The sequence below is a fragment of the Suncus etruscus genome, chromosome X, assembly GCF_024139225.1.
Source record: "Suncus etruscus isolate mSunEtr1 chromosome X, mSunEtr1.pri.cur, whole genome shotgun sequence".
Taxonomy (NCBI): Eukaryota; Metazoa; Chordata; class Mammalia; order Eulipotyphla; family Soricidae; genus Suncus; species Suncus etruscus.
This window is the reverse complement of record NC_064868.1, coordinates 17,907,163-17,979,251: the sequence shown is the minus strand read 5'-3', so window position 1 is coordinate 17,979,251 and position 72,089 is coordinate 17,907,163. Positions and strand designations below refer to the sequence as shown.

General features: G+C 40.4%; 1 non-coding gene across 1 annotated transcript; it reads right to left on the bottom strand.

Moving 5' to 3' along the window:
• Nucleotides 1-32,535: 32,535 nt before the first annotated feature.
• On the bottom strand, nucleotides 32,536-32,701 carry LOC125999956 (U1 spliceosomal RNA). Its single transcript, XR_007492379.1, has one exon. It is a non-coding gene; the product is annotated as a U1 spliceosomal RNA (small nuclear RNA).
• Nucleotides 32,702-72,089: the final 39,388 nt, after the last annotated feature.

Sequence of the window (72,089 nt, the reverse complement as noted above, 5' to 3'; positions counted from 1 at the left end):
CTTTATCATGGATGTGTAATACTATAAAATTTTGAGCATATAATTTTACATTTCTGCATGTGTTTCTCTCACCATACCCATCACCAAACTTGTAGGGCCAGAGCATCTTCTTTCTAACATTTTATTAATAACACATAATATCACAAACTGAAAATGGGGTGAATTTATTAGTAACTGGATGGTATAGGATAATTATATAACTTTGTGTCCATCCTCTTTGATTACATTTCAGCTGGCTAAACTGTAATTCAGCAATAACACTTTACAATGTTTTTCTTTTTTCATATAATGATGGAAATGCTTCATTCTTCTTATGCTTGTAGTTTTCTTTTTGGTGTTTTGAGTCTATACCCATAGTTAGGTAATCACATGGTGCTGGGGTCAAAACCATAGTTCTCCTCAAGAAGGCAAACCTCTTAATCCCTATGGCACCAGGTATTATCTTTTAAGAATTCTTTTTAAAAATACATTTAGACCAAAGAGAATATAGGAAGTAAGAAGTATCTGGCCTTGCACAGGCTGATTCCAGTTCAATTCCTTGCATTTCAGATGATTTCCCCTGCCTCCCACAAACATTTTCATTTAGGCCCCAGTACTACAGGAGTGATTCTGAGCACAGAAATAAACCCTGAGTCAGATTAATATGTACCCCACATACAACTATAGCAATCATACTTTTCACATTATAGATAATAGTACTGGAAATAATCTTCAAATTTAGTTAATAAATTGAACATATCATATAAAATGATTAAAACTATAACATTAAATGGACAGGACTCCCAAGTAATCTACTAATTTAAAAGTATTTGAATTGATATAAACTGTAAACCTATGTATCTTTCTTATTTCTATTTCAAAATTCTATTCTGGATTTTGCTTATATGCATTTTTCATTTGGCCAATATTTCTCCATAGATTCCAAGAAGACTTCTAGAGATTCAGTTCCTCACCCGTTTAGAGTCTTCTCAACACTGACTGGCACCTTTTTAAATACTACTCAGGTATTTTTATGGAATTTCAACTTTGGTTTATCTAATGTTATTCTTTGGTTACTGTTCAGCTTCATTTTAACATGTGTTTATTCAGTTTCCCTAAAATCAATTGTTGTAAAGGCAATCATTCCTTCATTCCATGTGCCTAGCTCCTGTGCCAAATATAAATTATCCATACATCTGGGCATTTGTCTTTATGTACTCATTATACCCGTACCATGCTGTTGTGAGTGCTACAGTTTTTCATTAATACAGATATAAAATAAGTTTTAATAGGTAAAAATATTTCCTAATTTCTTGGTATGTATAAGTTAACTCTAGGACTTTTATAATTCCATACAAACTTTATTATGACAGTTCATGGAGAATGCAATGGAAAATTGCTGGGGAATTCATTCAATTTATATAATAATTTCTATAGAATAATCATTTTGACAATAGAGATTCTCCCAGTATAGAAATATAGAATATGTCCTAAAGTCTTCTTTTTCTTCATAAGTGATATAGTTTTCTTGATACAGGTCTCTCACATCATTTGTTCAGTTGATTCCTAGACACTTGATATTTTTGGACAGTATTTTCAATGGAGTGCACTCTGATTTGTTTCTCTTCAAGTTTATTATTTGCATAAAGGAATGCAGCAGATATTTGTATGTTGACTTCATAGCTGCATACCTTGCTGTATTGGTTTGATGGTTCTAGGAAACTTTTGGGTAAATGCCACCCATAGATTATACTATTTTTGGAGTAAAGATGACCTTTTATATTAAATGGAAATCTTATAATTGTGAAATGTAGTTTTGTTTTATTAAAGTACCATGATTACAAAGTTGGTTTGCATTCAGAGTTGGGTATTAGAAATACAAAGTCCCAGCAGTATCAACCACCAGTATCATTTTCCCTTCCATAGTGTTCCCAGGTTTCCTCCCTCCACAGTCATTTTATTTTGGGCCATACCATGTGGCACTTTGGATTTACTCTTGATCTGTACTCAGTGATCACTCTTGGCCAACTCAGTGGACCATATGGAATTCTGGAGATTGAAACTGGGTTTGCCAAGCACAAGGCAAGAACACTACTCGCAGTACTATCTCTCCAGCTCCAGAAAGGAACATTTTTAAGTATAATTGTTTATGTATCAGCCCTAGCACTACTATGATCTTTTCACATTGTTCATAGTTTACCTCCCACTGTTCAAGACTTCCCTTCTAGGGGCAAAAATAATTCACTTTGCATTGCTTTTTACCACAAAATGGTAAGTAGAATTTCAAAAAATAGTTATATCTCATATATGTCATTAAAGTAATTGAGTATTTTCTTGCTATTTATTTTTAATTGAGTCTTCTGTGTTGTATTTGCTTATTGAGCTTAGTGGGTTTCTATTCTATTTTCCCATCTAATTCACTACATTCTGACTAGGCAGACAGTATTGTGGAATTTGGAGGTGTGTTGTGTGCTCCAGGAGCTCCTGTATCTGTAGAATTGGGATAGTTCCTGGCCTGTTTCTGTCTTGAAGAGGTTCCAGAGTTCACAGCCCAAATACATGTTTACCTGTGAATCCTGAGTTTGCAGTTTGACATCTCTTCTGAGATTAGTTATGAAGCTGTAAGGCTGGACCATGTATATGGTGGAAATTGAGAATTTCGTCAGCCTGTGTAGTATTAGTACTTCTTCTTAATATTGTTTACTTAGCCAATAAGTAGTGTACATTCCTGTCTCTAATTACTTTCTTTTGTATGAATGCAGTTTTGTTCACACAAATATGTGTATCCAGAATTTCCCACCGACATGGGTTTTAGGGTTGTTTTCCAGCTTTTAACTTTAGCCTATATTTATCTTGTGATTTTAGATATGTTTTCTGTAAGCAGAATATAGATGGATATTTTTTTAATCCTGAACTTTGTGTTTTGATGTGAGAGTTTAACCCATCGAAATATAGGGACATTGCACATATAGAGGACTGTGTTGCCATTTTACTTTGGGGGGTTTTCTCTTCTACAGTTGAATGATTGGCATTGCAAATGACCTGCCAGTATTTCATTCAGAATCAGTTTAGGTATAGTGAATGTTGCCAACTCTTGCTTATCTTAGAATGTTTTTATCCCTCCCTCTCTTCTAAATAAGAATTTTGCAGGATAGTGAACTTTCAGTTGAAATGTGTTTTACAAGCCAGTCATTTGAATGTGTCATTACACTCTTCTCTTCCCTGTACCATTTATTGGGGTGATCTGTTGTGATTCTTAGAATGTTTTCTTTATATATAAGTTTGTATTTCACTCTTGATGTTTTAAGATGTTTGTGACTCTTTGGTTTTTTACCATTTTTATTACTATTGTCCAGTGTTGTGATTGAATCTATTTTGTTTGATACTCTTTGGATTTCTTGAATATGTGCAAGAGCTACCCTCTGTAGGGTAAGGAAGTACCCAGTTATCTTTCCATCACTTGATTATCAACTTTCCCCTTTCTTGTCATCTGATCGTCCTATAATTTGATGATTATTCCTGTTGCTATTATCCAATAAATATCTTCTACTATTTTCCATTTTACTTCTCTTTTCATTTCCACTTTCTTATCAATTCTGCCTTGTATTTGTTTTCATCTATATGGTTCTATAGATGTGAAATTCTGAGTCTTAGTATTAAAATTTTATCTATTTTATTCTTTTGGGGCCACACCTGGTGATGCTCACGGGTTTCTCTGGATATGTGCTCAGAAATCATTATTGGCTTGGGGGACCATATAGAACACTGGAAGATTGAAGTGCGGTACATTGTAGGTTAGCTCGTGCAACGCAAACGCCCTACCGCTTGTGCCACTGCTCCAGCCCCTGTCCCTTTTTTTTGTGGGGAGGCCATACCCAGAGATGCTCAGGGTTTACTCCTGGCTCTGCACTCAGCTATCACTCAATGATGACAGTCTAGCAGGGGTCTCAAACTCAATTTACCTGCAGGCTATAGGAGGCAAAGTCAGGGTGATCCTTGAGTGCAAAGCCAGTTGTAAGCCTTGAACATTGGGGGGTGTGACCCAAAAAACTAAAACAAAACAAAACAAAAAAGTTTCCTCTAGAGCAGGGCCACAAAATATTGTACGGAGGGCCATGGCCGCGAGTTTGAGACCCTTGGTAGGGGGACCATATGAAATACAAGGGAAGTGCCTATCGTCTGTACTATCACTTTGTTTTCTACTTGTAAGTGTTTTCTTTAGTTCCTCCAATTATTTTTGTATGGAATATCTCATTCTTTGAAACAGAATTTTATGCATTTGCTTGAATTTCCCATTCAATTATTGCTTAATTTCACTTGTCAGGGTTTTCTTAATTTCTATTGCTAAATACAATGAGTGTTGGACTGAGGTCCTCATGGACCATTCTGGGGAGTTTTGAGGGGCGTAAGGACTCTTTATGGGAGACACACTCAGGAATTCTCAGAGGATACTCCTGGATCTACAGTCATAAATTACTCCTGGTGGTACTTGGAGGATCACATGGGATGTTGAGTATTGAACCCGTGTAAGCCATGTGTAAGGCAAGCACCCAACTTGCTCTAATATTGTTCTGGCTCCAAAGGGCTTAAGGATTTCTCTGAATTTTTGTCATTGTCTTCCATAGCACATGTGTTCCTTTGTTTCCTCCTTGTTATTTGAGTATATGGGTATTAATAGTGGAGATTATATTTACAGTAATTTAAGAACTGATCTGCTCAGTTGTCTATTCTAGATGGTTGCTGATTATCTTCCTTACAATGATGTACAATTTGAGTATGTCAAGAGGATATTCAACCAGTTACTCTGTTGCAATAACTGTAATTTATGGGCATTGCTGTCTGAGATGTAGGACTGTTGCATCCCACCTGCTCCCAATGTGAGAGGTATTATGCATTCACACATGTAGTTGTCTATTCTGCAGCCTGGTCAGGATGTGAAGGTGGTGCAGGTGAGTTTCCAAACCTCTGGAGCAATCACTTGGGCTTTGGGGATTGGAGATTCTTTATGAGCTTTGTAATGAACTCTTTAGAGCCATATATATATATATAGATATAGATATAGATATAGATATAGATATATATATATATATATATATATATATATATATATATATATATATATGTAGTCATCTTCAACTACTAATAACGTGATATTTTTTTTCCCATTTGTATCTCTTTAATTTATCTATTTTTCCTCATTGCCATTATTGTTTAGACTTATAAGACTACATTGTGTAAAAGTGGAGACGGGACATGCTTTCCTTGTGCTTGATCTCCTAGGAATGCTTTAGATTTTTCACCAGTAACAATGATTTTATTTGTGGAATTGTTATAGATGAGCTGTTACTTTTTTTGGGAAATTTTGTCATATCCCTATTTTATTGAGAGTTTTCTATCACAAATGGATATTGTGCATTGTCAAATCTTTATCTATATTGATTGGTATTATCATATGACTTTCTTTGGATTTTTGGGCCACACTGGTGGAGCTCAGCGGTTACTCCTGCTGTGCGCTCAGAAATCGCTCCTGGTAGGCTTGGGGGACCTTATGGGATGCTGGGAATTGAACCACCATCAGTTCTAGAACACTATAGGTCACAGAGTATAGGAGAAGGAAAGACATTGGATGGAAAATGAGAAAGAGACATAGGAAATGACTGGAGGCAGAGAATAAGAAGTTTCAGGTGCATTGGCAGTATTAAGAAGGACAAAGATAAATATGAAAACCAGTTTTACAAACAATAAAATCATGAGACACAAAGTTTAACAAAATAACTTAAAATGGTGCCTATTCTGATGCCAGAGATGGAGGTGGATGATGGCATAGCATAAACTCTGGTGGAGAGAGGTTAACGGTGGTGGTGAGATTGTCCATGAAACACATTATGTATAAAATCCAAAAACAAATAAATTTGTAAATCACAATGGCTCAAATAAAAAATAAGAAAAGGAATGCAGCATGAAATATATGTTTAAAAAGTGAAACCAAAAGAAAACATTCATACCATTCTTTTGATGAAAACAAAAGTCCATTTTCTCAGACCATGATACACTAAATATAAGTGATTTATATATTCTCTCCTAGGGGTATATTTATTTATTCTGTCCTTAAATCTTCTTAAATCTCACAAATGAGTGAGACTATTCTGTGTCTATCTCTCTCCCTCTGACTTATTTTACTCAGCTTAATAATCTCCATGTCCATCCATCTATAGGAAAAATTTATGACATCTCTCCTGATGGCTGCATAGTATTCCATTGTGTATATGCACCAGTTTCTTTAGCCATTCCTCTGTTGAACAGCATCTTGGTTGGTTCCAGATTCTGCATATTGTAAATAGCGTTACAATAAATATAGGTGTGATGAAGGCATTTTTGTATTGTGTTTTTGTGTTCCTAGGGTAGATCCCTAGGTATGGTATAGCTGGATCATATGGGAGCTCAAGTTTTAGTTTTTTAAGGAATCTCCACATTGTTTTCAGAAAGTCAAGACTAGACACCATTCCCACCAGCAGGCAATGAGTGTTCTTTCTCTTATATCCCTGCCAGCACTCATTGTTTTTGTTTTAATGATGTGTGAAAATTTCTGTGGCATGAGATGGTACCTCATTGTTGTTTCGATTTGCATCTCCTAAATGTTGCTTTAGATATTTGTAGGTGTTTATTTTTCCAAATTAATTTTAGTAGTGTTTGATCCACTTCTTGGAAGAATGTCATAGGTATTTTTAGAGGAATTCCACTAAATTTTTACAGTGCTCTTGGGAATATAATCATTTTAATGAGGTTATTCCTCCCAATTAATTAACAGGATATATGTCTCCATTAGCTTGTGTCCTCTATTATTTCTTGAAATAGTGCTTTGTAGTATTTTCGTATAGGACCTTCACCTCTTTAGTTGATTCCAAGTATTGAGTTTCTATGGCACTATGGTGAATAAGACTGTTTTTTTAGTTCATTTATTCTCTAACATTATTTGTGTATAAAAAGGCCGTGATTTTTGCATGTTAATTTTGTAGCCTGCCAAAGCACATGGCAGATATCAGGCTCTGCCATTTATGGGCAGGACATCTCACCTCTGTGGTCCTGCCCTCAGAAGTTGTTCTGGGCAGAGTGTTCACAGCCTAGCACATAGCAGAACAGAGGCAGTTCAAAATGTCTCCCCTATTAAAGTGATTCATAAACAGAAACACACTGAATAACCAGTGGGTCAGAAAGGCAATCAAAAATTTCCTGTAACAGAGAACTCCGGTTATACTGCCATAAAAATGATTTTCCCCTGTAAGGGCATAGAAATCTGTTCAAAAAGAATCCTTGGCAACTCATTTAGAGGCAGTTGCTTCTAAACAAGGCATTTCTCTCTTGGTGTTTTCTCCTGGCTGTTTCTTCCAAGTTGTATGCATTTCTCAGATGGCTTTGACAGAAACACTGTTGACTGGATTAGTGATTTCTGCTACCCTATAACTACTACTGTCTTCTGATTCTCCAGATTCTCTCTCCTACTGAAGCCTTGCTTTGATCAAGACCATGGTTCTCTCACTTCTTCTCTCTGCCCAAGTGTTAGCTGAACCGGTGTCCCTACCCTGTCTGTTCCCTATTAAATCTGGTTTACAGAAAACATTTTCCTTGTGCCTGCTTAACCTCAGCAGAAAGCAACCATTTGCAGAGAATGAAGGCACTAATTATCAGAATTTCTGGGACACATCAAAATTGGTATTAAGTGGAATATTTATGTTTTTAGAAATGCTCAGGGAGGAAAAAGGTTCTCCCCAACCCCACCTTGCTCCAGAGGCCAGTTCTGGGTGGGGGCTGGTGAACTTCCGGGCTTCCTGCTCATTAAGGAAATCTTATGAGAGCCAGAGAATTTGCCAGCATGAGGAATGTCAGACCTTCATGCCAAAGGCCTTTATTTTTAACCAAGGTTAGGGGGGGCTGCAGGACTTGGGCCACCGCAACAGCCTTCCCCATCTCCTTCCTTCAAAACTCCAGGGCTATCCCTGGCACACTCCCAGGGGGTCTTAGAGGTGTATGCCAGGGAGGAGTGTAAGGGAACTCCAGGCATTCTCCAAACCCCACCGTGCTCAATAGAAAGGTCTGAGTGGGATCTGTTGAACTTCGGGGCTTCCAGCTCATTAAGGAACTCTTTCCTCTTCTGGGAGACAGAGCTTTTGCAATCATGGGGAATGGCAGGCCTCAAGCCTAAAGCCATATTCCAAGCTAATGGGGACTACTGAGTTGAGGCCACCCCAACAGCCTTTAATCTCCTTCCTCCCAGATTCCGGGGTTATCCCTGGACACATGCTCAGGTGGGCATCGAGGTGGGTGCGGGGGGGGGGGAAGTTTAAAGGGGACCCCAGGCACTCCCCAACCAACACCTTGCTCAGGAGAGGGGGTCTGGGTGGGGGGGTGGGCTTTTGGGCTTCCAGCTCATTAAGGAACTCTTTACTCTTCTGGGAGCCAGACCTTTTTCCAGAATAAGGAATGGCAGGCCTCCATGCTAAAGGCCTTTAATATCAGGAATAGAGTGTTTGTGGGCTTGTGCCACCCCAACAGCCTTCCATTTTCTGCCTCAAAGACTCCATAGCTATCCCTGGGGGTATGCCCAGGGGCCATCGAGGTGGGTGCTGGGGAGGTGTCTAAAGGGGACCCAGGCTTACCCAAACCCCCACCCTGCTTAAGAGGGCAGGTCTAGTTGGTGGCTGGTGAACTTCCAGGCTTGCACCTCATTAACCAACACTTTCTACTTCTGGGGACCAGAGATTTTGCCAGCATGGAGAATGAAGGACTCCATGTCAAAGGCCTTTTTACCAAGCTTAGGGGGACTGCTGGACTTGGGCCACCCCAACAGCCTTCCATCTGCTTCCTCCCTGACTCCAAGGCTATCCCTGGGTGCACATCCAGGGGGCCATTGAGGTGGGTGTTTAGGAGGAGTGTTAAGGGGACCCCAGGCTTTCCCCAACCCCACCCTGCTCAAGAGAGTGGGTCTTGTTAGGGACTGTTGAACTTTTGGGGCTTCCAGCTCATTAAAAACTCTTTCCTCCTCTGGGAGCAGGGGCTTTTGCCAGCCTAGGAATAGCAGACCTCCATGCCAAAGGACTTTTTTTTTAGCAAGGCTATAGGTGATGCAGTGCTTGGAACCACCCCAGCAGCCTTCCACCTTCTTCCTCCCGGAATTCAGGGGTTATGCAAGTGAGCAGGTCTGGGTGAAGGCTGTCCAACTTCTGGGATTCCAGCTCATTAAGAAACTCTCTCCTCTTCTGGGAGCTGTAGCATTGCAGCTTGGGGAATGGCAGGCCTCCATGTCATAGAAATTTTTTTTTCACCAAGCTTATGTGGAACACCCCAATAGCCTTCCATCTCCTTCCTCTCGGACTCCAGGTCTATCCCTGCGCACAATGCCCAGGGGGCCATCAAGGTGGCTGCATAATAAATTCCGTGTACGTACATGTATAGGAAAATGTCATGACTTCATCTCTCCTGACAGCTGCATAATATTCCATTGTGTATATGTACCACGGTTTCTTTAGCCATTCGTCTGCTGAAGGGCATCTTGGTTGTTTCCATAGTCTTGCTAGGGTAAATAGTGTTGCAATGAATATAGGTGTAAGGACTGGGTTTTTGTATTGTATATTTGTGTTCCTAGGGTATATTCCTAGGAGTGGTATAGCTGTTTACTCTCATTCTTTGTGATGTGTGCCATTCTCTGTCCTGTGACGTGGTACCTCATCTTTGTTTTGATTTCATCTTCCTAATGATTAGTGATGTGGAACATTTTTTCATGTGTCTTTTGGCCATTTGTATTTTTTCATTGTCAAAGTGTCTGTTCATTTCTTCTCCCCAATTTTGATGAGACTAGATGCTTTTTTCTTGTAAAGTTCTGTCAGGTGCCTTGTATACTTTGGAGATTAGCCCTTAGCTGATGGGTATTGGGTGAATAGTTTCTCCCACTTAAGTGAGTAGCTTTTTGAATCCTGGGCACTATTTCCTTTGAGGTGCAGAAACTTCTCAGCTTAATATATTCCCATCTGTTAATTTCTGCTTTCACTTGCTTGGAGAGTGCAGTTTCCTCCTTGAAGATGCCTGTAGCCTCAATGTCTCTGGAGTGTTCTGTCTATGTGTGGGTTCTATATATCTATGGTTTGGGGTCTGATATCGTGGTCTTTAATCCATTTGTATTTTACCTTCATACATGATGTTAACTGGGGGGTCCTAAGTTCAATTTTTTGCAAGTGGCTAGCCAGTTGTGGCAACACCACTTGTTTGAAGAGGCTTTTCCCTGCTCCATTTAGGATTTCCTGCTCCTTATCAAAAATTAGGTGATTGTATGTCTGGGGAACAATGTTCTGAGTATTCGAGCCGATTCCACTGATCTGCGGGCCTGTCCTTATTCCAATACCATGCTGTTTTTGATAACTATTGCTTTGTAGTACAGTTTAAAGTTGCGGGAAGTAGTTCCTCCCATATTCTTTTCCCGAGGATTGCTTTAGCTTTTCTAGGGGTGTTTATTGTGGCCATGAGGGTCACCCAGCCAGGCTTTCGTTGGATTTGAGGCACTCAAGAGCCGGAGGTGTACAGAGGCTGCAGGCACTCATTCCCTTCACCCCAGTGCCCCGGCCAGGCTATGGGGGCAGAGGCTGGCACAGGACCCAGATGTGTACCCAAGTCTCTGCCGCCTGGAAAGCCAAGTGTCAGCTCTCAGGAAGCCAGGCCTCTTCAGCTGGGGTGTTCCTGCCTGGCATAGTGCCCCGCCTGCCCCTCACCCTTGAACCTTAGGGTTTAATGCTAGAGAATGTGTATGTGAAGTTTTTGCAGGTGTGAGTCTATGTGTCCGTGTCTGTGTATGTTTCTGTATATGTGAGCTCTGTTTTTCTGTGTCTTTGTTTCTCTCTGTGTTTGTGTGTGTCTGTGTTTCAGTACCTGTGTTTCTTTTTCTAATTTTCAATTTGCTTTACTATCTGTGTTTCTGTGTAGACAAACATGTATCTCTGTGTTTGTGTTTGTATGGTGTCTGCACCCATGTTTCTGTGTATGTGAATTTCTGTATGTTTTTGTGTCTGTGTAATAATTCTGTTCTGTGTTTGTATGTGTTTCTATGTGTCTCTGTGTTGTGTGCTTCTGTGTGTCTCTGTGTTTGTGTCTGTGTTTTTCTGTTCTGTGTGTCTGTATGTGTTTTTGTGTGTGTCTCTGTGTTTGTGTGCTTCTGTGTCTTTGATTGTGTCTGTATGTGGTCTGCACCTGTGTTTCTGTGTGTGTCTGTGTGTGGACTGTGTGCTTGTGTGTTGGGCCAATGTGTCTGTGCTATACTGTTTGTATCTGTGTGTTTTTCTTGGTGTCTGTATATGTCTGCATGTGTGTTTTGTGTGTTTCTCTGTGTGTATCTGTTTTTTTGTGTGGTCTGTGTGGTGACTGTATGTCTGTGTATTTATGTGTCTGTTGTGTGTTTTGTGTGTTTCTCTGTGTGCCTGTGTTTGTAAGTCTATGTGTGTTTATCTCTGTCTGTGTGTGTTTTCTGTTTCCATGTGTGCCATTCGAGGCCCACCAGTGGGACCCCCTTAGAAGATGGATGTCCTGGGAGACAGAAGTGGGCGCCCTAATCGAGTTCAACTCTCCCCCTTATAAAACAGGAAAGGACTGATAAGCATTCTGATGCATAACTGTGGAATGCCCAAGGATGCTCCCCAAATCTCCTGCTGGCACCACTGCCAGGGGTCCCCATTGGTGTCCCCTCCCTTTCAAGCACTCCCACAGTCTTGTTACACCCCAACATTTTATCTATCTCCCCACGAGAGATCACATTCTTGCTCCCTGCATGGCCGAGAGGCATGTCTGCCCTGTCCTTGGCTGTGCAGGGTCTTGGGGTGCAGAGACCTAATTAAAGGTAGCAGAGAGGAACTCTGCTGGAACTCTGATACCAGCACCTATCTCTGACTGTCTCCTGTGCTGTACTGCATTTGTGGCCTGATTTAATCCTGTGTGTGGCTTCATTTGTGGATGGCTAGCCTTCCTGGGAGGTGAGTTGATACACCCAGAAAGGGGGAAGCCGCTGAACTCTGCTGGAACTCTGATGCCAACACCTATCTCTGACTGTCTCCTGTGCTTTGCTGCATACTCGGCCTGATTTTATCCTGTGTGTGGCTTCATGTGCAGATGGCTAGCTTCCCTCGAGTTGAGTTAATATGCCCAAAAAGGGAGAAGCCAATCATATAGCAAATTACATAGAAATTTGTGACCTAAGGATCCCTGGACTTTGTATGACCACAGGGATCCTGTACATGTGACCTCCTGGATGGACTCAGGACTATTTAACTTAAGGACCCCAGACATGTATAAAATCAGGAACCCTGGAACTCTACCTCAGTGAGCCTGGACTTTTGCAAGCTCAAAATCTTTATACCTGTATGACCGAAGAGGCCAAGATCTGTATGACTTCAGAGACCTATGTGAACTCAGGTATTCTGTATTGTGTGACTTCAGGACCTAGACATGAGTGACCTTAGGGTCCCTATACTGTTTAAATCTCAGAGTCTCAGGGCCTGTGTGTAAACTGAGCTCAGGGGCTGTACCTGTGTGACTTCAGGGACTTTGATACTGTGTTTACTTAGAAAACCTGAACTTGTGTGACATCAGGGACCATGGTCCTGTGTGATCTCAGGGACCATGGTCTTGTTTGGCCTCAGGGACCTGGACCTGTGAGACCTGTGAACTGAGTGATGTTGGACCTGAGTGACCTCATGGATTCTGAGTGTGTGTGATTTAAGGGACGTTGGACCTGCAGAAACTCAGGGACCATATTTCTGTCAGGTTTCGAGCAAGTGGACATGTATGACTCAGGGAACCAGGACCCATGTGATTTCCAGGAACCAAACATGTGTGACTTCAGGGGGCCTGGACCTACATGAAAGCAAGGACAATGTTCTGAGTGCTTTCAGGGTCTGGAAATGTTTGACTTTAAAGTCCCTGATGTGTTAAACTCAGGGACCCTAGGCCTGTGTGTAAACTGAATTCAAAGGCCCTTTACCTTTACCTGTGTGTTACCTGACTTTATGGGCCTTGGACCTCTGTTACCTCAGGGGCCCTAGATGTATGAGAATTCAGTGATGAATTCAGTGAATTCAGTCCCTATTCTTACATATGAAAAAGCATTTCCATAAGATTATTATCTCTGCCTCTTTGACCCTCCTTTACCTTCCAGGTGGGGGCGCTGTTGAGAGCCTAATAAATAGTTTGGGAGCAAGGTACTCTGGGTCTTTGGGTAGAGTTTACTGGCTGGCTCCAGGTGTTTTTTGGGAGCTAGTGGTAGGGTTACAAAGGATTCTAAACCCAACCTCCTTACCCCTTTACCCTCCTGTCTGTGTGAATTATTTGCTGCAGATAAATATTACCAAGATCTCCCCCCACAAGGGGATAAGGGAATGGGAATCAATTTCTCATTCTGGGAGCTCTTTGAGGATACACCGATAACCAATCAAGGGGCAAATGGGACCGAACACCCATGACTTCAGGGACCCAGGTGAACTCTGGGAACTAGAACTGTGTCTCCTCAGGGACTCAGTGTTAGGTTCAGGGGAGATAACAGGACCAGTATTGAGTCAAAAACCACCAGTGATTATGTAGAATGCAAAAGGAAGTTTATTCAGCTATAGCTGCACCCAGTCTCATGAAAGAAGACCAAGGCCCTGCATGAAACTAATAGCCAGCTTCTATAGGGTGAGCAGGCTTTAGAAGGATAAGCATTTCATTGATTAATACAAACAGTTGCTGCTGGCAGGCACAGGGGACCATATGGGACACTGGTATTCAAACCACTGTCCTTCTGCATGAAAGGCAAATGCCTTATGTCCATGCTATCTCTCTAGCCCCAGATAATGGTTTTTATAACGAGGAGGAGGGCATGACCACTTTAGGTTATAAGCTGTCATCTCCTTTTCTCAGCATTTGGCCTGGGAATTGCAAGGGGGAGCAGTATATAGGAAGGGAGAAAGAATGGGTGAGTAACCTTTCAGGGCTACTGGCTTTTTGCTCTTTAAGGTGAATTATAGTTTCAGATATGTCTAACACCAGGACCTTTGTAAACTGAGAGATATTGGAACTGTTGCCATTAGGTTCCGGGACCTGTGTGATCTCAGGGAGCCTGGACCTGTGACTTCAGGGACGCTGTGTCTGTGCGACATAAGGGTCTGAATTTCTGTGACCTCTTGGACCCTGGACCCCTGTGGCCTCAGAAAACATAAACTTTGTGACATCAGTTTCCCTAGACCTCTGTGATCTCATGGACCCTGGATCTATAGACGTTACCTCAGGGACCTAGACTTTCGTGACCCCAGGAAACTGAAGCTGTGTGTAAAATGACTTCTCAGGGAAGTGAGAAGTGGCCTGTGCCTGTGTGAACTCTGGGACCCTGTACCTCTGTGACTTTATTTACTCTAGATAAGTGTGACTGCAGGTCTCTGGGCCTCTGTGACTTAAGGCATCCTGTACTTGTTTGACTTAAGGGATTCTGACATGTGTGAACTCAATGTCCCTGGACCTGTATAGCTTCAGGGACCTGGACCTGTGAAATCTCAGGAACCAAAGACAAGTGTGACCTCAGGGACCCAGGACCTGTGTGTTCCCAGTGACCCAGATCCTATGTGACCTCATGGACACAAATGTGTGATCTCAGGGGACCTGGACTTACGTGAACTCAAGAACACTGTACTGTGTGACGTCCAGGCATGTATATGTGTGATCTTATGGGCCCTTTATTGTGTGACTCAGGGACCCTGGACCTGTGTGTAAATTTAATTCAGAATCTCTTTACCTGTCTGTTTACTTGTGTGACCTCAGTGACCTGTACTTTAGAACTTCAGCCACCTAGACCAGTGAAATATTGAGGATCAGGACCTGTATGACCTCAGTGGACCTGGAACTGTGTGTACAATTTCTTCAAGGGTCCCGAAATTGCATGATCTCAGGGACCCAGGACCCATGTGACCTCAGGGACCCTGGAACAGTGTGATACAGGGACCTTTGTTTAAACTGACTGAAGAGGCCTTGTACCTAAATGACTTCAGGACCTGACCTAGGTGACTGAAAGACCATGGGATTGTTGAACACAGGGTTCAGGACATCTCTGACCTCACAAACCTGAACAGTATGAACTGAGGGTCATGGAAACATGTGAAAAAGTTTATTTTTCCATGGAATATGGAAACAGCTTTATTTACCTATGTGACCTCAGGGGTCCAGGACTTTTGTGACCACATGGGTCCTGGGCCTGTGAAACATAAGGGGTCTTAGACATTAATAATCCCAAAGATCTTTCATCTGTGTGACCTCAAGGACTGGGGCCTATCTACCTCAGAGACTCTGGGCATCTGTGACCTCTATAAACCTGGAACTGTCTAACACTAGGGTCTCTGGAATTGTATTATCTGAACAAGGGGCCTATGTGTGTGTCCTCAAAAACCCTGGACTTGTGTTACTTCAGTGACCCTGTACCATTGACCTCAGTGACCCATAACCTCTGTAACCTAAGGACTCTGGACCTGTGTAAACTCTGGAACCCTGGAATACTGTGAATTAAGTGACATTTGCTCTGTTTGACCTTATGTTCTGGAAATTGGGGAACAAGGGACCTCTCTCAAGACCTTGAGACTTGACCCTGAGTTAGCTCAGGGACACTGAACCTGTGTGACTTGAAGGAAATTTACCTGTATGATCTTAGGGATTTTAGCCTGGTAACTTCATCAACCCTGGAACTGTGTGAACTCATAGTTCCAGGACATGTGTGATCTAAGGTACACTGGACCTGTGTGACCTCAGGACCCTGATACTGTGTGTCCTCATGAAAACTGAATTTGTGTGATCTCATTCACTAAGACCTATGGAACCTCATGGTCTTGTGTGATATCAGGGACTATGGACATAGACCTGTGTGACCTAAGGCACCTGGAGCTGTGTGTCCTCAGGAAACTTGAAATTGTGTAACCTCAGGATGAACCATGTACATGTGACCTCAGAGTGCCAGGACCATTGTAATAAAAAGACGGAGGGCCTGCGTGAGCTCAGGAACCCTGGACTTGTGTAACCTCAGGGAAACTATATCTCTGTGACCTCGGCGGTCCTGGAATTGTTCAACCTCAAGAAACTTATACTTCTATGACCTCTGAGAGCCTAGACCTGTATTTCCACAGGGATCCTGTATGGTATGACTACAGGACCTAGAAATGGATGACATCAGAGATCCTCAATGGTGTGAACTCAGTAACCTGTGACCTAGGTGTAACCTGAATTCAGAGGCCCTATACATGTTTATAATCTGACATATGGGTCCCTGTTCCTTGGTTTTCTCAGGGATTGTGGACCATTCTCAACTATGGGATGCTGGTTCTGTGTGACCTCAGGAACCTCAGGCACTTGGTTCTGTGTGAACTCTTGATAGAACTGTGTAACCTCAGGGACTCTGGACCAGTGTGACCTCAGTAACACTGGATCTGTTTGACCTAACATTCTGGGACTTCTGTGACATTAGGGACCTTGGACCTGTGTGACTTCAAGGAAATAGATCTACGTGACCACAGGGATTTTAAATCCATGTGACTTCAGAGACCTGGACCTGTGTGGTCTCATAGTTCCTGGACAAATTTGATTTAAAGGACCCTGGTTCTAGTGACCTCAGAACCCTGATACTATTTGATGGCATGGACACTCGACCAGTGTGACTTCTGGAGATAGGAACTGTGTGACCTCAGGGACCTGGTCCTTGTGTAATCTCATGGACCATCATCAAGTATGGCCTTAGGACTTAGGCTTTTATGACCTCAGGGACATAAACCTGTGAACCAGTGACTCTGGACCTGTGTGACCTCAGAGATTCTTAACATGTGTGACCTAAAAGAAACTGGACCTGCAGAAACTCAGGGATCATGTTCTTGTGTGGTCTCAGGGATCTGGACCTATGTGATTTTAGGGACCCAGGACCTGTGTGACCTCTGGGAACACATAAATGTCTGACCTCAGGCAGCCTGGACATACATGAACTCAGGTATTCTGTATTGTGTGACATCAGGACCTCGCAATGTGTGTCCTTTAGGACCCTGTATGGTGTGACCTCAGGGACCCTGGACTTAATTATACAGAAAATTCAGGGGTCTTATGCCTTTGTGTTATCAGAACAAATGAGCCTTGGACCTGTGTCACCTCAGGAGAAAGGACCTATTTGAATTCATTGATGCTGATTCTGTGACCTCAGGAACTTAGACATGTGGAAACTCTGGGAACTAGAAATGTGTGACCTCAAGGACCCTGAAATTGTGTCAAGTCAATGACACTGAATGTGTTTAATCTTATGTTCTGGAACTGTGTGTTCTCTAGGGACTATCACTTGTGTAAAGTGACCTCAGTTGCCCTCAACCCATGTGACCTCAGGGACCTGGAACTGTGTGTCCTAAGGAACCTGAACTTGAATGACCTCAGGAACCTTGAACTGTGACCTCAAGGACTCACGACCTGTATAACTTAAGGACTCAGGACCTTCTAAACTCAGAGGCCCTGGAGAGTTTAAACTCAGGCACTGTGACCTCTGTGACCTCAGCAGACCTGGACCTCAAGAACCTTATACCTGTGTGTCCTCTGAGGCCCTGGACATATGTGACCCCAGGGAACCCCGTGTGAACTTAAGTTATTAAAACAGTGTTACCTCAGGGAAAGTCGATGTTTTTAAACTTAGGGACCAGGACCTGTGTGACTTCATGGACCCTCAATCTTTGTTTCTTCACGGACTGTACCCGTGTGACCTGAGGTGCTGAACCTGTGTGATGTAAGGGACTCTGCACTGTTTGACTTCAGGACCAGGAAATGTGTGAACACAGAGGAGCTTACTGTGAATCCTTTGGGAACCTGTACAGTATGATATGGACCTGGGAATGTATGACCTGAGAAGTCCTCTACTCTCTAAAATCAGAAACCTGGGACTTTGTGTCAAATAATTCATACACCCTATAACTATTTGTAATCTGACATAAAGGACCCTGGTTCAGTGTAACCTCAGGGACTTGGACCTGTGTGAGTTCTTGGAACTAGGGCAGTGCGACTTCAGGGTCCCTAGACCTGTGTGAAACTCCGTAAAGAGTATCTGTTTGACCTTATATCCTGTGAGCTGTGTGACATCACAGACCTCTTCCTGAGTGACTGCAGGGATCCTGGACTTTTGTCACTTCAAGGAAATAGATGTGTGACCTCACAGATTTTAAACCTATGTGTCTTCATGAGCCTGGACCTGTGTAACCACATAATTTCTGAACATGTGTGACTTAGATGACCCTGATTACATGAACTCTGCACCAGTGTAAATCAGGACCTAGGACCTGTGACCTTAGGATGCTGGAATGTTGTGACCTCAGGGATTCTGAGCATGTATGACCTAAGATTCTTGACTTGCAGAGACTGGGATCAAGTTCCTGTGTGGCCTCAGGGACATGGACCTGTGTGACTTCAGGGAATCCAGACCCATTTGACCTCAGGGATCCAGGACCTCTGTGTCTTAAGGTATCTCAGACATATGTAATTTCTGGTAACCCAAACTTGTGAGACATCATGGGGCCTAGACCAATGTGAACTCAGGGACGTTGCACTGTGTGACTTCTGGACCTGGAAATGTGTGACATCAGAGACCCTGGATCTGTATAAATTCAGGAAAATGGATGTGAAACCTCTGGTAACAAGGACCTGTGTGACTTCAGGGAACTGGACCTTGTGACCTCAGGGGACCTCTACCTGTGTGTAAAGTGACCACAATGGCCCTGTGAACGAGGACCCAGGAATGGTGTGATCTCAGGGACCCTGAGATAGTGTGATACAGGGACCTGTGTGTAAACTGACTTAAGAGGCCCTGTACCTGTGTGACCTCAGGGACACTGGTATTGAGTGTAAGCTGATTTCAGAGGCCCTTTATGTGTTGCCGAATCTAGTGGTTCGTGAGCCTGTGTCACAAACTGGGTCCTGGATCTATGTGAATTCAGTAATGCTGGACCTCTGTGACCTCAGGGACATAGACCTGTGTGATCTCAGGGGAGAGGGTGCATACTCTGGAGTGCTCAAGGCTTACCCCTATCTCTGCACTCAGGGATCGCTCCAGGTGGGGCTTGGGGTCGAACCTTAGTCAGCCACGTGCAAGGAAAATTCCCTATATATGATGTCTAATCTTGATAGCCCCAAGTGGCCACTCACTTTAATGTAAAAACATCCTGCTGCAGGTCTAATAAATGTGTGCAATAGTTCTATGGTTTTGACATGACGCCGAATAAATACAAGGGCAAGGCTGTTACTGGACCACATGCAAAAAAGTTACATGTTTCTTACCGTAAATGGAAATCCAAAATGGCTGGAGGGCACGTTATATCTCTAGTCCAAAGGCAAAACCTGTACTCTTCTGCACATGCGTTTGACCCGCCTCCCTGTACAAAGTTGACTGACAGATCTAAAACAGCCAATCATAATGCTCTTCCGGTTCACTCAACTCCCCGCGGTAACTGTTATGACCCCGGGCACTAACCATTTTGGATTATCTTCCTGGCGGCTCCCGACGGAATCGATGGTGCATCCTTTCCAACGTTTGAGGTAGATGACTATGTTTTCCTCAATTTTCCCATCTAGGTGAATTGGAACAGCTTCCTTTTTATAAATCACAAGTACATTGGGGTGAGTTATTCAAGGTCCAGATTTAGGGAAATAAGAGGCATTAGGCACTGATAATAAAAATCACATTCACTAAACAAAATTTTGTTTTAGTTACAGTGATATAATCACTGTGCTTATTTAAAATAATATTTAAGTTATAAAAATAACAATCATAAAGGAATTAGATTTGTAGTGCATATAAAATAAAGTTAAAATACCTTTCGAAAAATAGAAAAAAGTGGTAAGCAATGGGAATCAGTTGCTCTCCACTATCCTTAAGTGAAATTTTCTTTAACGGTATGGTTAATAAATTTAATCTCTACTAAAATTATTAAATGGCCTTTCTTCTTTAAAGATTATCCAGACCTAATGAAGAACAGTTCTCCGTTTCTGTATCTTGGGATGATTATTATGCTATATTTTTGTTATATAACACTTATAAGAGGGATCAGAGAAGAGGGAAGTCAGTTTATATTGGTTTTAGAGAACTGTGAGACACAATGGAGGGAGGTGGTCACTCAAGGGGAGTTTTTGAGCTGAAATGTGTAAGGGATGAAATTCTATCAGTAACAGTATTAGTAACAAATGCCCAGATGTACGGATAATTTATATTACCATGCTGTTGTGAGTACTACAGTTTTTCATTAATACAGATCTAAAATAAGTTTCAATAGGTAAAAAGATATTTCCTAATTTCTTGGTATGTATATGTTAGCTCTAGGACTTTTATAATTCCATACAAACTTTATTATGACAGTTCATAGAGAATGCAACGGAAAATTGCTGGGGAATTCATTCAATTTATATAATAATTTCTATAGAATAATCATTTTGACAATAGTGATTCTCCCAGTATAGAAATATAGAATAATTCCTAAAGTCTTCTTTTTCTTTCATTAGTGATACAGTTTTCTTGATACAGGTCTCTCACATCATTTGTTCAGTTGATTCCTAGACACTTGATATTTTTGGACAGTATTTTCAATGGAGTGCACTCTGATTTGTTTCTCTTCAAGTTTATTATTTGCATATAGGAATGCAGCAGATATTTGTATGTTGACTTCATAGCTGGATACCTTGCTGTATTGGTTTGATGGTTCTAGGAAACTTTTGGGTAAATGCCACCCATATATTATTTTTTGAGTAAAGATGACCTTTTATATTAAATGGAAATCTTATAATTGTGAAATGTACTTTTGTTTTATTAAAGTACCATGATTACAAAGTTGGTTTGCATTCAGAGTTGGGTATTAGAAATACAAAGTCCCAGCAGTATCAAACACCAGTATCATGTTCCCTTCCATAGTGTTCCCAGGTTTCCTCCCTCCACAGTCATTTTATTTTGGGCCATACCATGTGGCACTTTGGATTTACTCTTGATCTGTACTCAGTGACCACTCTTGGCCAACTCAGTGGACCATATGGAATTCTGGAGATTGAAACTGGGTTTGCCAAGCACAAGGCAAGAACACTACTCACTGTACTATCTCTCCAGCCCCAGAAAGGAACATTTTTATGTATAGTTGTTTATGTATCAGCCCTAGCACTACTATGATCTTTTCACATTGTTCATAGTTTACCTCCCACTGTTCAAGACTTCTCTTCTAGGAGGCAAAAATAATTTACTTTGCATTGCTTTTTACCACAAAATGGTAAGTAGAATTTCAAAAAATAGTTGTATCTCATATATGTCATTAAAGTAATTGAGTATTTTCTTGCTATTTATTTTTAATTGAGTCTTCTGTGTTGTTTTTGCTTATTGAGCTTAGTGGGTTTCTATTCTGTTTTCCAATCTAATTCACTGCATTCTGACTAGGCTGACAGTATTGTGGAATTTGGAGGTGTGCTATGTGCTCCAGGAGCTCCTGTATCTGTAGAATTGGGATAGTTCCTGGCCTGCTTCTGTTTTGAAGAGATTCCAGAGTTCTTAGCCCAAATACATGTTTACCTGTGAATCCTGAGTTTGCAGTTTGACATCTCTTCTGAGATTAGTCATGAAGCTGTAAGGCTGGACCATGTATATGGTAGAAATTGAGAATTTCGTCAGCCTGTTTAGTATTAGTACTTCTTCATATTGTTTACTTGGCCAATAAGTAGTGTACATTCCTGTCTCTAATTACTTTCTTTTGTATGAATGCAGTTTTGTTCACACAAATATGTGTATCCAGAATTTCCCTCCCACATTGTGTTTTAGGGTTGTTTTCCAGCTTTTAACTTTAGCCTATATTTATCTTGTGATTTTAGATATGTTTTCTGTAAGCAGAATATAGATGGATTTTTTTTCTTCCTGAACTTTGTGTTTTGATGTGAGAGTTTAGCCCGTCGACATTGCACATATAGAGGACTGTGTTCCCATTTTACTGTGGGGGGTTGTCTCTTCTACAGTTGAATGACTGGCATTGCAATTGACCTGCCAGTATTTCATTCAGAATCAGTTTAGGTATAGTGAATGTTGCCAACTCTTGCTTATCTTAGAATGTTTTTATCCCTCCCTCTCTTCTAAATAAGAATTTTTCAGGATAGTGAACTTTCAGTTGCAATGTGTTTTACTAGCCAGTCATTTGAATGTGTCATTACACTCTTCTCTTCCCTGTACCATTTATTGGGGTGATCTGTTGTGATTCTCAGAATGTTTTCTTTATATTTAAGTTTGTATTTTTCTCTTGAAGTTTTAAGACCTTTGTGACTGTTTGGTTTTTACCATTTTTATTACTATTGTCCAGTGTTGTGTTTGAATCTATTTTGTTTGATACTCTTTGGGTTTCTTGAATATGTGCAACAGCTTCCCTCTATAGGGTAGGGAAGTACCCAGTTACCTTTTCCATTTCTTGATTTTCAACTTTCCCCTTTCTTGTCATCTGATCGTCCTATGATTTGATGATTAATCCTGTTGCTATTATCCAATAAATATCTTCTACTATTTTCCATTTTACTTCTCTTTTCATTTCCACTTTCTTATCAATTCTGCCTTGTATTTGTTTTCATCTATATGGTTCTATAGATGTGAAATTCTGAGTCTTAGTATTATATTTTTATCTTTTTTGTTCTTTTGGGGCCACCCCTGGTGATGCTCACGGGTTACTCTGGATATGTGCTCAGAAATCATTATTGGCTTGGGGGACCATATGGAACACTGGAAGATTGCAGTGTGGTACATTGTAGGTTAGCTCGTGCAAGGCAAACGCCCTACCGCTTGTGCCACTGCTCCAGCCCCTGTCCTTTTATTTATTTATTTTTTGGTGGATAGGCCATACCCAGAGTGCTCAGTTTACTCCTGGCTTTGCACTCAGCTATCACTCACTGATGACAGTCTAGCAGGGGCTCAAACTCAATTTACCTGCAGGCCGAAGGAGGCAAAGTCAGGGTGATCCTTGAGTGCAAAGTCAGTTGTAAGCCTTGAACATTCGGGGGTGTGACCCAAAAAACTAAAACAAAACAAAACAAAAAAGATTCCTCTACGGCAGGGCCACAAAATGTTGTACGGAGGGCCATGGCAGCGAGTATGAAACCACAGGTAGGGGGACCATATGAAGTACAAGGGAAGTGCCTATCATCTTTACTATCGCTTTGTTTTCTACTTGCAAGTGTTTTCTTTAGTGCCTCCAATTATTTATGGAATATCTCATCCTCTGAAACAGAAATTTATGCATTTGCTTGAATTTCCCATTCAATTATCGCTTAATTTCACTTGCCAGGGTTTTCTTAATTTCTGTTGCTATATACAATGAGTGTTGGATTGAGGTCCTCATCGACCATTCTGGGGAGTTTTGAGGGGCGTAAGGACTCTTTATGGGGGACCCACTCAGGAATTCTCAGAGGATACTCCTGGATCTACACTCATACATTACTCCTGGAGGACCACATGGGATGCTGAGTATTGAACCCGTGTAAGCCATGTGTAAGGCAGGCACCCAACTTGCTGTACTATTGTTCTGGCTCCAAGGGGATTAAGGATTTCTCTGAATTTTGTCATTGTCTTCCATAGCACATGTGTTCCTTTGTTTCCTCATTGTTATTTGAGTATATGGGTATTAATAGTGGAGATTATATTTACAGTAATTTAAGAACTGATCTGCTCAGTTGTCTATTCTAGATGGTTGCTGATTATCTTCCTTACAATGATGTACAATTTGAGTATGACAAGAGGATATTCAACCAGTTACTCTGTTGCAATAACTGTAATTTATGGGCATTGCTGTCTGAGATGTAGGACTGTTGCATCCCAACTGCTCCCAATGTGAGAGGTATTATGCATTCACACATGTAGTTGTCTATTCTGCAGCCTGGTCAGGATGTGAAGGTGGTGCAGGTGAGTTTTCAGACCTCTGGAGCAATCACTTGGGCTTTGGGGATTGGAGATTCTTTATGAGTTTTTTAATGAACTCTTTAGGGCCTTCTATATATATATTATTATGTCATCCTCAACTACTAATAACTTGATAATTTCTTTTCCAATTTGTATCTCTTTCATTTATCTATTTTGCCTCTTTGCCATTATTGTTTAGATTTATAAGACTACATTATGTAAAATTGGAGACAGGGGACATGCTTTCCTTATGCTTGATCTCCTCGGAATACTTTAGATTTTTCACCATTAACAATGATTTTATTTGTGGAATTGTTATAGATGACCCTTTACTGTTTTGGGGAAATTTTATCATATCCCTATTTTATTGAGTGTTTTCTATCACAAATGGATATTGTGTCTTGTCAAATCTTTATCTACATTGATTGTTATTATCATATGACTTTTTTTGGCTTTTTGGCCACACCGGAGGTGCTCAGCTGTGCGCTCAGAAATCGCTCCTGGTAGGCTTGGGGGACCATATGTGATGCCGGGATTTGAACCACCATCAATTCTGGGTCGTCTGTGTGCAAGGCAAACACCCTTCCACACTTCTATCTCTATAGTTTCTACACTTACTTTTCTTTTTAGTGTCTTTAGATAATTTATAGAGCAGTTGTATGGTAATTTGCTAGAAATCTTCATATAAAGTTCCCAGAATGAGGTGATTCTCAGAGAGTATTCTCTCTTTGATGAAAATTGGCTAGTTTAAGGCTTATAAGAATAAAGTTTGAGGGGCCAGGAAGGTGGCGCTAGAGGTAAGGTGTCTGCCTTACAAGCGCTAGCCAAGAACGGACCGCGGTTCGATCCCCCGGCGTCCCATATGGTCCCCCCAAGCCAGGGGCGATTTCTGAGCACATAGCCAGGAGTAACCCCTGAGCGTCAAACGGGTGTGGCCCAAAAACAAAAACAAAAAAAAAAAAGAATAAAGTTTGAATATACAATACTTTTTCACTCAAATTATATGATTTATTTAGATTTTAAGTGTATTTGAATGTGCTTTTGTACTATTCACTTTTTCTGTTTTATTACTTTTTAATGCTTTGCCATTTATTATTTTGTGCATTTATGTCTTTTGTCTTCTTTAATCAAGCTAGATTGTAATTTTTTCTGTTTCTACAATTAGGAATTTGATGTAGTAAAAGTAAGCACACATTCACATTTTATACCTTAGTTCGTTTATTTTTTAATTTGAGCTTTAATTTTTTATACTTAGCTGTTTTTATATTGATAATTTCATGAAACTATTGTTTAATTAATTTATTTCCATTCTTTCAGTGTACTTAAGCATATTGAGTGCTCTGATTTTGCCTGTGAATGTATGTCTTATGGTATCATTTATTTTCTATCCGTATAACAAATCCAGGTGCATTAGCTTTTAGTTGTTGTTATTTTTGATGTTGGAGGTAGAAAATTTGAGATTCTGAGTTAGTGTTTCTCTGGCACCTACCTTGTGGGATGCCAATTTTCTCTTTCTGTTTCTCTTGCCCAAAATTAACTGTGTAACTGAGAATGCTTGTTTTGTCCCATTTTGTTTACATGTTCCCACAGAATGTATGTGTTTTGAATATTATAACCATTACATCAACCCTACCCTGTAAAATAAAAGCCAGGAGTTGTGAGGTCACCCTTTGCACTGTATCTCTTACCCCCCACAGACAAGTCTGAAGAAGCAGGGTAGCAGCCAAGTATTAATATGCCAAGCCAGTGAGGAGCCAGTCTGTGCCTTGTGGTCTCTCTCCAAAGGCCAAGCCAAAACTCTCTTTTCTTTATTATTCCAAAACAAAACCCACAACAGCAGGGCAGGGCAAGGCAGAGTGATCCTGGGCGTTTACATATCAAAGGTGGAGGTTATGGGGAAGAAGATGGGAGAAAGCCTTTGTTTTGGGGTTATTTGCTTGGTGTCATCTTATACTACCCCCTATAGATACCCATATTTTGGAGTTCTTTTCCTGAAATCCTTTGTTAGGGTTCAGAAATTGAAGGATGAGACCACAAAGTGCAGTAGAGTTTAAACTTTATTTCACCTACCAACAGCTCCTAACTGACTGGTAGGGTTCTCTTCCACGAGGGGTGAAAGAACCCTGCCCAAGGTCGTGAATGGGATTCTATAGGTAGGGATATAGGGAGGTCTAGCTTTCTGATGATCTTTAAAATAATTGCTCTTGTCTAGTAGTACTTCTTACTGCTCCTTTGTCCTTCCAGATAGGCTACCTGGTATTGCCAGGTAGATTGATGCGGGTCTATGAAAATAGGCTTCTGAAGCCCACCATGTATAGCCCACAACATGTGGTCCTTACAAAATGGTGTATCTTCCTGCTCAGAACCTAAGAAGCCTGTCATGTGGCTTTATAAAGTGGCATTCCTCTTTATTCAGAATTCAGGTCCCAACACCTTGTGCTTATTTTTACATGGCCTTTCTGGTATTTTTCACAATTAATCTGGATTACATTTTTCTAGCCAAAGTTTTTTAAAAATAATATATTTAAGCACAGTGATTACAAACATGTTTGTACTTGGGTTTCAGTTATAAAAAATGAACACCCGAGGCCGGAGAGATGGCATGGAGGTAGGGCATTTGCCTTGCATGCAGAAGGACAGTGCTTCAAATCCGGCATCCCATATGATCCCCGAACCCTGCAAGAACGATTTCTGAGAGTAGAGTCAGGAGTAACCCCTGAGTACTGCCAGGTATGACCCAACACCCCCAAAAAAGAAACCTCATCTTTAGTGCAACATTCCCACCACCAATGCCCCCCATTTCTTTCCTTCCCCACCTCTTGCCTGTATTCCAGGCAGGCATACTACTTCTCTCACTCACTACCATTGTCATGATAATTGTTGGTGTAGTTATTTCTCTAAGTGCACTCACCACTGGCCAAAGTTTTATTTCAACTACAATTGCCTTCTCTTTTTCTTACTCTGTATCTCTAGTATCTTCCCTTAATTTGCCTTTGTTACTACAAGACATTCATAAGAAAATTGTGTAAATTGTGTACTGGGATTACATAGTTTCTCTCATGTAGCTCAAAATTCTTTTGAGTTTTTTGTACTGTTTGATTTAAGATAATAGTGAAGATGTAATATTTGTGTAGGTCTTCATTTTATTTTTGATGGCTTCTATAAATTTTTGAAGATAATTTGGGAGAAAGCTCTAGGTGGTCAACTTAATCTTCTGTTCACATATGTCTGATTCCTAGTGGCATTTTAACTTACATAAAATATACCTATTTGGGGTCCAGAAGGTTATACTCTGGTGGATGGAGTTTGACACTGTTGGTGGGATTGATCCTGAAACATTGTATGTCTGAAATCCAGTAATGAAGTACTTTGTATACCACAGTGGCTTCAATAAAAATTAAAATACATATACCTATATATTCATGTATATATATACATATGTGTAAAAATATGTACGTAACTACCAAGGTACATGTCTCATTTCATTCTCTGTCTCTAGTGCATGTATTCTGTAGTGACCAAATGATTCAAATTACTCTTTCAACATATATTTAGTTCCTTATCTAGAATTGAACATGAGTTTGTAGATGTCTTCTCAGCTTTGTTCATTATTCCTTATCCTGAAGCAGGTTCACGAAGATGGACCAAAAGGCCGTTCCCACACTTGGAGCTTGCTATAAAGTCTCTGCTGAGTAATGAGCCTGCAGCAATCCAAGCCCTGAATGAACTACCAAGAGACATCTTTGTTCCTTTATTTACTTGTGCATTCTTGGGAAGAAAGAAAGAAATGCTAAAGTCAATGGTGCAAGTTTGGCCATTTTATTGCTTACATATTGGAACATTAAATATAGAAAAACACCTTATGAAATTTTGAGAGCCATGTAGATGGTCTTCATCTCCCACCTGCCCAGGACTCTTCCCCATGGTAAGACTGATCCAGCAGTCACAAAGTAAATCAGTAGGAGGGCATGCTGGATATTGGCATATGGGAATAACAAGAGTCCCCCGAAATTAACTAGTGATATCTATTTTGGGTCTCTGTAAGTCTAATGGTCCAAAACTTCGAGTCATATTAAGTACTAAAAGGATTCCTGGGCTAATATAGATAGTATTAATTCAGAACATATGATTAGATATACTTTTTGAATATGGTTCCATAACAAGATGGCATGGGCATCAAGACTGGGGATAACCAGAAGTGCATAAAGTATGGGGAAAGATGGTATATTTATGTGGAAAAAGCTTGTAGGTAATCATCTATGGAGAGAAATTCAAGGTAATAAAGTTCTATTCCAGCTTTACATCATTGGTTTTACTGGGTTATAATAAAACTTAAGACGTCTCATATATTCTGCCTCCTTTTATTTTTCAGGGATTCAAAACTAAGGATCCTGGATTTAAGGCAGGACTGGGACCATGGAATAGTATGCACATACAGGGTCAAATACCCTTTTTGTTCACAGCCTTGTGATTATTTTCAACACTCCAACCATACAGTAAACGAAGCAAAACACAATTCAAATTGTGTAGAAATGATTCCTTCCGAATCTGAGCCTCTGCCAGTCAGGAGACACATTGAATTAGTGGTGGATATTTCTTTCGATTCTACCTTAAGTATAACGCAATTTCTTTTTTTCCTTAAGAGTAAGATTGAACAGAGCTTTGGATCTTTGCACCTATGCTGCCGAAATTTGAACTAGATGATTTGTCAGCACCCACAAATAGCCTACAGATCTTGGATCCGGCATGCATCCTTCAACTAAAAGTGTATCGGGGTCTCCTAAATAAAGTAACCACAGTTTTACCTCAATTGAGCCACCTACATAGCCTTACTCTGAATTATATTCCCTTTACATTTTGTAATGGGAGGCACTTCAATAACTTCCTTACCTGGCTTGGGCAGATGAAGAACCTCAATGAGCTCAACTTATTTTTTTTCTCCATTAGAGATCAACTGCACAGACTGCTCAGGTAATGGGGTGGGGAAAGGAAATAGCCTATGCACAAATACTCCTTAGATCCAATTTTTTTCTACCTCAGCCTGTGAATTTTGGGAGCTTGAAACTTTCCTGAGTAGAAAAAGGTGCCTGCCTTTTGATCAGGAAAATAAGCAGCTTAAAATAAGAAATTGTGCTCATTCATTTCTTCAGTTAGACATTCAGCCATTGCAGACACTGGCTATTACAAGTTTAGAGCTACAATATTTGAAAATAGTTCTTCCTTGTTATATTGGAGTTTACAATCTTTTTGAGAGAGAACAGAGGGATTTAGATGCAAACATGTATTTTGTTGTTGTCCTGAAACACATCTGCATTAGTTGGTCACAATAGTTAACACTCCAAATAACTTTATTACTGTAGTTTCCTCAAGGCTTAAACTTTGACTATAGACGTTGTCATCTGGGGACTAATGAAATGGAATTATTAGTGCTTTCTCAGACTTATCTTCACCAAATATAACAGAATCCACCATTGATTTGTGGGGTATAATTTTTAACCATATTAATTTAATATTTAATATTAATAGTTTTAACTATATTAAAGCTTAAGATATTGTGTCTCAGAATGGTAAAGTAGCCAACCCAAAGTCATAAAACTGTAAAGTCTGCCTGCAAAGCCATTTTTGGTAATATTTCTATTGGCAATGGTGTACAAATTATTTTACCTTAGAAACTCTAGTAGTTTTAACTTAGTGTTCACTGATCTGGTCCAATATTTCATTATGCTGGAATAATCTTTCATTATTTCTTTACAGAGTTCTACGACCTCAACTGGAGATATTGAGTCTGTCTTGCTGTTACCTTTCTACCAGGGATATATTTTTTCTATCCCAGAGCTCTCAGATCTCCCACTTAAAGTTGCTGAATTTGAGTTACAACCAGATATTATGGGAAGTTTATGAGCCCGTAAAGACTCTGCTAGAGAGAATCTCTGGCACCCTTCAGTGTCTGGAGTTGAACAACTGCCAAATAACCGATATTGCTCTTTCTTATATTCTTCCAGCCCTGAGCCACTGCTCATGCCTCAAAGACTTTAGTTTTTATAGCAATCTTATCACAATACCTGCACTAATGGACGTTATGCAATATTTAATACCCTTGACGGAGCTGAAGTGTGTGATTTTGCCTATCCCTATTGATTGCTATGAACAATGGGATATTACTGGTATTTTGGACCAGGAGAAACTTTTAGAAGTGCATAACCAAGTGAAGTTTATGCTACAGGCAGCAGAGCGAGAAGACTTGTACTGGACCACTTTTCCTCAGGAAATTCCACAACAAAGAGAATTGCATCACCACTGACATTTAGCTATCAACATGTTGTTGCTGATCTGTACCACCAGTGGCTGATAGTTATATGAGGCTTAATTAACACGATTTGCAGTCCCAGGGTAAATAATTTGTTTATTTTCTAATTTTTTTATTTTTACGATTTCTTTTTACTTTTTAACTTGAAAATAGATGCTTATGATACTGTTAGTAATCATTACTAAGCCACACCCATCACCAATGTTTCATCTCCTTCCATCAAGGACCTCAACACCTCTCATTTTCACACACACATCCAACTGAATTGAGTAAATCAATTCTCGCTTTACTGTTGCCTTTGGACTTTTATTGCTATCTCGCTGTGCTTCTTTAATTCAGGATCAACATCTTAAAGAACTTGAAGCCAAAGTTTGTACATAAGTAAATTACTATTAAAGAACTATGCTCAGGTATGGAGCAATAATACAGTGGTAGGGCTCTTGTGTTTTACACAGCTAACACAGGTTTGATTCCTAGAACCAGATACAGTTATCTGAGTAATCTCTCTCTGAATGCAGAACTAGAAGTATGCCCTGAACACCACTGCATGTCGAAGGAAGCAAGAAAGGAAGGGATGGAGAAGGAAAGGAGGAAAGAAAAGAGGAAGGAAAGAAGGGAGGAAAGGCAGGGAAGAAGAAAGGGAGGAAGGAGGGAAGGAAGGAAGAAGAAAAGACAAATCTTGCATAATCCAAGCTATCCTGTTTATGCTCTTAGATAGTTGTTTTACCTAATATTGCTTAAATGTTACCTCCTAATATAGGCTTTCTATTACTTATATTAGACATTTTACTCTACTGCTGTTCTCTTAAGTTACCAGTTTCATTTTCTTCATGTTACATAACATATTGGATGTCTTTGCTTCCTATGTTTTTTCAGTAGAGCTGTATTGTTTAGTAAGGTACACACTAGGCACAGGTGCTTAGAAACAGATGTGCCTGCTCTAAAAAGTCATGTGACCTAAAGTTTAGTGCATAATGTCCCTCCAAGATTTACTAAGACACAAAGGATGGAGCACACCTGTATACTCATCATAATGTCATGTTGAAAGGATAACCACTGTCAAAGCCATTAAAGAAAAGCTATTTTGGTGGCAGGAGCAATAGCACTGCAGCATGGCATTTGTCTTGCAGGCAGCCTATCCAGTATGGATGGTAGTTTGAATCCCGGGGTCCCATATGGTCCCCCAAGTCAGGAGCGATTTCTGAGCACATAGCCAGGAGTGACCCCTGAGTGTCACTGTGTGTGGCCCAATCCCGCCCCCACCCGGCAGCACTTGGTTTACTCCTGCCTCTATGCTCAGAAATCACTCCTGGCAGGCTTGGGGGACCATATGGGGTGCTGGGATTTGAACCACCGTTTGCAAAGCAAATGCCCTAACTCCATACTATCTCTCTGGCCCCCCAAAACATGTTTAATATATAATTTATCTGATAAAATTATTGCTATATTGTAAAGGTATGGTAAATAAAATTTCAAACACAGTGTTTGTTATTTTAAATGTTAGAAGGCTGTACTTTTAAGACGTAGAAAGAAGAGTGTCAGAATAAGCACATGTTTGTTTTATGTTGAAATGATGACATAGGCATTCTAAAATTTGGCAAACAAATCATTTTGTCTTGTGTATATCTTATAATGATAAACTATTTCAAAGCTAAGAACTAAGGATGTAACATTAGTTCTCATTAAATTAGTCAATAGTTTGTTTTTATTTCCACTTTGTAACAACACACTGCATTTAAGACAAAAAATGTTAAAGTAATTAATACATAATTGGTTTATATTGTTTCTTTGCTATAATGTAACATGGCATTTGAATAATTTTGTCAGGAAAAGGAATGCACAATTGGCTGTTTCTATGTTACATTTTGAAGTAATATATTGCATTTCAAGAACTTACTAAAACACAAAATAGTATCCTTTACACATTTTAATTATATATGTCAAATATTCTTTATACTTTAATTAAAATAAAGTTCTTTAAACTGAGTTCTCCTGTACCCTTTATCTGGTTCTTTTCTTCACTTTTTATTTGATTCATAATATTGGATTCCATACACTGAAACATAAGCTACCTGCAAGTAGAAGCTATTTATCTTTAGCTTGTGAATCATATCTTTTGATGTACATTCAAAATATTTTAAGGCGCCATGATTATTAAACATAACAGTCTTGTTTGTCATAATAGACTTATTAATCACTTGTTTTAGGCATACAGTATTCCATCATTAGTCCAAATACCAGTGTGACCTTCCCTCCAGGAATGTCCCTTCTCCCAGCCTGACCCTTTTGCAGGCATATGCTAATTTTTTATTCCCCCACTACCACAAATTATGCAGTCGAGTTTCCCACATTTGGGGAAATCGCAGGGGTCAGCACATCCGGAGTGCAATGGATAAGTATGCCCTGGGGAAATCACCTTCGTGGTCATGGTATCTCCCCTGCCAGGTAAGTATGGCATATGCTCATTTATTTAATATTTCTTGCTCCATCAGAGCTTAAAGAAATGACAAATGGAATTATCAAAAAAATCAAGAAGGCCCTGCCCTGCCTTTGTTCACTCTGAGGACTTCGGGGAAAACTCCTATCTCTGTCTGCCTGAAACTGTGCTTCTGAACTTCCGAAGGTTTCCTCAGGGGCCTAGGGAGCGCACCCCAAAAACACTGCATTCTGAAGCTGGTGAGAGCCTGCATTGTGGGGCCGCGGAATCGCTTTGCCCTGCCCTGCCTTTGTTTACTCTGAGGACTTCGGGGAAAACTCCTATCTCTGTCTGCCTGAAACTGTGCTTCTGAACTTCCGAAGGTTTCCTCAGGGGCCTAGGGAGCGCACCCCCAAAAACACTGCATTTTGAAGCTGGTGAGTGCCTGCATTGTGGGGCCGCGGAATCGCTTTGCCCTGCCCTGCCTTTGTTCACTCTGAGGACTTCGGGGAAAACTCCTATCTCTGTCTGCCTGAAACTGTGCTTCTGAACTTCCGAAGGTTTCCTCAGGGGCCTAGGGAGCGCACCCCCAAAAACACTGCATTCTGAAGCTGGTGAGTGCCTGCATTGTGGGGCCGCGGAATCGCTTTGCCCTGCCCTGCCTTTGTTCACTCTGAGGACTTCGGGGAAAACTCCTATCTCTGTCTGCCGGAAACTGTGCTTCTGAACTTCCGAAGGTTTCCTCAGGGGCCTAGGGAGCGCACCCCCAAAAACACTGCATTCTGAAGCTGGTGAGTGCCTGCATTGTGGGGCCGCGGAATCGCTTTGCCCTGCCCTGCCTTTGTTTACTCTGAGGACTTCGGGGAAAACTCCTATCTCTGTCTGCCTGAAACTGTGCTTCTGAACTTCCGAAGGTTTCCTCAGGGGCCTAGGGAGCGCACCCCCAAAAACACTGCATTTTGAAGCTGGTGAGTGCCTGCATTGTGGGGCCGCGGAATCGCTTTGCCCTGCCCTGCCTTTGTTCTCTGAGGACTTCGGGGAAAACTCCTATCTCTGTCTGCCTGAAACTGTGCTTCTGAACTTCCGAAGGTTTCCTCAGGGGCCTAGGGAGCGCACCCCAAAAACACTGCATTCTGAAGCTGGTGAGTGCCTGCATTGTGGGGCCGCGGAATCGCTTTGCCCTGCCCTGCCTTTGTTCACTCTGAGGACTTCGGGGAAAACTCCTATCTCTGTCTGCCTGAAACTGTGCTTCTGAACTTCCGAAGGTTTCCTCAGGGGCCTAGGGAGCGCACCCCCAAAAACACTGCATTCTGAAGCTGGTGAGTGCCTGCATTGTGGGGCCGCGGAATCGCTTTGCCCTGCCCTGCCTTTGTTCACTCTGAGGACTTCGGGGAAAACTCCTATCTCTGTCTGCCGGAAACTGTGCTTCTGAACTTCCGAAGGTTTCCTCAGGGGCCTAGGGAGCGCACCCCCAAAAACACTGCATTCTGAAGCTGGTGAGTGCCTGCATTGTGGGGCCGCGGAATCGCTTTGCCCTGCCCTGCCTTTGTTTACTCTGAGGACTTCGGGGAAAACTCCTATCTCTGTCTGCCTGAAACTGTGCTTCTGAACTTCCGAAGGTTTCCTCAGGGGCCTAGGGAGTGCACCCCTAAAAAACTGCATTTTGAAGCTGGTGAGCAGCTGCATTCTGGGGCTGCGGGATCGCTCTACCTTGCCCTGCCTTTGTTCACTCTGAGGACTTGCAACTAGAGGCAACAGAAGCGCTCAGCCGCTTCGCTTCCCTTTGCAGCCGCGAACTCTTCCTAATCAATGAACCCCACCACAACACGCAGGAAAAACCACACTACAAGCGTGACAATGGGGAAAACTCGCAGGCAAACACCATCCATAGAGAATGAAGACGAAAGCTCGGTTGATCTAATAAATTACAACCACCTGATTAACCTTTCAGATAAGGAGTTTAGAGTAGAAATATGGAATATGTTTGTAGACCTCAAAAAGAGCATAGATCGATCTGAAGAGAACACAAAAACAGAAATCAGAAAACTCCAAACTGAAATAACAGATCTGAAAAATACGGTTGCTCAACTGAAAACCACAATGGATAGCCTCGCCAACAGGGTATCAGCAGCTGAGGAGAGAATCGGAGTACTGGAAGATGAGATGCAGAAAAGCTCAACACAACAGAAGAAATTGGAAAAGAACATTAAGACAAACGAACAGGCAATGGAAAATGTACTCAAGGCATGCGAAGAGATGAAAATAGAAGTCTTTGATAAACTCAACAGAAACAACATAAGAATCATTGGAGTCCCAGAAACCCAGGAAGGAGATCTCCAAGAAGAATCAACTGTCAAAGACATCATCAAAGAGATACTCCCAGAGTTAAAGCCTACATGCAATCAAATACTGCATGCCCGAAGAATACCAGCTAAAAGAGACCCAAAGAAAAACACCCCAAGACACATCCTCGTTACAATGACAAATCCCATAGATAGGGATAGAATACTGAAAGCAGCAAGATCAAATAGGGAAATTACATTCAAAGGAGCATCCCTAAGACTTACAGCAGACATGTCACAAGAAACTCTCAAGGCCAGAAGACAGTGCTTGGATATTGTGACAAGATTGAATGAAATGAATGCCTCCCCAAGAATACTGCACCCAGCCCGACTCACATTCAGGTTTGGAGGAAGAATACACAGCTTCACGGATAAACAACAGCTCAGAAACTTCACAGAAGATAAACCAGCCTTAAAGGAAAAACTGACAGGTCTACTCTAAGACAAGAGAGACCAACAAACACAGCAAACTTATCTACAAAGATGACATTAAATCCTATGACAATCATCTCCCTCAATGTCAATGGACTAAATTCACCAATTAAAAGACACAGAGTGGCAAAATGGGTCAAAAAGATGAATCCAACCTTCTGCTGCCTACAAGAAACACATCTGAATAGTCAGAACAAACATAGACTCAAAATCAAAGGTTGGAAGAAAATTATCCAAGCAAACAACACCCTGAAAAAAGCTGGGGTGGCCATATTAATATCAGATGACACCAACTTTATACTCAGAAAAGTGGTAAGGGACAAAGATGGACACTATGTACTAATCAAGGGATATGTGCGACAGGAAGAAATCAGACTATTAAACATATATGCACCCAATGAGAGACCAGCAAATTATCTAATACAATTACTGACAAATCTGAAAGAAGAAATCAATAATAACACAATCATTGTGGGAGACTTCAACACAGCCCTATCAACACTTGATAGGTCAACCAGACTGAAACCCAACAAAAACATACTAGCCCTGAAAAGTGTTATGGAAGAAAGAGGACTAGTAGATATATACAGGACACTCCATCCCAAAAAACCTGGATACACATTCTTTTCCAATGTACATGGGTCATTCTCCAGAATAGACTACATGCTGACACATAAAACATACCTCCATAAAATCAAGAGGATAGAGATCTTGCAGGCTACCTTTGCTGACCACAAGGCTCTGAAATTAGATGTGAACTACAAAGCCACACAGAAGAAAAACTTTAACAATTGGAAATTAAACACCCTGCTACTGAACAACCAGTGGGTCCGAGATGAAATCAAAAAGGAAATCAAAACTTTCCTGGAAACAAATGATAATGAAGACACAAACTGCCAGAATCTATGGGACACAGCAAAAGCAGTCCTGAGAGGAAAATTTATAGCTCTACAAGCACACATCAGGAAGGAAGAAGGAGCATACCTGAATAACTTAATGGCGCAGCTTAAACAATTAGAAAATGACCAACAGAATGAACCAAAAATAGGGAGACAGAAGGAAATAATAAAGCTGAAAGCGGAACTCAATGAAGTGGAAAACCAAAAAGCAATCCGAAAGATCAACGAAAGCAGAAGCTGGTTCTTTGAAAAAATAAACAAGATTGATAGACCATTGGCAAAACTCACAAAGAAAGAGAGAGAGAGAAATCTGATAACCCGTATCAGAAATGAAAAGGGGGAGATCACAACAGAAATTGCAGAGATCCAAAGGATAATCAGAGGCTACTTTGAGAAACTTTATGCTACAAAACATGAGAACCTAGAAGAAATGGAAAAATTCTTGGACACTTATAACCTTCCACATTTAAGTAAGGAGGATGTAGCATATCTAAACACTGCCATCACTACTGAGGAAATTGAAACTGTAATCAAACATCTACCAAAAAAGAAAAGCCCAGGCCCAGATGGTTTTCCTAATGAATTTTTTCAAATCTTTCAAGAGGAGCTACTACCAATCCTAGCCAGACTCTTCCATGAAATTGAAAAAAAGGGAACTCTCCCAAACAGCTTTTATGAAGCCAACATTACCTTGATACCAAAACCAGACAGAGATGCTGCCAAAAAAGAAAATTACAGACCAATATCCCTGATGAATGCTGATGCAAAGATCTTCAACAAAATCCTGGCAAATAGGATCCAATGCATCATCAAGAAGATCATACACTACGACCAAGTAGGCTTCATCCCAGGAATGCAAGGATGGTTTAACATCCGTAAATCTATTAACATCATACACAACATCAACAACAAGAAAAATAAAAATCACATGATCATATCAATAGATGCAGAGAAAGCATTTGATAAGGTCCAACACCCATTCTTGATCAAAACTCTCAGCAAGATGGGAATGGAAGGAACCTTTCTCAATCTAGTTGAAGCCATCTACCACAAGCCAATGGCAAATATTATCCTCAATGGAGAAAAACTAAAAGCCTTTCCTCTAAATTCGGGTACAAGACAAGGCTGTCCTCTCTCACCACTCCTCTTCAATATAGTACTGGAAGTTCTTGCTATAGCGATCAGGCAAGAAAAAGATATCAAGGGAATTCAGATAGGAAAGGAAGAAGTCAAACTCTCATTGTTTGCAGATGATATGATACTCTACTTAGAAAACCCTAAAGACTCCACCAAAAAGCTTCTAGAAATAATAGATTCATATAGCAAGGTGGCAGGCTACAAAATCAACCTACAGAAATCAATGGCCTTTTTATACACCAATAATAATAAGGAGGAGATGGAAGTCAGGAAAGCAATCCCATTCACAATAGTGCCACACAAACTCAAATATCTTGGAGTCAACTTGACCAAAGACGTGAAGGACCTATACAAAGAAAACTATAAAGCCCTGCTCCAAGAAATAAGAGAGGACACACGGAAATGGAAACACTTACCCTGCTCATGGCTTGGCAGGATTAACATCATTAAAATGGCAATACTCCCCAAAGCATTATACAGATTTAATGCGATCCCCTTAAAAATACCCATGACATTCTTCAAAGAAGTGGATCAAACACTTATGAAGTTCATCTGGAACAATAAACATCCTCGAATAGCTAAAGCACTCCTAGGGAAAAGGAAAATGGGAGGCATTACTTTCCCCAACTTTAAACTGTACTACAAAGCAATAGTTATTAAAACAGCATGGTATTGGAATAAAGACAGACCCTCAGATCAGTGGAATAGGCTTGAGTTCTCAGAGAACATTCCCCAGGCATACAATTACCTAATTTTTGACAAAGGAGCAAGAAATCCTAAGTGGAGCAGAGAAAATCTCTTCAACAAGTGGTGCTGGCAGAACTGGTTAGTGACTTGCAAAAAAGCGAACATAGACCCCCAGTTAACATCATGTACGAAGGTAAAATCCAAATGGATTAAAGACCTTGATATCAGACCAGATACCATAAGGTATATAGAACAACATGTCGGTAAAACACTCCATGACATTGAGACTAAAGGTATCTTCAAGGAGGAAACTGCACTTTCCAAACAAGTGGAAGCAGAGATTAACAGATGGGAATACATTAAACTGAAAAGCTTCTGCACCTCAAAAGAAATAGTGCCCAGGATACAAGAGTCACCCACTGAGTGGGAGAAAACTATTCACCCAACATCCTTCAGATAAGGGGCTAATATCCAAAATATACAGGGCACTGACAGAACTTTACAAAAAAAAAACATCTAATCCCATCAAAAAATGGGGAAAAGAAATGAACAGACACTTTGATAAAAAAGAAATACAAATGGCCAAAAGACACATGAAAAAATGCTCCTCGTCACTAATCATCAGAGAGATGCAAATCAAAACAACGATGAGATACCACCTCACACCACAGAGATTGGCGCACATCACAAAGAATGAGAACAATCAGTGCTGGCGGGGATGTGGAGAGAAAGGAACTCTTATCCACTGCTGGTGGGAATGCCGTCTAGTACAGCCTCTATGGAAAGCGATATGGAGGTTTCTTCAAAAACTGGAAATTGAGCTCCCATTCGACCCAGCTATTCCACTCCTAGGGATATACCCTAGGAGCACAAGAATACAATACAAAAACCCCTTCCTCACACCTATATTTATTGCAGCACTATTCACAATAGCCAGGCTCTGGAAACAACCAAGATGCCCTTCAACAGACGAATGGCTAAAGAAATTATGGTACATATACACAATGGAATATTATGCAGCCGTCAGGAGAGATGAAGTCATGAAATTTTCCTATACATGGATGTACATGGAATCTATCATGCTCAGTGAAATAAGTCAGAGGGAGAGAGAGAGACGCAGAATAGTCTCACTCATCTATGGGTCTTAAGAAAAATAAAAGTCATTTTTGTAACAATCCTCAGAGACAATTAGAGGAGAGCTGGAACACCAGCTCACTCCATGAAGCTCACCACAAGAGTGATGAGCACAGTTATAGAAATAACTACACTGAGAACTACCATAATCAAGTGAATGAATGAGGGAACTGGAAAGCCTGTCTGGAGTACAGGTGGGGGTGGGGTGGGATGGAGGGAGATTTGGGACTTTGGTGGCGGGAATGTTGCACTGGTGAAGAGGGGTGATCTTTATAGGACTGAAACCTTATCACAATCATTTATGTAATCAAGATATCCAAATAAAGAGAAAAAAAAATAATCTTAAAAAAAAAAAAATCAAGAAAAGTCAATTTGTTATAATTGCTATGTTTCTGACCTATGTAAAGAAATTTAAATAATTTAATACTACATAATGTCTATGCTCATCTAAACAAGTTTTCAACTTCAATATTAAGTATCATATTAAATTTTATTTAGTACTTAGATCAAATTGTAGTAATTACGCCTTCCTAGTCCTGACTATTTTTTAAATTCTGTGTTGCACTATAGAGATAATACACTGGGTAGGGCATTTGCCTTGCATGTGGCTGATCTGGGTTTGTCCCCTGTATTCCATGTTGTCACTTCAAGTGTGGCCAGGTGAGGCTCCTGAGTGGAGAACCTTAGTAACCCCTGAACACCTGGATGTGGCTCTAAAACAAAAAAAATTCCTGTGCTAATACATCTTATTATTTAGATGATAGATAAAATCTGCCAATATAAAATTTATTTAATAAAAGTAAAAAGTATTGGAGTTTTTGCCAGCATGGGGTTTGTGCCAAAGGCCTATTTAGCCTGACCTAGGAGGGGTGCGGGGCTTTGGTCACCCCAGCACCCTTCCACCTCCTTCCTCAGGAACTCCAGGGCTACCCCTGGGCCACACAGCCAGGGAGCCAGTGAGGTGAGTCCCCATGAGGAGCTTAAAGGTTACCCCAGGCTTTCCCCATTTCCCACCTGGCTCTGGAGGGAGGGTTTGGGTGGGGGCTTTGAACCTCAGGGCTTCCAGCTCTTGAGGGATCTCTACTTCCTGGGAGCCAGGAGTTTTTGCCAGCATGCCAAAGGCCCTTTTATCCTGGCTTCCCGCCCCTCCCCCAGCACTAGGGGGTGAAGGGCACAGGGAGGAGGGCTGGCAAATGTCTGGTTTATGATTCTCTACCGAATCCTTTCTTGGTCTGGAGGCTAGCTCTAGCAGCATAGGGTTTGGGGAGACCCAGTTCGAAGGCCTCCCTAGCTTTGGTGTGTTGGGAGCATTGGCAGGACCCCAGCTGTCCCCTCTTCTTCCCCCTATCTCCAGGCCTTCCCCTGGTGCCAGCCCAGGCGGCCAGAAAAAGGTGGGTCTCTAGCTTGGGGGATACTCAGAGTTGCTGAGATGCGCTAAGGAAGTCACTGGCAACTTCTCACAGTGCTCCATTTTCAAAACTTCGCAGGGGCTGGTGCCCCTGTGCACACAGTGTATATTTATTGTATTCCCTATAATTAAGGTATGTTATATATGTACAGAATGTCCATCTTCTATTCTTCCCTTTCCCATACCCCTACAACGCTCTTTTTTATTCCTTAACTCCCTCACCCCCAGCCATCATTACCCCACATTTACCCTTTTTAACTTCAGTACTGCACAGTCCAATTCACAGACCAAAGTGGTGCACTGGATTTAATACCCCCAACTATTTCAAAAGACATAAAAGGGTTTTCCCCCACTTTTTGTCTGTTCTTCACTTTGTGAGCTGTTCAATAAGGAATTCTGGTAGAAGACTTCCTCAGTTTAATGCTTATGTTTGAACCAAGTCATGGGGATTGTTGGACTTGTTCTTGCGGCCCCCATTTGCGCCAATAATGCCACGTGGCATTATTCCTTTTTTGCATAGGAACATTAAAGTGGGAAAATACTATACATGTGAACAAGTTCTTACCTAATAGAGATAGGAACATACAAATCTTTTAGTGCAATGGGACCTTATAGCCTAACATTGACATAATGACCATTAAAATGTTGGGCACCTACAAAGCCTGGGTCTTGTCTGTGAGAAACTCCTCAGGAAAAATAAGCACTTTCCCTTCTTGAAGTTTTGGATAAAGTACCGCATTTTCCCCAATTTTTCATCCAATTAGGGAAATTGAACAGTAGCAATTTATAAATCAGACCTTTATTAGTGTAAGTTATTCACAGTCAAAGTTTGGGGATTAAAAAGGGCAATTGGCATTTAGAATTAGTCAAACTCTAAATCACAGTGACCCAAATAAAACACTGTTTTAGTCATTCTGATTTTAAACAATTTATCTATCTTATTTCCAAAATTCAAAAATGTTTAAATATTAACATAACAAAAATGTTACTATTTATAATGCCTGTTTAAAAATTAAGGTGATGTAGCTACAAGGGTAAAAAGAAAGGCAATGCAACTTAATTGCTCAAAAAGCATTTCCACATAGCCTTCCATATATTCCCTTTCCTCAAGTGAAATTGCTTAAAAAGTATTGGCTAATCCTTTAAACTCTCTTTAAAATTTTGGAAGACTCTCTTATTTAGAGATTATCTGTCCTACTTTGAATTTAAGTTTGAAGTTGTTCTTTTCTACCATGCTATAAATGATAAATACTGAATATGATAATACATAATAATATACATCAACATACATTTTCTTTCTGTTGTATGCCATTTCTTTTGAAAGTTATTTTTATTATATTCACTGTACTTCACAGAAGACTGCAATTTGGTTTTTAATTATGGATCATTAAGGAAGTTCAAAAATTTTAATTTACAAAGTAAACAATATTAAGGATGTATCATAGATTTATAATTCTATAGATTTTAGGAATACAGATTTTGAGAAATACAGCTACATATATGTCTCACTCAAGTTACACCCACCACCACACTATAAAATATATCACCTTTACCCATTTTACCATCTTATTCTGCTAAAATAAAGCAGAGAATAACTCAGCTCTTATTAAGTATTATGAATTTATTTCTTAGTGGATGTGAGTTACATTTCAATTGAATAAACAGTGCCACTTTCCATTGTTAAGTCCAGGAGAATGATGTGCCGTTCAAAACACCAAGACCACAGTCTCATGCAAAAGCAGGGGTTTATTTTCTTTTACAAGCATATGCAGGGGCTGTCTAGAATCCAGCATAAGCCAGAAACTGCCAGCCCTGAGCCATGAGCTTACAAGCTGTATAATATTTCAAACAATAGAAAGTACAGTAGATTGATTTGCTTTAGGATGTACATGACATCTGGCATTTGCTCAATCACATTTTTGTAAGGTGCAGGTGCAAGCTTACAGCGTTAACATGACCAGGTTAAAACCATGTAGGAACAGAAAGAAAGTTAAACTATAACTGGGTCTACATGTTCCCACATTGTGAAAGGGGGTGAGTGATCAGGGGCAGTCAGGAAACTCAGGGGAAACTTAAATTCAGAATTGTGAAGGGGTAGGTGATCAGGGCAGTTAGCAAACCCAGGCGAAACTTTTCCTTTACATCCCCCCTTTTCTTTTGTTTGATCTCTAATCCTAGAGATCTTGGGTTGTTTGATTAATTGCCTCATACTTCTGCCTAATAATCATTAATTTTACGGCCCCTACTTGTTCTTGAATGAAAGTAACTAGACGATTAATGATGCAAGGCCCAATAGTCAGTAGTAGCAGCAGAAGCACAAGTGGGCCTGTAATGGCAGATATTAGAGTTGTTAGCCAGGGGGACTGCTTGAACCATGACTGAAACTAATTGTCTTGAACCCGGGATTTTTTTCCCTTTTGTCTAGCCTTTCTTTAAGTCTCTCTATAAATGCCTGTACGACCCCAGTGTCTTTGAGGGCCACGCATAGCCCACTTTCCTGTTAAAAGAGGAAATTTAACCCTCTTCTATTCTGGAGCACAACTTCTGACAGGGAAGTTAGCGAGTCTTTGAGAGCTTGAACTGAAGTTTTTATTTCTTTTAGGTCTTGCCTGACGGCTGTTTCAAGCTGACTGATTTGATCCCCCCCCCTTAAGAGCGCAGTTGTTCCTGTTTTAATTTCAGCAGCTACCCCCGTCCCTAGGATGACTGCCAGGGTGAGGGAAACCAGTTCTCGAGGGTACCAGGTGGAGCAGCTACTAAACCTTGCCTTAGAGGAATCAGAATTATAATATAGCACTCTGGGCAGCTTCTGAATTAGCACACAATTTCTTTTTATGCCCTCTTCCCCAGCTGTTCTTCAAAAAGTGTGATTCACTATTAATCTGGTTATCACAATCCAGTCCCAACTGGAAGGGAGCTTCCAGTATGCCTGACCGGTGGTTTTACAGTCCCATGCTGTCATCTGGTACAGTAGGTGATCTTCATTTTGCCCCGGTCCAGGAAGTTGAGTCAGATGGATATGCAGGGGGCGTCCTTTGAGGTCTCAGATAGTCCGTCCAGGCCACTGACCACCCGGGCTGTGGGCTTCTGAGAAGTATCTGAAAAAGACTTATGAAGAGGTTCCCGGGGGGTTTCTTACTTGTTCTGTATCTAAGAGAATCGTCTCTTACACCTGACGTGTAACAATTAATGATAACACAAGTTAAACAACAGAAATCAAAGCATCATAGCATTATTAACAAACAGCTCTGAATTATTTTTAGTTAGACTAATGCTTGCATTTATAATTTATGATCTATTTCAGTACAATTAATGAGAATGCTTTCACACATAGGTTACTTTATTTTAATTATAAAAATTATTTTTCTCTCCACCTCCACCCTGTACCTTACCAGATATTTGAAAAAATTTTGGCTCTTTCCTTTGCATAAACACAATACTACTGGAGAAATCTCCATTTGGGGCACTCCCAATACTCACAGAGAATTTTTGAGGATAGGGTGGGGACACAGCAGGTTTGTCACCGTCACAGTCACTTAGGCTAGGCTGATGTAAGAACGAGTTGGTTCTCGGATGGCTGTTGTCTTCTCACCCACTGCAGGATTTTCCTAGAGGTAGCCTGTTCCACTCCTCTTCAGGGTTGGAAGAGACTCTGACCTCAAGTCCTTTCTTGAGACTGAGGGTGAGGGTGAGAGTGGCCGTGGCCAGTTAGTGCAGGTTCAGAAATCTCCCATTTCCTTTTTCAGGCTATTCATCTTGATGTCTTCCTGGTTTTGTTAGCCAGATGCCTAAAGGTGCCTGCTCATCACACCACCTTAAGCCTGATTATTTCCCCAAAAGAGGGCTTTGGGGTCCCCTTACTAATTTTAAGATTTCCTATTTGCACGGGGATTACTCCTCATGCAGAGAGGAAATTTACCTGTTTGTATTTCATGCAAAGCAAACTGATGCCATGACATAAAAATGATATTAAAAGGTGCTAGGAAGAGAGAAAAAAACAAATGTTACTTAATTTTGCACAGAAAATTTTAAACCTGATTATTGTCTGGAGGCTTTTACAATAAGATTTTTCATATTATTATTAATCCTTTAAACCATGACTATATTCACAAAGCTCCTTGTGATACACATATTAATATTCTTGGCAACAAATAATTTTACATACAGAGAGTAGAAGTTTGCTTATTTTTTTGGACTCAGTTTAAAGCAGAAAACATTTTAGACACCAGCAATTTATATTTTACAAAATTTTCTGGCAGACTTTAGACTTTTTTTTAAAAAATTTACAATTAACAATCACTATATATTTTTTAAAAAAAACCTTTAAACTGAACCTCAATATTTTAAATTCTTGATTATTTTCTTTTAAATCCTTTATATATATATATTAGTTGTTTATAATACCTCATTATTATTCTATTTTCACCCAACAACATATGAACACTATAACATGGTTTAAAACATTCAAAATTCTTTTGCACAAAACATTGGCTAATTCCTGAGTTAGAGGCATTTTAATAATAATAATAACAACAACAATAATAATCCAACTTAATCTGATAGTTTCTTTCTTAGTACATCTTAGTTCCTTTTACACATTCTTAAATTTTTCCTTTTTAAATTCACTCTACAAATTTCCTTCAGTTTTTCTAACTGGCTACTCTTTCTCAGAGTTTTATTATTTTTTCCCAGTATTAAATTTATATCTTTTCATTTTGCATAACCACATATTCTCCTATATAAATAATATTTGATATATTTTATGTATTTCATTTTAAAATTCCTATATGCCAGATTTGACAAAATTTTTAGACCAAAGCAAAACATAAATTTTCTTAAAAGTATTTTAAATTTACAATCTAGAGAAGTTATAGTTCTTAAAGTCTGATCCTTCCACTCAATTTTAATTACTTTATTTTTCTGAACAACTTAGTACATTATTTAAAATGGTTCTTTTTTTGCAAATATAGCATTTTGCAGTTTCTAAAAATTTATTTTACATTTTTTACTGCTTTATAACTTATCATAGGTCCAAATGAGTTTACTACAAATTTACCCTGTTTATTGATTAAAATGCCAAATTTATGAGTGTCCAGATATGTTATATCTTAAATTCCAGTTACCAAGTTACTTAAGCTTTACAAGATGTAACTTCAGCAGGTATTGTAACCATCCAAGCACTACAGTATAACTTAAGTTATAAAAACCTTAGAGATATTAAATATGACTAATTTTACTTCAATTTTAAAAGGTCTGCACTTTATACAAATACCTAAAACTTTTATTTCTTTTATTTTTCCCAATTAGAAAACAAATTGCTAGAATTACTTTTATCTGACAGGACCAAATTTTTTCTATTACACTTAGTAAAGACAATTTAGGCATTTTTACATTAAGACCTTAAAACCACATTACATTTCATATTGTTATCTAGATTTAGGTATTTCAACAATATTTAAGCGTTCACAAGATTAAAAATATAATCAAAATGCTAACCACAGCATTTTTCACACAATTTTGGCCTCTTAAAATTAATATTATTTTAACAGAAATAGAAATATATAAATTTGTATTATTCCCACATTACAATGCTGTTGGAACCTGTCTCTGAACTGATTGATAATTTCTTAGAGTTGGTGAAATTCCTTATGGCAGGTGGCATTTTCCAGTCTGTATTAGAACTCAGTTTCATCAGAAAAGTTAATTACAATAATTTGCAACATTTCCCACCAAATTATTCATTCTAAGAAACCTTTAAGTCAGAGGAATTTCTCAAAGAGATTTTAAAGACCCAATTTTTTTTTCTTCTGAACTCCCAGCCACTCCCAATTTCTTCTTCGATATGTAAACCAGGGAGGGGAGGGAGTTTGGTAAGTTTCCCTTTCTTGGATAAGCTCCAGTAAAGAATTTTTTTAACTGACTAATTTCTTAGCTTCCCAGCTAGAAGCAACAAGACGGCAGCTCTCAAGATATTTCTGATTTTTACCTTTTGGCTGAGGTGTTTAGTCACAAAGTCCAGCCCCTCCAGGACAAATTTAAGTCCTGCTGGCCAGCAAAGAGGCAGAGTTTGCGACCACCACTTTGCCCTGTCCCTAACAGAGCCTGCCTTGAAATACAAAAACACAATGAGACAGAAAATAACAACACTCAACACCAATTTTTGCACCTCTGGGAAGTTCGCCAGCAAGAGACCTTGGACTGAGCAGTCTGAGCCTGCTCCATGGTTGACTGAGAAAAGGCAATAGATAATAACAGTCAAGAAATCAGTTATCACACAAATTCCCCACATATTCTGCCAAGCACTTCACCACTCACACTGACCGGTCTTCACTCTCACTTTAAAATTTACAAATTTCTTTTGCTCTCTGGGCCATGCCCAGTGAACTCCACACCTCTCCAGGACTGGGAGGGATTTTTCCCTCACTGAGTAACTTCCAGTTTTGAAGAGAAAGACAGGAGAAAATGAACCAGAGAAGTGGAAAGCCAAAAAATAAAACCAAAACTAAAAAAATGAGATCAAAATAAAATTAAACCAACCTGAAAGGCTCTTCGAAGGGCTCATGCCCAATTTGGAAAGCCCGACTGGGACTTGCATTGATCCTTGGAGCTCCGTGGAGTTTCCTTTGGAGCCAAGATTCCTGTTCCCTGCTGAGGAGGCCTCGCCCGACCTCCTCCCTGATGAGAAGGGCCCCTCTGGCCACTTCTCCCTAGGGCTCCTCAATAAAAGCAAGTCACACAAGACAAGGAGAAACAACTCACACAAAACAGTAACAGACAGACAGACAAACAGAATATGACCTAGGTCCCGATATTTGGGCAGTTTACAAATGTATACCCCACTAAGGGTCATACATACAGAAGGGCTCCCGAGCGTCCTCGGGATCCCCAAACCTCACTGAGGCGTCCCTCAGATCTGTGACCTGCGGCCCTCTAGACACGTCTGTCAGCCGCCACCGAGAAACCTCACGGGCTCGTAAGGCAGTCACATTGCCCACACCAAGTGCAAATTTTACCTCCTAGGCGCCGGTGTTCTCAGGACCCCGAGGTGAGGCGTTGATGTCCCTGAACAGGCATGAATATCTCGGTGGAACCTCCAATGTTAAGTCCAGGAGAATGATGCGCCGTTCAAAGACACCAAGACCAAAGTCTCATGCAAAAGCAGGGGGTTTATTTTCTTTTACAAGCATATGCAGGGGCTGTCTAGAATCCAGCATAAGCCAGAAACTGCCAGCCCTGAGCCATGAGCTTACAAGCTGTATATAATATTTCAAACAATAGAAAAGTACAGTAGATTGATTTGCTTTAGGAAGTACATGACATCTGGCATTTGCTCAATCACATTTTTGCAAGGTGCAGGTGCAATCTTACAGGGTTAACATGACCAGGTTAAAACTATGTAGGAACAGAAAGAAAGTTAAACTATAACTGGGTCTCATGTTACCACAATTGTGAAAGGGGGTGAGTGATCAGGGCAGTCAGGAAACTCAGGGGAAACTTAAGTTCCCAGAATTGTGAAGGGGGTTAGGTGATCAGGGCAATTAGCAAACCCAGGGGAAACTTTTCCTTTACACCATTAATTTCTTTTTATAAATAATGGAGTGTACTTTATATGTTTTTGTAAATATTTTATTTTGGGATGTTTTGGGGCCTCATCTGAGATTTTAGGAGGACCAGGTGATGCTAGACATTAAATGAGGCCAGTGCATGCCAAGTAAACACCTGAACTGTACTGTCTGTGGCCAAATAATTTTCTTTTAAAGTTCTTTCAAAATATTATTTTGAGAGAACAGAGCTTTTACAGAATGTAAGTCACTGGTCTTGATCAGAAAAATTCCAGTTCTATCTTGCAGTCATTTTATAATGTCCCAAGTACCACCAGGAGTGATACCTGAGCACAGAACCAGGTGTAAACTCTGAGGACAGGTGTATGAATTCCCCGGAATTAGCACTAATCAATATTCTAATTATATAAAAGTTAAGTTAATAATACTAAAATCATTTATCCAGTTTTAAGTAACATGAAATGTTTAAATTGTATATAAGTTGAAAAATTTAATAATTAGAAACATGATAAAAATAAGTATGAAATCAAGAATACAAAGTATTTGTAAGTAATCTACAGACTTTTAAAATACTTAAAATTTCGACACAGGGACTCCCGACCTGGCTGCAGGGAAGGCGTTCTTGGATACAAAGGGTGGACAAACTAAGATGGCATCTGTGACATACAGTTATACTACAGGCCCTACTCATGGAACACATTCAAGCAAACTAGCATTCCCTTGCTATTTTCTCCTCTCTTCTCACTACTTTTTTTTTTTTCTTTTCTTCTCTTTTTTTTTTTCTTTGTCTTCTCCCTTTCTTTCTAATGTATTTCTCTTTTCTTCTTCCCTACCCCTTCCATATACTTTCCCCTTTCCCCCCTTTGTAAATCCAACTATCCCTTCACCCCTCAATCCCATCCTGACTCCCACCGTATTAAAACTCTTCACCCTTAGTTCTTAATCCATTAGGCATCAAGACTGACCTCCTACCCCAACGAACCTGTACCCCGCACCCAAGCGAAGGGACACCCAGTCAAACCCATACCTCCCCCCACACAAGAAAAGGCAACCAACTCCCCTGCGGACTCATGCTGCACGGCCCTCCCTACCAAATCCCCCTAACGTGGACTGTTAATTGAAACTGGACTTAGCTCTTAAAGTATCCCCAATGCAAGAACTCTCACAAGACCTCCCTGCCGCAAATCCTTTGCCAAACTCAAGAAGGTCAGGGGGAGTGATGGAAAGGTGTCTGGGAACGCACACACCACAAGAAAATCCCAAAAGACAATGGGGAAACCTATATTTCCAACATAAGACCAGTATTGCACCAACTCTTTACCTGCTTTTCCCCAAAAGTAAGGTAGTCTCATGCATTACATGGTTCCTTTATTTTGTTAATTCATTTTCCTTGAGCCTGCTCAACCTCAGCAGAAAGCAACCATTTGCAGAGGATGAAGACACTAATTATCAGAATTTCTGGGACACATCAAAATTGGTATTAAGTCGAATATTTATAAGATTTTAAGAAATTCTCAGGGAGGAAAAAGGCTCTCCCTAACCGTACCTTGCTCAAGAGGGCAGTTCTGAGTGGGGGCTGGTGAACTTCTGGGCTTCCTGATCATTAAGGAACTGTTTATGAGAGCCAGAGAATTTGCCAGCATGAGAAATGGCAGACCTTCATGCCAAAGGCCTTTATTTTTAACCAAGGTTAGGGGGGGCTGCAGGGCTTGGGCCACTCCAACAGCCTTCCCATCTCCTTCCTTCAAAACTCCAGTGCTATCCCTGGGTAAACTCCAGGGGGTCTTAGAGGTGTATGCCAGGGAGGAGTGTAAAGGGAACACCAGGCATTCTCCAAACCCCACCGTGCTCAATAGAAAGGGTCTGAGTGGGATCTGTTGAACTTCGGGGCTTCCAGCTCATTAAGGAACTGTTTCCTCTTCTGGGAGACAGAGCTTTTGCAGTCATGGAAAATGGCAGGCCTCAAGCCTAAGGCCATATTCCAGGCTAATGGGGACTACTGAGTTGAGGCCACCCCAACAGCCTTTAATCTCCTTCCTCCCAGATTCCGGGGTTATCCCTGGGCACATTCTCATGTAGGCATCGAGGTGGGTGCGGGGGGGAAAGCTTAAAGGAGACCCCCGGCGCTCCCCAACTAACACCTTGCTCAGGAGAGGGGGTCTGGGTGGGGGCTGGTGGGATTTGGGCTTCCAGCTCATTAAGGAACTCTTTACTCTTCTGGGAGCCAGAGCTTTTTCCAGCATAAAGAATGGCAGGCCTCCATGCTAAAGGCCTTTGTATCAGGGTTAGAGTGATTGTGGGGCTTGTGCCACCCCAACAGCCTTCCATTTTCTGCCTCAAAGACTCCATGGCTATCCCTGCTGGTATACCCAGGGGCCATCGAGGTGGGTGCTGGGGAGGTGTCTAAAGGGGACCCAGGCTTACCCAAACCCCCACCCTGCTCAAGAGGGCAGGTCTAGGTGGTGGCTGGTGAACTTCCAGGCTTCCACCTAATTAAGCAACACTTTCTACTTCTGGGGACCAGAGATTTTGCCAGCATGGAGAATGGAGGACTCCATGTCAAAGGTCTTTTTACCAAGCTTAGGGGGACTGCTGGACTTGGGCCACCCCAACAGCCTTCCATCTGCTTCCTCCCTGACTCCAAGGCTATCCCTGGGTGCACATCCAGGGGGCCATTGAGGTGGGTTTTGAGGAGGAGTTTTAAGGGGATCCCAGGCTTTCCCCATCCCCCACCCTGCTCAAGAGGGTGGGTCTTGTTAGGGGCTGTTGAACTTTTGTTCTTCCAGCTCATTAAAAGCTCTTTCCTCCTTTGGGAGCAGGGAGCTTTTGCCAGCATAGGGAATAGCAGGTCTCCATGCCAAAGGACTTTTTTTTAACAAGGCTATAGGTGATGCAGTGCTTGGACCACCCCAACAGCCTTCCACCTTCTTCCTCCCGGAATTCAGGGGTATCCAAGAGAGCAGGTCTGGGTGAAGGCTGTCCAACTTCTGGGCTTCCAGCTCATTAAGAAACTCTCTCCTCTTCTGGGAGCTGGTAGCATTTGCCAGCATTGGGAATGGCAGGCCTCCATGACATAGACCTTTTTTTGACCAAGCTTAGGTGAGCTGCGGGGCTTGGAACACCCCAACAGCCTTCCATCTCCTTCCTCTCGGACTCTAGGTCTATCCCTGGGCACATGCCCAGGGGGCCATCAAGGTGGATGCATGGGAGGGGTGTAAAGGGGACACCCAGGATTTCCCCAACTCCCACACATCACTTAGAGGAGCTGGCTTTGGGAAGTCGCAGGCAACTTTCCTTCCAACCAGTGTCCAGTTTGAAACCGTGCTAGGGGCTTGCACCCCCATGCATAAAGTATACATAATCAATTAGGATATCATTGGGTTTAATCTGTCTGTCATATTCAGAATGTCTATGCTGTATACTTTACTCCCCCCTCCTTGGCTCACTACCCAGAAGCTTATTTTTATTCCTTTACTTCCTCACCCCCACAGCCTATTACCCCACATTTGAATATTTTTAACCTCTGTTCTTGGCTCCTCATGAAGCACATCATTGTCCCCACTCAACCCAGCTGAAAACCAGCTCCCAAAATGAAAAAGTAGACTCTCAGCATGAGAAGAAACCAATACTCTGTTCCAATTTATCTTCACTGTGTAACTGTGGATGCTATCATACTAGGTTTATGAGAAGTCCCCACTCAGACATTTCCTGATATAAGACTGCTGGGACACAGTTTTCAGACTCCAGATGCCCAAATCACAAACCAAAGTGGTATCCTGAGTTCAGCACCCTTCCCTGACTATTTCTAATGACATAAAAAGTATAAGTATATCTCCTTTGAATATTCCCTTAACCTCTATAACTCTTATTGAATGTCCTTTTATACAGTGACAATTTTGCCCACTGCTTTTTGTTGTTGTGATCTGTTCAATAAGAAATTCTGGTAGAAGAGTCTTTCACTTTAGAATTAATGTAAGAACCAAGTTAAGAGGATTTTTGGACTTGTTCCCTCGGCCCCCAGAGTCACCAGTAATACCTTGTGGCATGGTTCATTTTTTGCATAGGCACATTAAAATGGAAAAATATTACAAGTGCAAACAAGTTCTTATCTAATAGTGATAGGAACACATATTTTGTAATGTAGTTTGGCCTTATACCCTGAACATTGGCATAATGAGTTGGCTCAGGCCTCAGAAGAATGGGCATTGCCCATACACCCCTGAACCATTGACCACAATTGCCGATAACATCACCAGGAAGCAAACCTCTACCAGGGAAGACCCTACCACTACCCTGCATTGACTTACTCCATAGAGTGTTCTCTTAATCCATACAATTCAGCAACAGCAACAACCTATATCTAATGGTTAGGTAAAACTAGAGGATGCTCCATATCATCCTGACTTCGATGAAGGAAATGCACAGAAACCAGACCTTTTAAGTACAAAATCCTGACACCAACTACAACTAATGTGTTAAAAAAATTCACTGAGATCACAGAGAATGATTAAGGGGTTGGACAACTTAGTATGCCTGGAACCCAGATTTAGTCTTATACCAGAAAACTTCAGGGATAGGGTCTCCTTGTATTTAGGCCAAGGGCATTTTTTCTTTTCTTTCCATTTTCCCCATATTTTTCTGGGCCTATGAAAACAACAACAATTGTCACTCTCACACTGTTATTACTGTATTTTTAACCCTTATCGTTTTCTTTTAAAAGAAAACTTTACTAAACTCTCTGCTGGTGCTTTAAGTGATTCAATAATTTTTCAAAAATATACTGGCTACTGAACTTTGTCTTCTTTCCTTTCTCTTCCATTTCTTTAGTTTTTCTTTCAATTTTCTATATTTTAAATCATGTTGTTTTTGGTCTTCTTAAAACAAATATATTATGATCAGTTATGTTACCTCTGTAATGCATTTTCTTCAAATAAATTAAAAAATAATAAAAATGAAAGAGGGATATCACAATAGACACTGTAGAAATTCAAAGAATAATCAGAAATGACTTTGAGAATATTTATACTATAAGACTAAACAATCTAAAAGAAAGAGATAAATTATTGTACTTGTAGACCAATGTAGAACCAAAATGATGTGGAATACCTGAACAGACCTATCACTAGAGAGAGAACTAAAATGACAATCAAAAAGCTTACCACAAGCTCAGGGACATATTCACTAATGACATTCACTAATGAATTTTTTCAAACTTTTTTTAAAGAGGAACTACTGCCAATTCTTTCCAGGCTCTTCCAATGAATTGAAGAAACAGAAACACTTTCAAACAGTATCTATGAAGCTAACATCACCCTGATAGCAAAGGTAGACAGAGACACCACAAAAAAGTAAATTATTAGCTGATACCCTTGACAAAGTGTTTCAAAGATCATTAAACAATATACTAACACATAGAATCCACACATTACCTGAAGCCTCATGACCCATAACCAAGTAGAATTAATCCTAGAGTATGAAATTATTATTTAACATAATCAAGTCAATCATAGAATATACCGTATATAAATAAAGAAAATATATTAATATAAATAATATATAAAGAAAGAAAAATCACATGATCTTATCAATAGATGCAAGAAAGAATTTAACTAGTTTGAGCACCCATAATAATAAAACTCTCAACAAGATTGTAATAGAAGCATTTTCCCTCAATATAGTGAAAGGTATTTACCATAAGGCCAGGGCAAACATACTCAATGAGGAAAGACTAAAAGGCTTTCCTCTAAGATTGGGACAAAAAAGCTTGCCCATCTTACACCACATCTATTCAATACAGTACTGGAAGTCTTTGCCAAAGCACTTAAGGGAAGAAAACGATATCAAGAGCATTCAGTTAGGAAAGGAAGAAGTAATGATCTCTTCTCACTCTTTGCAGATGACATGATTGAATATTTAGAAAACTGCAGAGACTACAATAAAGCTTCTAGAAAAAATATATTAGTACAGAAAAGTGTCAGGTTACAAAACTATTATGAAAAATCTATGGATTTTCTAAATGCAAATAATTAAAGAAAAGAGACATTTAAAAACAATCCCATTGGGCCCGGAGAGATAGCACAGTAGCGATTGCCTTGCAAGTGGCTGATCCAGGACCAAAGGTGGTTGGTTCGAATCCCGGTGTCCCATATGGTCCCCCGTGACTGCCAGGAGCTATTTCTGAGCAGACAGCCAGGAGGAACCCCTGAGCGCAGCCGGGTGTGCCCCCCACCAAGAAAGAAAAATAATAAAAACAATCTCATTTACAACTGTGATTCTGTGATTCAGAAAACCAAGTACCTTACAGTCAACACTAAGTAGGTGAAAGACTGTTACTCCTCCCCCAATGCCATATGTTACTATCACCTGGACGATACGACCCACGACATCTGGAAGGGTCTGAATTTTGGAATAAAGGTGTTTCCTAGGGGGGAAAGGGGGTAGGGGATTAAAGAAAAGGAGAAAGAAACTTTGGAGTTCAGCAGAAAGGGAGACAGAGAAATAGCTCCTAATGAAAAAGGTGAGTTAGCAGACATGGCGCAAAGTCTGCACATGGCACATAGGGCCAAGGAATAAACCGAGATGACTCCAATGAATCTTTAACTGACTGCTTGTAATTATTTCTATGCCATTACTCTGCACCTTCAGACCCGCCGGTGGAAGGGGTTACAGGTGCCGAGTTGAGCTGAGGAAAGGCCTCACCCCCCAACACTAGGACTTTATATATATTAATACAACAAAAGACCTATACAAATAAAAACTCAAAACAAGGGTACATGAAATAAAGTGGATAAAGCGATATTGGAATGCATCCCCTGCTTATGGATTGGGAGGTTTAACATCATTAAAATGGCAATATAGGGCTGAAGTGATAGCACAGAGGATAATGCATTTGCCATGCAGGTAGCTGACCTGGGTTCAATCTCTGGCATCCCATATGGCCCCTTAAGTGCCAGAAATAATCTCTGCATGCAGAGCCAGGAGAAACCCTGAGCACTGACAGGTGTGCCCCTCAAATAAAATGACAACTTTCTAAGCATTATACAGATTAAATGAAATACCTACAAAGATATCCATATCATTTTTCAAAAAATAAATCAAATATCTCTGAAATCCATTTGAAATAATAAATTCCATGAATAGCTAAAACAATACTTGGGAAAAAGTTGGGAGACAACATTTCCCACATTGAAACTCTTCTATAAATCAATAGTCATTAAAACAGCATAATATGGTGATGTCAGGCTGGGAAAAATCCACAAAACTATGCCTGCTCAGTGGGGCCCGACTGTGAAAAAATTGTGAGTGCTGCCTGTGTGTGTCTGTCTACAATCCTGTTGCGTGAAAATCTTGGAAGTGTGCCAAAGAGAGGCTCCAGCAGAGCATAGCGACCGTGGCACTCTTTCATTTTTTTTATATTTTATTTAAACACCTTGATTACATACATGATTCTGTTTGGGTTTCAGTCATGTAAAGAACACCACCCATCACCAGTACAACGTTCCCAATCACCAATGTCCCAAATCTCCCTCCTCCCCACCCGACCCCCCGCTTGTACTCTAGAGAGGCTTTCCATTTCCCTCATACATTCTCATTATTAAGACAGTTTAAAATGTAGTTCTTTCTCTAACAAAACTCATCACTCTTTGTGGTGAGCTTCCTTAGGTGAGCTGGAACTTCCAGCTCTTTTCTCTTTTGTGTCTGAAAATTATTATTGCAAGAATGTCTTTCATTTTTCTTAAAACCCAAAGATGTGTGAGACCATTCTGAGTTTTTCTCTTTCTCTTTCTCTTTCTCTCTGACTTATTTCACTCAGCATAATAGATTCCATGTACATCCATGTATAGGAAAATGTCATGACTTCATCTCTCCTAACAGCTACATAATATTCCATTGTGTATATGTACCACAGTTTCTTTAGCCATTCGTCTGCTGAAGGGCATCTTGGTTGTTTCCACAGTCTTACTATGGTAAATAGTGCTGCAATGAATACAGGTGTTAAGGAAGGGGTTTTTGTATTGTATTTTTGGTGTTCCTAGGGTATATTCCTAGAACTGGTATAGCTGGATCGTATGGGAGCTCGATTTCCAATTTCTTGAGGAATCTCCATATCATTTTCCATAAAGGTTGAACTAGAGGGCATTCCCACCAGCAGTGAAAAAGAGTTTCTTTCTCTCCACATCCCTGCCAACACTGTTTATTCTCATTTTTTGTGATATGTGCCATTCTCTGTGGTGTGAGGTGGTACCTCATTGTTGTTTTGATTTCATCTCCCTGATGATTAGTGATGTGGAGCATTTTTTCATGTGTCTTTTGGACATTTGTATTTCTTCTTTGTCAAAGTGTCTGTTCATTTCTTCTCTCCATTTTTTGATGGGATTAGATGTTTTTTCTTGTAAAGTTCTGTCAGTGCCTTGTATATTTTGGAGAATAGCCCCTTATGTGATGGGTATTGGGTGAATAGTTTCTCCCACTCAGTGGGTGGCTCTTGTATCCTAGGCACTATTTCCTTTGAGGTGCAGAAGCTTCTCAACTTAATATATTCCAATCTGTTAATCTATGATTTCACTTGCTTGGAGAGTGCAGTTTCCTCCGTGAAAATGCCTGTAATCTCAGTGTCCTGGAGTGTTTTGCCTATGTGTTGTTCTATATATCTTATGGTTTGGGGTCTGATATCGAGGTCTTTAATCCATTTGGTTTTTACCTTCGTACATGATGGTAGGTGGGAGTCTAAGTTCAATTTTTTGCAAGTGGCTAGCCAGTTGTGCGAACCCCACTTGTTGAAGAGGCTTTCCCTGCTCCATTTAGGATTTCATGCTCCTTTATAAAAATTAGGTGATTGTATGTCTGGGGAACATTTTCTGAGCATTCAAGCCTATGCCAGTGATCTGAGGGCCTGTCCTTATTCCAATACCATGCTGTTTTGATAACTATTGCTTTGTAGTACAGTTTAAAGTTGGAGAAAGTAATTCCTCCTATATTCTTTTTTCCAATGATGCTTTAGCTTTTCTAGGGTGTTATTTGTTCCAAACAAATTTCAACAGTGCCTGATCCACTTCTTTGAATAATCTCATGGTTATCTTTAGAGGGAAAGCATTAAATCTGTATAATGCCTTGGGGAGTATTGCCATTTTGATTATGTTAATCCTGCTAATCCATGAGCAGTTTATGCGCATTTCATTTCCGCCTGTCGTCTCTTATTTCTTAGAGCAGAGTTTTATGGTTTTATATGTATAGGTCCTTCATATTTTTATTCTAGTGGATTCCAAGATATTTCAGTTTCTGTGGCACAATATGAATGGGGTTGATTTCTTAATGTGCATTTCTTCTTTATTATTATTGGTGTATAGAAAGGCCATTGATTTTTGTGTGTTAATTTTGTAGCCTGCCACCTTGCTATATGACTCTATTGTTTCTAGAAGCTTTTTGGTAGAGTCTCTAGGGTTTTCTAACTAGAGTATCATGTCATCTGCAAACAGTGCGAGCTTGACTTCTTGCTTTCCTATCTGGATTCCCTTGATATCTTTTTCTTGCCTAATCGCTATAGCGAGTACTTTCAGTGCTATGTTGAATAGGAGTGGTGAGAGAGGACAGCCTTGTCTTGTGCCAGAATTTAGAGGGAAGGCTTTTAGTTTTTCTCCATTGAGGATAATATTTGCCACTGGCTTGTGTTAGATGGGCTTAACTATACTGAGAAAGGTTCCTTCCATTCCCATCTTGCTGAGAGTTTTGATCAAAAATGGGTGTTGGACCTTATCAAATGCTTTCTCTGCATCTATTGATATGATCATGTGGTTTTTATTTTTCTTGTCGTTGATGTTGTGTATTATGTTGACAGATTTACGGATGTGAAACCATCCTTGCATTCCTGGAATGAAACCTACTTGATTGTAGTGGATGATCATAACGAGGCATTGAATCCTATTTGCCAGGATTTTCTTGAGGATCTTTGCATCTGTATTCATCAGCGATATTGGTCTGTAATTTTCTTTTTTCGTAGCATCTCTGTCTGGTTTAGGTACCAACCTGTTGTTGGCTTCATCAAACCTATTTGGAAGTGTTTCCGTTTGTTCAATTTCAAGAAAGAGTCTTGCCAGGATTGGTAGTAGTTCCTTTTGGAAAGTTTGGACGAATTCATTAGTGAATCCATCTGGGCCAGTGCTTTTGTTTTTAGGCAGACATTTTCTTTACCATATTAATTTTATCAATAGTGATGGGGGTGTTTAGATATGCTACATCCTCTTCCTTCAACCGTGGAATATTATAAGAGTCCAAGAATTTATCCATTTCTTCCAGGTTCTCATTTTTAGTGGCATAGAGTTTCTCAAAATAGTGTCTGATTACCCTTTGGATCTCTGTCATATCAGTAGTGATCTCTCCTTTTTCATTCCTAATACGAGTTATCAAGTTTCTCTTTCTCTTTCTTTGTTAGTTTTGCCAGTGATCTATCAATCTTGTTTATTTTTTCAAAGAACCAACTTCTTCTTTCGTTGATCTTTCGGATTGTTTTTTTTTTTTGCTTGTAACTCAATATTTTTATTTATTTTCTTTTTATTTAAACACCTTGATTACATACATGATTGTGTTTGGGTTTCGGTCATAAAAGGAACACAACCCATCACCAGAGCAACATTCCCATCACCCAAGTCCCAAATCTCCCTCCTCCGCAGCCAACCCCTGCCTGTACTCTAATCAGGCTCTACCTTTCCCTCATACATTCTCAATATTAGGAGAGTTCAAAATGTAGTTATTTCTCTAACTAAACTCATCACTCTTTGTGGTGAGCTTCCTGAGGTGAGCTGGAACTTCCAGCTCTTTTCTCTTTTGTGTCTGAAATTTATTATTGCAAGAATGTCTTTCATTTTTCTTAAAACCCATAGATGAGTGAGACCATTCTGCGTTCTTCTCTCTCTCTCTGACTTATTTCACTCAGCATAATAGATTCTGTGTACATCCATGTATAGGAAAATTTCATGACTTCATCTCTCCTGACAGCTGCATAATATTCCATTGTGTATATGTTCCACAGTTTCTTTAGCCATTCGTCTGTTGAAGGGCATCTTGGTTGTTTCCAGAGTCTTGCTATGGTAAATAGTGCTGCAATGAATATAGGTGTAAGGAAGGGATTTTTGTATTGTATTTTTGTGTTCTTAGGGTATATTCCTAGGAGTGGTATAGCTGGGTCGTATGGGAGCTCGATTTCCAGTTTTTGGAGGAATCTCCATATTGCTTTCCATAAAGGTTGAACTAGACGGCATTCCCACCAGCAGTGGATAAGGGTTCCTTTCTCTCCACATCCCCGCAAGCACTGTTTGTTCTCATTCTTTGTGATGTGTGCCATTCTCTGTGGTGTGAGGTGGTATCTCATTGTTGTTTTGATTTGCATCTCCCTGATGATTAGTGATGTAGAGCATTTCTTCATGTGTCTTTTGGCCAATTGTATTTCTTCTTTGTCGAAGTGTCTGTTCATTTATTCTCCCCATTTTTTGATGGGATCAGATGTTTTTTCTTGTAAATTTCTGTCAGTGCCTTGTATATTTTGGAGATTAGCCCCTTGTCTGATGGGTATTGGGTGAATAGATTCTCCCACTCAGTGGGTGGCTCTTGTATCCTGGGCACTATTTCCTTTGAGGTGCAGAAGCTTCTCAACTTAATATATTCCCATCTGTTAATCTCTGCTTTCACTTGCTTGGAGAGTGCAGTTTCCTCCTTGAAGATGCCTGTAGTCACAATGTCCTGGAGAGTTTTGCCTATGTGTTTTTCTATATATCTTATGGTTTGGGGTCTGATATCGAGGTCTTTAATCCATTTGGATTTTACCTTCGTACATGATGTTAGCTGGGGGTCTAAGTTCAATTTTTTGCAAGTGGCTAGCCAGTTGTGCCAACACCACTAGTTGAAGAGGCTTTCCTTGCTCCATTTAGGAATTCCTGCTCCTTTATCAAAAATTAGGGGATTGTATGTCTGGGGAACATTTTCTGAGTATTCAAGCCTATTCCACTGATCTGAGGGTCTGTCCTTATTCCAATACCATGCTGTTTTGATAACTATTGCTTTGTAGTAAAGTTTAAAGTTGGGGAAAGTAATTCCTCCCATATTTTTTTCCCAATGATTGCTTTAGCTATTCTAGGGTGTTTATTGTTCCAAACAAATTTCAACAGTGCCTGACCCACTTCTTTGAAGAATGTCATAGGTATCTTTAGAGGGATAGCGTTGAATCTGTATAATGCCTTGGGGAGTATTGCCATTTTGATGATGTTAATCCTGCCAATCCATGAGCAGGGTATGTGTTTCCATTTCCGCGTGTCCTCTCTTATTTCTTGGAGCAGACTTTTATAGTTTTCTTTGTATAGGTCCTTCACTTTTTTAGTCAAGTGGATTCCAAGATATTTGAGTTTGTGTGTGACTATTGTGAATGGGGTTGTTTTCTTAATGTCGATTTCTTCCTTATTACTATTGGTGTATAGAAAGGCCATTGATTTTTGTGTGTTAATTTTGTAGCCTGCCACCTTGCTATATGAGTCTATTGTTTCTAGAAGCTTTTTGGTAGAGTCTTTAGTGTTTTCTAAATAGAGCATCATGTCATCTGCAAACAGTGAGAGCTTGACTTCTTCCTTTCCTATCTGGATTCCCTTGATATCTTTTTCTTGCCTAATCGCTATAGCAAGTACTTCCAGTGCTATGTTGAATAGGAGTGGTGAGAGAGGACAGCCTTGTCTTGTGCCAGAATTTAGAGGGAAGGCTTTTAGTTTTTCTCCATTGAGGATAATATTTGCCACTGGCTTGTGGTAGATGGCCTTAACTATATTAAGAAAGGTTCCTTCCATTCCCATCTTGCTGAGACTTTTGATCAAGAATGGGTGTTGGACCTTGTCAAATGCTTTCTCTGCATCTATTGATATAATCATGTGGTTTTTATTTTTCTTGTTGTTGATGTTGTGTATTATGTTGATAGACTTACGGATGTTAAACCATCCTTGCATTCCTGGGATGAAACCTACTTGATCGTAGTGGATGATCTTCTTAATGAGGTATTGAATCCTATTTGCCAGGATTTTGTTGAGGATCTTTGCATCTGCATTCATCAGCGATATTGCTCTGTAATTTTCTTTTTTCGTAGCATCTCTGTCTGGTTTAGGTATCAAGGTGATGTTGGCTTCATAAAAGCTGTTTGGGAGTGTTTCCGTTTGTTCAATTTCATGAAAGAGTCTTGCCAGGATTGGTAGTAGTTCCTCTTGGAAAGTTTGAAAGAATTCATTAGTGAATCCATCTGGGCCTGGGCTTTTGCTTTTGGGCAGACTTTTGATTACCATTTTTATTTCATCAATGGTGATGGGGGTGTTTAGATATGCTACATCCTCTTCCTTCAACCGTGGAAGATTATAAGAGTTCAAGAATTTATCCATTTCTTCCAAGTTCTCATTTTTAGTGGCGTAGAGTTTTTCAAAGTAGTTTCTGATTACTCTTTGAATCTCTGTCATATCAGTAGTGATCTCTTCTTTTTCATTCCTAATACGAATTATCAAGTTTCTCTCTCTCCTTCTTTGTTAGTTTTGCCAGTGGTCTATCAATCTTGTTTATTTTTTCGAAGAACCAACTTCTGCTTTCGTTGATCTTTCGGATTGTTTTTTGGGTTTCCACTTCGTTGATTTCTGCTCTCAGCTTTGTTATTTCCTTCTGTCTTCCTATTTTTGGGTCCTTTTGTTGAGCACTTTCTAGTTCTATTAGCTGTGTCATTAAGCTACTCAGGTAAGCTCCTTCTTCCTTCCTGATGTGTGCTTGCAAAGCTATAAATTTTCCTCTCACTACTGCTTTTGCTGTGTCCCATAAATTCTGATAGTTTGTGTCTTTATTGTCATTTGTTTCCAGGAACCTTTTTATTTCCTCCTTGATTTCATCTCGGTAACCACTGGTTATTGAGCATGAGGCTGTTTAACTTCCAGGTGTCAAAGTTTTTCTTCTGAGTCCCTTTGGAGTTCACAAATAATTTCAGAGCCTTGTGGTCAGCGAAGGTAGTCTGCAAAATTTCTATCCTCTTGATCTTATGGAGGTATGTTTTATGTGCCAGCATGTAGTCTATCCTGGAGAATGTCCCATGTACATTGGAGAAGAATGTGTATCCAGGTTTCTGGGGATGGAGTGTCCTATATATATCCACTAGGCCTCTTTCTTCCATTTCTCTCCTCAGGTCTAGTATATTCTTGTTGGGTTTCAGTCTGGTTGACCTATCCAGTGTTGACAAAGCCAATTTGAGTTCCCCCACAATTATTGTGTTGTTATTGATATTGTTTTTCTGATTTGTCAACAGTTGTTTTAAATATTTTGCTGGCCCCTCATTTGGTGCATATATGTTTAGGAGAGTTATTTCTTCCTGCTCTATATACCCCTTGATTAATATAAAATATCCATCTTTATCCCTTACAACCTTCCTGAGTATAAAGTTTGCATTATCTGATATTAGTATGGCCACTCCAGCTTTTTTATGGGTGTTGTTTGCTTGGATAACTTTTCTCCAGCCTTTTATTTTGAGTCTATGTTTGTTCTGACTATTCAGGTGCGTTTCTTGTAGGCAGCAGAAGGTTGGATTGAGGTTTTTGATCCATTTAGCCACTCTGTGTCTCTTAACTGGTGCATTTAGTCCATTGACGTTGAGAGAAAGAATTGTCCTGGGATTTAATGCCACCTTTATATCGAAATTTGGTGTGTCTTTTGGTTAGTCTTGTTTTAAATTAGGTCTTTCAGTTTTTCTCTTAAGACGGGTTTTGAGTCTGTAAAGTTTCTGAGCTGTTTTTTGTCTGTGAAACCATGTATTCTTCCGTCAAACCGGAAAGTGAGTTTTGCTGGGTACAGTATTCTAGGTGAAGCATTCATTTCATTCAGTCTTGTCACAATATCCCACCACTGCTTTCTGGCATTGAGTGTTTCTCGTGACAGGTCTGCAGTAAATCTCAAGGATGCTTGCTTGAATGTAATTTCCCCTTTTGATCTTGCTGTTTTCAGAATTCTGTCTCTATCTGTGGGATTTGTCATTGTGACTAGGATGTGTCTTGGGGTGGTTTTTCTTGGGTCTCTTTTGGTTGGTACTCTTCGGGCATGCAGGATTTGATCAAATATATTCTTTAGCTCTGGGAGTTTCTCTTTAATGATGTTCTTGACCGTTGATTCTTCCTGGAAATTTTCTTTCTGGGTCTCTGGGACTCCAATGATTCTTAAGTTGTTTCTGTTGATCTTATCATAGACCTCTATTTTCATCTGTTCCCATTCTTTGACTAATTTTTCCATTGTCTGTTTATTTGTTTTAAGTTTTTTTTTCCAATCTCTCCTGTTGTATGGAATTGTTGTGTATCTCATCTTCCACAGCACCAAGTCTATTCTCAGCTTCTGATACCCTGTCCCAGAGCTTATCCATTTTGTCATTCACTTCGTTTACTGATTTTTTCAGGCCTGTTAGTTGACATGTTATTTCAGTTTGGAGTTTTGTGATTTCTGTCTTCATATTTTCTTGATTCTTATTAGTATTCTGTTCTACTCTATTCATGGTTTCTTTGAGTTCTTTGAGCATATTCCATATTGCTACTCTAATGTCCTTATCTGAGAGATTGATTAGTTGGTTGGTCCTTAACTGGTCATCAGAATTGTCATCTTCATTCTCTATGTCTGATGCTGGCCTGCGTTCTTTCCCCATTGTCACACTTGTATTGTGGGTTTTTCTACGTGTTGTGGTGGTATTCATTGGTTATATGATGCAGGCAACACACTTCTCTGGCTCCGCCCTTTCTGGATGGGCCGACTTGCCTCCAAGTTAGGGGAGTCCTCCGTGGATGAAGCCTCACACAGGATCAAATCTTAGGCCCGAGCACGCAGCAGAGTATACAGTCTGGAGAGAAATTCTTGCTTCTGTGATCCAGCACAGTTCTTAGTGTGGTTTTTTTCTTCTTGTGATGGTGTTCTTTTTTTAGAAAGAGTGCACGGCTGCGTAGTGAAGTGGAGCTAAGTGCCTTCTGGAGCCTCTTTTCAGCCCACTCTCAGGAGGTTCACTCAACAGGATAGCAGAGAGACACACACGCAGCACTCACAGTTTTTCACAGTCGGGCCCCACTGGTCAGGCGTAGTTTTCACTCGCTCGCTGGGCAGCTTCAGAATGCTGTATTTTTAGGGTTCACTTCCCAGGACTCTGAGGAGAGTCACTGGCTCGCTGGGAAGCTTCCTAATGTAGTTTCTTTGGGGTTCGCTTCTCAGGGCTCTGAGGAGAGCTTCCAGAGTTCAGGAAAGACAGAGAAAAGTAGGACAGGGCTCCGTTCAGGTGCTCAGTTTCTGGCTCGCTGGGTAGCTTCCAAATGTAGTTTCATTGGGGTTCGCTTCCGAGGGCTCTGAGGAGAGCTTCCAGAGTTCAGGAAAGACAGAGAAGGGTAGGAAAGAGCTCCCTTCAGGTGCTCAATTTCCTCAGAAGAAGCACAGCTGGGTGGAGACTCTGCAGGTAGAGCAATCAGCACTCTGCCTGGAAACCCCCACATGCAGCCATTTCTTACTCACTCCCTGGCTCGCTGGGTAGCTTCCGAATGTAGTTTCTTTGGGCTTCGCTTCCCAGGGCTCTGAAGAGAGCTTCCAGAGTTCAGGAAAGACAGAGAAGGGTAGGACAGAGCTCCCTTCAGGTGCTCAGTTTCCTCAGAAGAAGCACAGCCGGGTGGAGTCTCTGCAGGTAGAGCAATCAGCACTCTGCCTGGAAACCCCCACATGCAGCCATTTCTCACTCACTCACTGGCTCGCTGGGTAGCTTCCGAATGTAGTTTCTTTGGGGTTCACTTCCCAGGGCCTCGGATTGTTTTTTGGGTTTCCACTTCGTTGATTTCTGCTCTCAGCTTTGTTATTTCCTTCTGTCTCCCTATTTTTCGGTCCTTTTATTGAGCACGTTTTAGTTCTATTAGCTGTGCCATTAAGCTATTCAGGTAAGCTCCTTCTTCCTTCCGGATGTGTGCTTGCAAATCTATAAATTTTCTTCTCTGTACTGCTTTTGCTCTGTCCCATAAGTTCTGATAGTTTGTGTCTTTATTATCATTTGTTACCAGGAAACTTTTGATTTCCTCCTTGATTTCATCTCAGAACCAATGGTTATTCTGTATGAAGCTGTTTCACTTCCAGGTGTTAAAGTTTTTCTCCTGAGTCCCTTTGGAATTCACAAAAAATTTCAGTCTTATGGTCAGCGAAGGTAGTTTGCACAATTTCTATCCGCTTGATATTATGGAGGTATGTTTTATTGCCAGCATGTAGTCTATCCTGGAGAATGTCCCATGTACATTTGAGAAGAATGTGTATCCAGGTTTCTGGGGATGGAGTGTCCTATATATATCAACTAGGTCTCTTTCTTCCATTTCTCTTTTCAGGTCTAGTATATTCTTGTTGGGTTTCAGTCTGGCTGAACTATCCAGTGTTGACAAAGCCGTGTTGAGGTCCCCCACAATTAGTATGTTCTTATTGATATTATTTTTCAGATTTGTCAACAGTTGTATTAAATATTTTGCTGACCCCACATTCGGTGCATATATGTTTAGGAGAGTTATTTCTTCCTGCTCTACATTCTCCTTGGTTAATATAAAATGTCCATCTTTGTCCCTTAAAACCTTCCTGAGTGTAAAGGTTGCATTATCTGATATTAGTATGGCCACTCCAGCATTTTTTCGGTTTTGTTTGCTTCAAAAATTTTTCTCCAGCCTTTCATTTTGAGTCTGTGTCTTTTCTGATTATTCAGCTGTGTTTCTTTTAGGCAGAAGGTCGGATTGAGTTTTTTTTTTTATCCATTTTGCCACTCTGTTTCTCTCAATGTTTTTTATTAAACACCTTGATTACATACATAATTGTGTTTGGATTTCAGTCATGTAAAGTACACCACCCATCACCAGTGCAACATTCCCATCACCAATATTCCAAGTCTCCCTCCTCCTCACCCGACCCCCGCGTGTACTCTAAACAGGCTCTCCATTTCCCTTATACATTCTCATTATTAGGACATTTCAAAATGTAATTATTTCTCTAACTAAACTCATCACTCTTTGTGGTTAGCTTCATTAGGTGAGCTGGAACATCCAGCTCTTTTCTCTTTTGTGTCTGAAAATTATTATTGCAAGAATGTCTTTCATTTTTCTTAAAACCCATAGATGACTGAGACCATTCTGCGTTATTCTCACTCTCTCTGACTTATTTCACTCAGCATAAAAGAATCCGTGTACATCCATGTATAGAAAACTGTCATGACTTCATCTCTCCTGACAGCTGCATAAAATTCCATTGTGCATATTTACCATGTATATTTACCAAATTTTCTTTAGCCATTCGTCTGTTGAAGGGCATCTTGTTTGTTTCCATAGTCTTGCTATGGTAAATAGTGCTGCAATGTATATAGGTGTAAGGAAGGGGTTTTTTATTGTATTTGTGTGTTCCTAAGGTATATTCCTAGGAGTGGTATAGCTGGATCGTATGGGAGCTCGATTTCCAATTTCTGGAGGAATCTCATACCGCATTCTATAAAGGTTGAAATTGACGGCATTCACACTAGCAGTGGATAAGAATTCCTTTCTCTCCACATCCCCGCCAACACTGTTTATTCTCATTCTTTGTGATGTATGCCATTCTCTGTGGTGTGAGGTGGTACTTCATCGTTATTTTGATTTTATCTCCCTGATGATTAGTGATGTGGAGCATTTTTCATGTGTCTTTTGGACATTTGTATTTCTTCTTTGTCAAAGTGTCTGTTCATTTCTTCTCCCCATATATTGATGGGATTAGATGTTTTTTTCTTGTAAAGTTCTGTCAGTTCCTTGTATATGTTGGAGATTAGCCCCTTATCTGATGGGTATTGGGTGAAAAGTTTCTCCCATTCAGTGGGTGGCTCTTGTATCCTAGGCGCTATTTCCTTTGAGGAGGAGAAGCTTCTCAGCTTACTATATTCCCATCTGCTAATCTCTGCTTTAACTTTCTTGGAGAGTGCAGTTTCCTCCTTGAACATGCCTATTGTCTCAATATCCTGGATTGTTTTGCATATGTGTTGTTCTGTATATCTTATGGTTTGGGGTCTGATATCTATGTCTTTAAATCATTTGGATTTTACCTTCGTGCATAATGTTAGCTGGAGGTCTAAGTTCAATTTTTTGCAAGTGGCTAGCCAGTTGTGCCAACACCACTTTTTGAAGAGGCTTTCCCTGCTCCATTAGGATTTCCTGCTCCTCTATCAAAAATTAGGTGATTGTATGTCTGGGGAACATTTTCTGATTATTCAAGCCTATACCACTGATGTGAGGGCCTGTCCTTATTCCAATACTATGCTGCTTTGATAACTATTGCTTTGTAGTACAGTTTAAAGTTGGGGAAAGTAATTCCTCCTATATTCTTTTTCCCAATAATTGCTCTAGCTTTTCTAGGGTGTTTATTGTTCCAAATAAATTTCAAAAGTGCCTGATCCACTTCATTTAAAAATGTCATGGGTATCCTTAGAGGGATAGCATTAAATCTGTATGATGCTTTGGGGAGTGTTGCCATTTTGATGATGTTAGTCCTGCCAATCCATGAGCAGGGTATGCGTTTCCATTTCCCCATGTCCTCTCTTATTTCTTGGAGCAGACTTTTATAGTTTTCTTTGTATAGGTCCTTCACTTTTTTAGTCAAGTGGATTCCAAGATATTTCAGTCTGTGTGGCAGTATTGTGAATGGGGTTGTTTTCTTAATGTCCATTTCTTCCTTAATACTATTGGTGTATATAAAAGCCATTGATTTTTGTGTGTTAATTGTGTAGCCTGCCACCTTGCTATATGACTCTATTGTTTCTAGAAGCTTTTTGGTAGAGTCTCTAGGGGTTTCTAAGTAGAGTATCATGTCATCTGCAAACAGTGAGAGCTTGAATTCTTCCTTTCCTATCTGGATTCCCTCGATATATTTTTCTTGCCTAATAGCTATAGCGAGTACTTCCAGTGCTATGTTGAATAGGCGTGGTGAGAGAGGACAGCCTTGTCTTGTGCCAGAATTTAGAGGGAAGGCTTTTAGTTTTTCTCCATTGAGGACAATATTTGCCACTGGATTGTGGTAGATGGCATTAATTATATTGAGAAAGGTTCCTTCCATTCCCATCTTGCTGAGAGTATTGATCAAGAATGGGTGTTGACCTTATCAAATGCTTTCTCTGCATCTATTGATATGATCATGTGGTTTTTATTTTTCTTGTTCTTGATGTGTATTATGTTGATAGATTTACGGTGTAAAACCATACTTGCATTCCTGGGATGAAACCTACTTTATCATAATGAACGATCTTCTTTATGATGCATTGAATCCTATTAGCCAGGATTTTGTGGAGGTTGTTTGCATCTGTATTCATCAGCGATATTGGTCTGAATTTTCTTTTTTTGTAGCATCTTCATCTGGTTTAGGTTTCAAGGTGTTGTTGGCTTCATCAAAGCTATTTGGAAGTGTTTCCATTTGTTCAATTTCATGAAAGAGTCTTGCCAGTATTGGTAGTAGTTTCTCTTGGAAAGTTTGAACGTATTCATTAGTGAATCCATCTGGGCCTGGGCTTTTGTTTTTGGGAAGATATTTGATTACCATTTCAATTTCATCAATTGTGGCGGGCGTGTTTAGATATGCTACATCCTCTTCCTTCATCTGTGGATGATTATAAGTGTTCAAGAATTCATTTATTTATTCAAAGAGCCAACTTTTGCTTTTGCGGATCTTTCAGATTAATTTTTGGGTTTCCACTTCGTTGATTTCTGCTCTCAGCTTTGTTATTTCCTTCTGTCTCCTTATTTTGGGTCCTTTTATTCAGCACTTTCTATTTCTATTAGCTGTGTCATTAAGCTACTCAAGTAAGCTCCTTCTTCCTTCCTTATGTGTGCTTGCAAAGCTATAAATTTTCCTCTCAGTACTACTTTTGCTGTGTCCCATAAGTTCTGATAGTTTGTGTCTTTATTATCATTTGTTTCCAGAAACCTTTTGATTTCCTCCTTGATTTCATCTCGGACCCACTGGTTATTCAGTATGAGGCTGTTTAATTTCCAGGTGTTAAAGTTTTTCTTCTGAGTCCCTTTGGAATTCACAAATAATTTCAGAGCCTTGTGGTCAGCGAAGGTAGACTGCAAAATTTCTATCCTCTTGATATTATGGAGGTATGTTTTATGTGCCAGCATGTAGTCTATCTGAAGAATGTCCCATGTACTTTGGATAAGAATGTGTATCCAGGTTTCTGGGGATGGAGTGTCCTACATATATCCACTAGGCCTCTTTCTTCCATTTTTCTCCTCAGGTCTAGTATATTCTTGTCGAGTTTCAGTCTACTTGACCTATCCAATGTTGACAAAGCCAATTTGAGTTCCCCCACAATTATTGTGTTGTTATTGATATTATTTTTCAGATTTCTCAACAGTTGTATTAAATATTTTGCTGACCCTACATTCGGTGCATATATGTTTAGGAGAGTTATTTCTTCCTGCTCTACATTCTCCTTGGTTAATATAAAATGTCCATCTTTGTCCCTTAAAACCTTCCTGAGTGTAAAGTTTGCATTATCTGATATTAGTATGGCCACTCCAGCATTTTTATCGGTGTTGTTTTCTTGGATAATTTTTCTCCAGCCTTTCATTTTGAGTCTATTTTTTTTCTGACTACTCAGCTGCATTTCTTGTAGGCAGCAGAATGTTGGATTGAGTTTTTTAATCCATTTTGCCCCTCTGTGTCTCTTAACTGGTGCATTTAGTCCATTGACATTGAGAGAAAGAATTTTCCTGGGATTTAATGCCATCTTTATATCGAAATTTGGTGTGTCTTTTCGATAGTCTTGTCTTAAATTAGGTCTTTCAGTTTTTCTCTGAAGACTGGTTTTGAATCTGTAAAGTTTCTGAGCTGGTTTTTATCTGTGAAACCATGTATTTCTGTCAAACCGGAAAGTGAGTTTTGCTGAGTATTGTATTCTAGGTGAAGCATTCATTTCATTCAATCTTGTCACAGTATCCCACCACTGCTTTCTGGCATTGAGTGTTTCTGGTGACAGTTCTTCTGTAAATCTCAAGGATGCTCGCTTGAACTTAATTTCTTCTTTTGATCTTGCTGTTTTCAGAATTCTGTCTCTATCTGTGGGATTTGTCATTGTGACTAGTGTGGGGAGCCTAGCTGATAAAACCTAGAACATAAGATACCTCAGTAATTCCTAATCTGGTCACCCACGTGACCAAAGGCGCCCATGCCTTGAGAGCAAAGGAAATAGACAAATAAAGTAATTCAAAGCAGCCCAATACATCCAGCCAGAAAGAAAGATATAGAGCAACTTGCCTTTGTGTTAGCAAAACGTTATTTAGATTACAGCTGAGGTTCTATTTATGCTTGTTGAGAGTAATTTATAGAACTCTGTTTGAATCTTATGCCTTCTAGTAAAACGTGCTCAGGTCTACCTCTTTGCCCCTCCCTATTACCTGCCCCAGTTTATGCTAATGAATGCTCGTAACTGTGATTGGTGGAAAACTTGTAACACCTTCTGACGTATTTCAACCCTTAAAAGCTGATCCCCCAACAATAAACTCCCCCTTTTCAACAGCATGTGTTGTCTTGAAGACTTCTCTTACTAATTTCTCTAGTTCTCCTTTACAGGTAGGTTCTGCTCGGGTGAACCCACTAATAACTAGCAACCTTCATTTCCACACCCCCGCGGGTCGGGGTCTCCCACGGGAGGTTGCAGGTGGCGCCCACGTGGAAGCTCGAGTTATAGAATACGACCGGGTGGCAGAGTGCGACAAGTCTGGAGCTAAATTACGTCAGGTAAAGTAAATTAAAGCAACGTAATTTAGTAGTCTAATGCCTAGGTGAAAAATCGCCACCCCATTACAGTCCCAGAGTAAAAATGGGGATCAGCCTGAGCAAAGGAGCAAAATTTATTAAAGGTATACAAGAAGTACTTAGAAGTAGAAATATAGTAATTGAAGAGAAAGACTTGTTGAAATTTTTAATGTTTGTTAATAATATTTGTCCTTGGTTTGCTATTACTTGCCCAAAAATAGTTTCCAGTACATGGGATCTAGTCGGGGCAGAACTCACTAATCATTTTAGCACACATGGCAGTGAGTCCGAGAAAGAGATTATACAACAATATTGGGATCTCCTCAAAAGCATCATAGTAAAATCTGCTTTTGACCCTAAGAGCTTGCAAATTGTGAAAGATGCCCAGGAACATTTGGAGCACGTCTCCAGACAACGCTCTCACCCCAGTTCCTGCTCCAGTTCATTTTTGCATATTGATTCCCTTTCTCCCCCCGAGGAGCCTTCTTCTCTTATGCAAAAAACTCTTTATCCCTCTCTGCGAGCAGCAGCCTCAGAGCCCCCTGAGGAGAAGCAGGACTCGGAGGAAGAATCTGAGTTGCAGGATAAAGCTGCTCCCTACCATGGGAATGCAACCTCTCTCCCCTCACAGCCTCCCCTGTATGATTTGCCCGCGCCCATTAAAATGCCTCTTCCAGAATCCGATAATCCTTTATTGATAGAGATTCGACAGCTCAGACAGCAAATTGCCCAGCTTCAAGCTACAGATCCATCATCTCCACATTTTTTGTTCCCCGTCCATGGCCCGGACGGGGAGGACTGGGAGGAGGATGGTGAACTCCCCTCTTTACCCTTCGGCAGACCCCGCACGAGGGCATAGGCCAGGCAAGAAGCAGCCACAGCTGCTGCTGCTGCCACTTCAGCAGCTCCAATTCCAGCTGCCAGAGCCCCCCAACACCCAGCCCAGCCCGACAATGGCTCCCTAGACCATAATCCCGATCAAGCAGAACCCCCTGACATTCCTGAAGTCCCAATCAGC